Consider the following 60283-nt stretch of genomic DNA (forward strand, 5'->3'; position numbering starts at 1 on the left):
CAGGCACACATATTTCAGGAATCTTCTGCTGCAAGCTTGAAACATGAAACTGAGGAACAGCAATCAGTGCTAACATCAGTCTTTATATAAATTCAAGTAATTAGGCTTTATTTTTCCTTTTTAAAAATAAAAATAAAAGGTGCCAATTCACACAAAGTTTTGCAACAGAACATCGCATAATAACATAGTTGTAATCATCTCTAGCTTGTATTTCATGCCTTAAAGATATATTTGTGCAACTGAAATCACAGAGAATTGACTGCCTGCCTTCTTACTAGCATGCCCTTTTCTCAGGTGTAGCCTTCAAGCCTGTCACACCATATCACACCACATCACACCACACCACACCACATTGTTAGAGAGTAAATTGATAGTCTCAACTAAATTAACAGAATATGGCCAAGTCTAAGTTTACTCAAGACTCTCTTGGAGATAGTTTCATATTTGTTTGATGTTCTTTTGTCCAGTCAGTAGGGGCCATATTTTGTAAGATAATTTGTGGTCAAAGGGAGAAACAGGACAGAGCAAGGCTGGACTTGCCCGCTTCTTCAGACAGCAACAGTGTCGGTCCACCAGAAGAATCGTGAGGATTTTTACGATCTGCTTGGTGAGTAATGCAATCTCCAGTCCCTGGAAATTTCTCCATCTGTAGATGCACTCTAGAGGCCTGATTAGGGTGAGTTTATGGGGTGATTTGAGTCCCATGCAGCAGTTGCCTCAATCTTGCCTGTTCATTAGATTTGTATAGAGGCACGTTACACTATCTTTATGCCCAGCTTGTACCCTTGGCCCTTAAAAATGATGATTCGTGTGATGGATCCCAGATATCAGTAGTTGGTAAAGTTTCCTAGTGATCCCAGGACAAAGGTAAGATTACTGTATGTTTCACCTCATCAGGAGTTCTCCATCATTGACCGTGCGTTGTCAGTGATTGTGGTAAGACTGAGCAGTAGATCCTGGTGACCACTCACCCTCCTTAGCAATCTGTGAGCTCATTGGCTCATTTGCTCATGATTTTTCACTCAAACCAAATAGGCTTTTTAAAAAATGGAGGTGGTTTTTCTAACTCTGCATTCCATTCACATTTGTAGCTAGAATTCTATTTAAGAGAGAGAGAGAGAGATTATCACCCCAGTCTGAAGTTACTCAGCAATACCATCCAAGCAGGCAGGATGGATGCCTGCTCTCCTTCCGGGAGTCATTTTACTCAAGAATGAGTCTCTCTTCTGTTCTGGGACCACTGAAGGAGATGGCTGTGGAGGCTAACGTTCTCTGAGGCACAGGAGGAGTTAGGAGTCCTGCTATATTACGAGGTTGGGTCTCAGGAAGAACACCAGAGTCCAGAGAATGTGCTTTTGAGAATGTGGTATTAATTATTGAGGAAAGCAGAAGCACACAGTGGTCAAAGGCTCAGCTGGGATTACACGTGACTTTGCTTTGGAGCCAAGGATGGCAGATTTTTGCACCAGTCAGTATTTGGCAGGAGAACAGGTTTTGCCCAGTCTGGCTGTAGGAGTTGGCCTGGTAGGTCCTGAAGGACAGGTGGCTGAGGACACCAAGCCCGTGGTGGCTTCGGAGCACTGATCGCTCCTCTGGTCCTAGCCAACCCCTCCTTAGCATTCGATTCTTGAGTTCATCACCTTGTCCCCTCAGGGCCACCCAACTCTCCATGCCTGTACGAGCAGCCCTCTTTTTTTTTAATGCTCACAGGGCCCCAATGCTGCCCCACCACAAGTTCATAGCATCAGCATGTCACCTGTTCATTCAGTTGTGTCTCTTATTCGGCTACAACTTCCGTTTGAAGCCAGTTGACGTCATGAGGCACGCAGGGAGGGCTGTCTTTGATACTTTTGTATTGTGATGAGACACCATGACCAAGGCTACTTACTGTAATCAGCGTTTAATTTGGGCTCGTGGCTCCAGAGGCTTACAGTTTGCTATGGCAGAGCAAAATCATGCTGGTAGGATCAGCTGAATGCTTACAGTGTGACCCACAAATATGAGCCAGGTGGGACAGAAGGAGGGTGGCTGTGAATAGTGCCAGTCTTCTAAAACCTCACAGACAGACACCATGCCTTCTGGAGACAGGGGCTTTGAGACCCGGAGCCTTTGAGAAATGGCCAAAGAGCTAGAAGGACCCACTTGTTGAGCATCACTGAAAACACTGCTCTTGAGCTTGGAAACTGAGGAAGACGTCACAATCAAACTCACGCTCTCTGGCTTCTTAAACATGGGTCGGGTGGCGCCACTTTCATGTACGATCTCCTTTAGGGGTTGTCAGGACCCTTGGAATAAGTCCCCACAAGCCCATCATGGCGGACCTGCACTGTGTTGCTAGCATCGCCCTGGCTCACCCTGCTGCTGACCAATGACTCCTTGTTCATCTTCATCCTCTGTGGGAGCCCACAACAGAGCCTTGGAGTAGCTGATGCCTCTGCCTGGAGCCCTCTTTCCTAAGATGGCAGCCCATTTCTCTCCCTCTTGTCATCATGTCTCTGCCCCCGTGCCACATTCGTAGCGAAGGCTTCCCTGGTAAGCTCACTCTCTCTTTCCTCCCTCTTTCCCATTCCTGACACTGGCTATCACAATGGCTCCACTTATCTACGCAGTTACTATTTGCTTAAGTATTGCTATTCCATGGCCCAGCAACAAGCAGCAATTTCCTGTGAGTTGGAACATTCCATCCTGCAGGGCAGCTCCTTCCTTCAGGCTTAGGATATGCTAAGAGAGGGAAGCATTCTATCCTGCTAGCAAGTGCATTAACACACGCAGGAAGTAAGCAACTCAGAAGTTTCTCGAAGTCCCTGAAACTGACCAGACACAGTTCTGTCTTCCCTCCCGAAGTGTATATAAACAGTGAAGACTGTTTGAGAGATACTCTCAGAGAAGCCAAGCTCCTGAAAGAGAGAGACAGGCCATCTGCCTACAAGAGATTCAGGCCACTTGAGCTACCTAAATGGTTCTTGTCCTGGCTAGTTGTTTGTCACCTTGACACAAGCTAGAATTATCTTAAGGAGGGAACCTCAATTAAGAAAATGCCTCCGTATAAGGTCGGAATGTAGGCGAGCTTGTAGGGAATTTTCTTAATTTGTGATTAATGTGGGAGGGACCAGCCCATTGTGGGTGATGCCATCCCTGGGCTGGCGGTCCTGGGTTCTATAAGAAAACAGGCTGAGCAAGCCATGGGGAGCAAGCCAGTAAGCAGCACCCCTCCATGTTCCTGCGCTGTGTGAGTTCCTGCCCTGACTTCCTTCAGTGACGGAACTGTTACCTAGAAGTGTAAACTGCAATAAACCCCTTCCTTCCCAAGCTGCTTTGGTCATGGCGTTTCATCATAGCAATAGTAGTCCTAACTAGAACAGTTGTACAGCATGCTCTAGCTTCTCTGAGTTGCCACCCATGCTGGGGTGAGATTCTGAGCAGAATCCCACAGGTGGATGCCTTTGAGTCATGTACGCTTCTACAAGTAGCCCCTCCCCCACACACCAGTAAGTAACACCGATATAATTCATTGGATCGCCAAGTTGGACTTGAATGTCATCTTTACTTTGCCTTATCTGGGCTGAGTAGATATTTAGTCATCTCTCCCCAGGAAAAGGATGGCACAGTTCCTGTATATAATTGTTGTGGTGGTCTGAAAGGAAAATGTCCTCAATAGGCTTGTGCATTTGAATGCATGGTTCCCAATTGGTGGTGCTATGAGGAGAGTTAAAAAGTATTGTCACAAGGGCTGGGCTTTGAGAGTCTAAAGACTCCCAGCTCACTCTTTCTGCTTGCAGATGAGCGTGTGTTCTCTCAGATTTATGATCCTGCCACCGTGCCTGCCACTTGCTGCCAGGCCTCCCTGTCTTGATGGACTGTGGTTACTCTTCTGGAATCGTTACTCAAATAAACCTTTCTCCTATAAGCAGCCTTGGTCATGTGGTCTTACCACAGCAGCAGCAGCAGCAACAGCAACTAATACAGTTGCCATAATGTTGAAGACTTTTTCTTGTGTTTCTTGTTGCTTTCCTGTGCGTTCAGCCCCCAGAACAGTACCCAACCTGCTGCAGCCACCTAAACATTTGTACTGTATACACATGTACCTAGCACCTTTGAAAGGCGAAGAAAGACCAACTCAGAAATGGGGCGCATGCTTGTTTATACCTACACCACTGTCTGAGTCCCACAGGATGAAGCACTAAGCTCCAAACAAGCAGTACAGGTGGGGTCATGAACAGGGCTTAGGACACCGTTGTGTGTCGTGAAGATGCGCAGGAGCCGTGGGAATGCACACACTGTGAGATCAGACACGGTGATGTCCAGTCAGCAGTTTGTCCCAAGACCCTATAGTAGTTGAGCTACTGGGCCAGGCACAGAAAGCTGTAGTACTAAGATAGCAGCCTGAGAAACTAACACGTAAAACGAGATGTGACTTGTGGGGTGGAATGACGGATGAAGAAACTCATTTTATGGTTCTGCCAGCGATATCAGGTAAGTGGTTTTCCCTACCCCCAGGTCTTATTCCATCTCTGTAATGTAGAGACGAAAGCAACACCATCTCAGAGGATGGTGAGGACCAGATAAGTGTGCACATGTGTGTGTGTATACACAAGCAATTCTAAGAATGGTACTTGGCACATGCTCAGTGCTATCTAAATGGTGACAAGTGGCAACTGGTGCTTATACTGGGAATAATGTAGACATGCAGACAGTGGGGACACAAAGCAAGGAGGGGACATCACTGTCTGGGATGTGAAGTAGGCTCGCAGACCTGAAGAACTGTAGCATGAGAAATGTGTAGCTTTGCTACCTGGAGCAAGTAGGGCCATGTCGCAGTGTTGAGGGGCTTCCAGAATTCATGAGCACGTGTGGAACGTTAGTTTAGAGCAGACAAGGGGGATAAAGAGTCACTTGTAAGAACAGAGACGTCTTAGTGAGAGGGCTGGGTGGGGGGTGGGGAGGGTTGTCTTCTCATTCTTGGGGATCCAATGACAGCTTTCTGGACTGTCCAGGGAAATGGTCCAGGATGGCCCGGTGTCACCTGGATAAACCAGAGTCTTCTGGGGGCTGACTGTAACATTTCTTAAAGGAAGATACACAATTTTATGGAGGTGCAAAAGACATGAATTTTATTCTGTGCACTGATGGAGTCACCCAGGACTGAAGCCAGGGATGGCGGTCCCCTCTCCCCAGCCTTCTGTATGTCACTCTGTCCTCATCCAGGGTTGCCACTGTTTCAGGACACCTCTCTGGAAGTGTTCCATGCTACGTCCCTGTGAGCTGAAGAGTCCTAGACCTCCAGGATCTACACCAAGTCCCCAAAGGAGATTTTGTAAGCCATAAAGAAAGTGGAAGGAAACTGCCTGCCTTTTTCCACTTTGGAGTGGGATTTTAGAGACAGGGAGGAGCATGTTCTCATCCTGGCTACGTTGCTTCTGTGACCCTGGGCATTTTTCCTGACTCCTCAGTTTACCCAGGTTCCCAATGGAACATGAGGTGCTGGACCCTCTTGCTGGGGCAGTGACGAGGATGGCCGTGAGAGGCCACAACACCTAGATGAATGTCTACAGAGGTCATGGTCAGCAAATCTGGGTCTGGCTCTCCCAGTAGCTGCGGAGCATGGAGGACACAAAATCCCATCTTGGCTCCACTCTCCCAACGTCATCCCCTTCCCTTCTCCGAACTTCTCTGCGGAGGTCTGTAAGAAGAGGTCCTTGAATTTGTTTGTCTCACAGCACTTGATCATCTTCCAGGACTGATAATCCAAAACCTCACAGCTGAGGACACACTCGCCTTGAGGAAACATAGGGATGAGTGTGTGCTTAGCACAGCAGAGCCCACGGGTCCTCAATGGTGCATCACTGAGTAATGTCCCTTAGCAGGTGCTAATTGAATCTGGGTGTGTGGTTTCAAAGGACAGGCAATATGACGGGTTGAAAACAAAGCTTTTTTTTTTTTTTTTTTTTAAGGTTAGAGCTCAGGGGTAGGTGGGAGAGCAAGCAGCATAGGCGGCCCCTTCCAATATGCAGTCTGACTTTACCAGTTTCGTCAGACAGAGCCAAAAAGGCATTGGTTTCATTATGTAGTAGGCAGTTTGTAGCTGCCCAGAAGCAAGGAGGAAACCCCCATCTCAGAGCTGCTAGGCAAAATTCCGACTTTATTTCAGGTCCAAGCAAATTCAGCCGCCTCCAGGAAACAGGAAGCCGGACTTCCTTGAGGTGGGGGAGAACCCCACAAACACCTTGTTTGGGGACTGGAAATCTTCCCCGATACTCTCTGCTCTGTCAACAGAACTTAGGTTAAGTTATTTAACTTTTGAGAACCCCACTCTCGTCACCTGCGAAGCGGGAGTACTGATTGGACACCTCAGAGAGTTCTGACGGAGCTCAACGGGCGTCGGCAAAATTTGCTCTTGCCCTATCTTGTTGGGTTGCCTCTTCCCTTTGTTGCCATGACAGTTGCTCGGTGCCCTAATGGAGTCAGGGACTGTTCAGGGATCTCCCGACACTTGCTGTTGAGCTCCGCACGCCTAAGGATCAAGGACTGCTTCAAATCCGGTTGATCCCCCAGTGTGCCTGGCACGGAGTAGGTGTACAATTAAAGCATTCTGAATTAAAAGGAGTATGGGCTCCGAGATAGGAAACAGCATGTTTTCTTGCCAGCCGCTCTCACCAGCCTAGCTTCCTGGCTCCTGCCAGTCACCCAGATGCCAGAGAGTGGGTGTGAATGCACACGCCTGGCTCTTGGGACTGAATATGCCTTGCTGGGCATATTTGTCAGGGACAAAGCTGGGCACAGGGAGGAAGACGGCCTGGCATGGGGCTCATTTTCTGTCTCATTGGTAGTAGCTCTCAAGGTCACGCTATCCAGCCTGCCAGACCCCACTTAGGCCAAAGTGGCTGTTCTCATCGTCTATAATGGAAGCCTCCAGCGGAACATCACAGTTAATTGGAAAGAAGGGTGAGTCACACAAAAGCATCCAGAAAGGAGCTGGCACTCGTCGTGAAAGGACAAAAAGACCAGCCAGAAAGCTGCAAGGCCCAGCTCTGGTATCCAGGGAGCTGCGGGGTACCGAGGGAGGCGGGCGGGGAGTGATGCACCCACTCTGCCCACTAATGAGCCAGGAATCATGTGTGTGGGCGACCAGTCCACAGATGCTGTATTTTGCCTCTTGAGATTTCAAAAACACGAAACGCACACAGATAATATAGCTAGGTTCTGTACATGCAATTGTGGAGTTCTTATGGCCGTTCTGTGGAGTGAAAGGGAGCCCCTGACTCATCTGTGAAAATGGGGACTCTGGCGTGTGTGCCGTACTCGAGGTCACTGTGGTAGCTCTGTGATGCGAAACCAGAGCCATCTGCGCCCAACGCCCATGCCTGGTGCCGTTTTTACAACCAGTACGGGAATTGCTTCTGGTATCACTGACACCTGTCACACATCCCAGGTTCCACCTCTTTGGGCATTAGGGGCTCCACTGCCTCACAAACAGAAGCCGAGTTAATATCCAGCATAAACCCACATCAGACTCCGCTCAGTGCCCGGTACGAATGTGAATCTGCTGGTCCTTAGGAAGCGCTGCAGGCTGGAGCTATCTCTTTGTTCCCTTTAATGGTGGACAAAGTCTCTGTGACTTGCCACAGTGCGACAACTGACCCTACAACTAGGCTCTTGTCCCTTACCCTCTCAGCCTCCTGTAAGTAACCCCCTTTGTGCTGTATTTCCCTGCCTAGAACATTTGCCCCATTCTGAGCCAAAGCTGCTACTCTGAAACTTGTCACCATTGATTTTTAGTTATGTTCCCGAGGCAAGAAAGTTCCGGTCTGCATCAGATGTGACAGAGATTGCTCCCCGTTTCTATCGTCCACTCCACAAGGCTCTTCTTTCTCAGGTCCTGATTTTCCTCTCTCTTTTGATGCTGGAGTGTCTCGGGGTCGGAGTGGGCAGAGAAAGTTGTCAGTATCCCTGACAGTGTTGGAGGAAATGCCCAGATTGAACGAACCTCATTGGAGGTCGCATCGCCTTGTTACTTCTTAGGCCACTTAAACTCTCAGGTCGTCTTCGGCTGGCCATGGCAAGTCTGAGGCACCTCGCCCGGGTTTGCATCAGCTGTAGGCAGAGGGCGCATGCCCCCTGTTGATTTGGATTTCCTCCAGTAGTTCCCTCATAGCTGAGGTTGAATGAGAACAGAGACACAGCCCGGCCAAGAGCTGTGGTTCGGCGGTGGCAAATGCAACGAAGCTCTCCCTCAACTCGAGGCCAAGCGTGTCTCAGCATGTAATCCCATCTCCTGGAAGACTGGAGAAGGATTGTGAGTTCAAGGCCAGCTTGGGCTGCAAGCAAGATTCCGTCGAAATGTGGAGGGAAATCAGAGGAGGAGAGGGAGAAAGAAAGATGATTCTTTGAAGGCAGGGTTGGCATTCAGATAAAGCCATCTTATCACCATTCCTCCTGTGTGGGCAGATGTTTTATTCGCATCCCAGGGAAAACTTAATGATCCCTTCCAGCATAGCAAAGAAAGGGACCAAGCAAATTGAGCTCTAAACAAAACAAATTCAGTCTTTACATCCTTTTCCAGGTCCAAATTGCCATGGCCACAAAGCTCAGAAAAGCACTTTTGGTGAGGACAGAAAGATATGACATGCCCAGCACAAGCCATGTTTGTTTGCCCCTGGTTGTTGCTGCGTTTTCATGTTTCCCGCTCAGAAACAGACTGGCTCTCCCCATGTCTGCTCTAAAACACGTTGACGCAAGAGGTCTTCTTGTTGGTGACAAGGGACAGATACGGAAGCACTTGACAGGTTGTGCTTGGGACCTGTTTTCTACGTTGTAAGATGGTAAGTCTCCACCAAGAGCCAAGGACAAGCAGTGATGGCCCACAAAGAGAATGAAGGTGCCGCCATCTGGGGTGGCCCCTCATAGGACTCCTATTATATACAGTAGGGATTTCCAGCAGGGAATTCATAAATAATGTGCATACAGGCAAGATGAGTGTGGGGGAGGCTGGACCCACTGGGCCAGGGCCTGATTTAAGATGATGATGATGATGATGATGATGATGATGATGATGATGATGATGACGATGACGACGATGATGGAGAAAGACCTCTTACTCATTCTGGCAGAATAAACCAGTCTCTATCATGTGTTGGATCACATGGCTGCACTCAATGGGCTCCACCAGCACAGTCCCTATCCATAAAGAGTCCATGCAGGGCACCCAGTCAGCCACTGACCAGAAGGAGAAACTTAGAAGCTAAGAAGTAGATCCACTCAGGACAAATGAGGAAAGTTCAAAGATGGTTCCCTCTGGTTGGAAGTCTGCCTGTCACCACCTCACGTTTGCAAGCAAGTCACGAGACCCTTTTATCACTCCGTGCCTAGTGCGAGGCTCACCAGCACACTGCACACGCTCTGTGGATCTTCCAGATCTTCAACACCGTGCTTGCTCTGAGCTAGCCAGCCTAGACAACGCAAATTCTCTCTGTGCTGCTGGCATCCTGGATCTTATTCCTGTCAGAATTAGGACAAATTCCCCTCCCACAGATGGGCCTACACATGTAGACCCCAGGATCTTCCAAAGGCTCTTTGCCCTTCTAAACACCGACAGCTTCTTTAATCACCCCTGGGGTAAGGAGGGGTGCCACACACCCATAGCCCCAGAATTCAGGAGGTAAAAAGGTTTTCAAGTTCAAGGCCTGTTTGGGACCCTACCCTGGCTCACCACCAAAGAACTCACTGGCAGGGCTTCTCTCATCATGCCTAAAGCTGTGTTGGCAAAGGCGACTTAGATTTTGATACTGCCTTTGTCCAACTCATCTGGAAGCCTTGGGAAGTTGAGGACGCTGTGCTTTCTCCAGTCCTAGAGAGCTGTGCATTGAAGCTCTCTTTGGTTTGTCTGAAATTCAAGTAGAACCTGTTTTATTCGGCTCTCCCCTCAAGGTGGCAGTAGTACAAGACCTGTCCTCTAAAGTCCCAACCCTGAAGGGCTAGGTATGGGGCGGTGGTGGTGATCTGTGGAGTCCCAGGATTGGGTCTCACTGTTTTTGTTCTCTGCCCACCCCTCAAGAGCCCCACGCACAGACAAGAGCTTCTCACACCGCACATTATAATGCAGCAGGCAGGGGATGCTAGCCTCTTCTGTTTGTCCAAGCCCGCCCACTTTAGCGGAAATCAATCTCTTGCAGGGGGTGGGGGGGTGGGGGGGGCCTGTGTCACATGACAGGTAGGAGCATGTACCACGCTTTGTAGGGACCACGCCTGGTTAGGCATGTGGGAAGAAAGGGGTAAGGAAGCATTAGATGAGAATTTTGGGGGAGATACAATGCTTACCAATAAAGTTAGAGTGCTTTGCGCCTTCAGCTCATGAGCGGCTCGCCCTCCTTAGGCTAAGAAAACAGCCTAGAGGCCTGCAGGAGGGTTGAGGCTTGCACTGGGGACAGCCAGTTGGCACCATTGTCCCTGAAAACTGTGGGAGGTTTGACAAAGGCCCATGCAGGAGCTGTAATCTGCATTTCACTTTACGGATTTATTTATTTTTTCCTTTGTTCACTTCCCTTTGTTTCCCCGGAGTTGCTTTTGATATAAATGCTTCTTTTCAGTATTTTTCAGTAACACTGAAGAGAGGAATTCACTCCTCCTCCAGTCCTTCTAGCTGCATAATTCCTAAGGCTGCAGCTACTCACCCTCCCCCTCTACCCCAACCCCAACACCACCACCACCACCACCACCACCACCACCACCACCCCACCTCCCCCTCCCCCCACCCCCTACCCCCCACCCCCTTCCCCCACCAGCAGAAGCCACATAAGAGAGGGTTGGAGGCAGAGGGAAGGATGGGGGATTACTACCTCATTCTAAGTGCCTTGCCCATGCTTTCATGTCTGTAGTCAGCTTCAATTCTCAACGTAGTCCTGCAAGTAAGCTTCACTTAGTTCTTTTCAGACTAAGAAACTCTACAGAGGCCCAAGGAAGTTAAGTCTGGACTTCCCCAGGGTACAAAGTGACAGAACTGACAGTAGACCTCAGGTCCAACCCCTAAGGGACCTCAAGAGGGAAGGCAAATCTGTTTCATTTTTCCAATGGGAGCTGGATCCCCTTTCTTTTCTTACCCCTTGAAGGGTCACTTGTTTTATGTCTGTGGGCTGATCTTTTCTCCAGCATGTAAAAGGACAGCCTCAGAGATCAGACATGTCAATGATGGACAGAGAATTCAAACAGTTGTGACTGAAGTACCTGATCCACCCATGTAGATCCCGGTGGTGCCCAGTATCAACATTTGCAGCCGATGAGAAACCACAGGCTGTCATGAAGTGCTCTAACTAGGCCAGGGACTCAGCCTTAGGAGAGCATTGGCCTGAAAAACACACGCAGGTGGATAAGTGTGGCCAGAGCACAGGCCTCTCTGTGTCTTTCTGCTCACCCAAGAATTCAAGAGATTGAATATATGACAGCTGTCAAATGGCACAAGTCTGGGATGTCAGAACTGGAGGGCCCAGTGGCATTATCCCATACTGCTCCCTGAGGTTATGTGGGGGAAATACTAGGTCTGTCCGAGTGTCACCATGGACTTACCTAGCGAGGTCCAAATCCCAAGCCTTAGGAGCCATCCCAGTGCTCAACTCCTCCACACCATTTTTCTCCAGATGGCAGGTTAGTTAAATCAGGTTTCATCTTGGAATCTCCAGAGCAGACCCACAAACCCGTACTTGACTTTCCAGGCAACTCTTCTGCCCATTGAAGTTAAGCCTAGTGGTTAAGTCATGTAAATAAAGCTGTACAACCCTCTAATTAATTAATTGATTAAACCATACAGAGAGAAGAGGCTGGACTTTCTGCCCTTCCTCTGTCTCTATGGAGAGCAGGCTGTTATCGATTAAGTATAACAGGCCATGAAGAAAGAACTGCAGTGAGCAAATGAGCTTCCTGGCGATAGCCTGCTGTTTTGTGTGGTTATGGTGGGTGTACCTTGGAGAGGCATGGCCTCAGGGCCTTTATCTCTGGAATGCTTCTTGCTGCTTATGTGCCTTCCCATGCTTGCCAACTGCTATACTCTTCAAGTCTGGCATGGGGAGACCCTCACTGCCTATAGTCTGGTGTGCTGGTTTCCTGGATGATAGCCCACTCATTTGGACAAATTTCCTGCAGATCAATAAGAAGATGAACTTTCATGAAATAATGCTGCTTAGAAGAATTTATGATTTTATAATTCCAGATAATGATTTTATAGAATTCCTGATTTGATTCAAGTAATTTTAAGCCCTCCTACAGAATATCAAAAGCGGCATAGCAAGTTCTGTGAGCCTTCTGTGTCATAAGCATGTAAATTATACTAGGAAGAACAGGCTTAGAATAAATGTACAATCTAGGAAAACATTCATTCTAGGTTAGATCCATGGATGAGGTCACAAATCTCAGTGTGCACCATGATAAAAAAAAGGGGTCATAAGCATGGACGAGTAGCTAATCTAACTATACAAGACTTCAAAAATAAGATGTAAGATAGGCCAGTTATTTCTTGGTCTTAAAAAAAATCTTGTTAACCCAGGATGTAAAAAAAAACTATTGGTTTGAACTTATAATGAACTTATGGAAGGTACTAAGAGATAGATAAAGAAATGTTTAGTCAGGTTTATGTCTTAATGGTAAGACATGTAAACAGTTATCCTGTTATAATTCTTCAAAACTTGTTAATCCATGACAAGAAGAGCTATTGCTTTGAACTTAACACTGAATGTATAAAATGAGGTAAGTTTTCTTCTGATACAGAGGAGAGAGCTTTGATTTAGAGGGTATATAAGCCTAGGACAAAAGTAAACAGGCATTAGAGCCTTTTGGAGCCTGCTCATTGAAGCTCACTCTTTAGAGTTTGCTCAATCTACCCAGTGTATGAATGTGTGTATGTCTGTCTGTCTGCCTGCCTGTTTTTATGTATGTATGTGTATATGTGTATATGTGTGTGTATGTGTGAAGTTGTTGAGGATTGTTAGAACTTATTTGTTGGAGCCTGCTTTGCTCTATCCACCCCAGCATTTGTATGTATATGTGTATGTGTGTAAAGTTGTTGGGCTTTGCTCCAACCTTCCACCAAATAAAGTTGTTAGATTTTCTTAGAGCCAGCTCATCAGAACCTTGCTCCATCTACCAAATATATGTCTGTCTGTCTGCGTGTATATATGTATTATGTAAGAATGTATATGTATATATGTATGAAGTTGTTATATCTTGCCTTGCTCCATATACCTGGTATATGTGTGTGTATATGTATATATAAGGTAGTTGGAGCTTTGCTCCATCCACCTAATGTGTAAATGTGTATATGTCTACATTTCTGTATGATTATCTGTCTGTATGCATGTATATGTGTGTATGTGTGAAGTTGTTGAACCTGCATTGTTTCATCCATCAAGTGTGTGTGTGTGTGTGTGTGTGTGTGTGTGTGTGTGTGTATACAAATATGTGAGTCTTCCCTCTTTTCTGTTTTCTTTCTCACCGGCCCCAGATAATTAAGTTTTGTACCCTCAGAGAAAAGTCTGTTGAGTGATTAATTGCCAGCTCTACTCAAACCTTCCCAGTCTTCCCCGGCCTTCAACATACAAGAGTTGAGACAAAAATAGTTTATGCATTCCCAGTAACACAGTTTCTACTGCTCCCACTGAACTGTTGTATGTCACCTGCCTGGAAACCTGAAGTTTGTCCTTCAACTCTGTCTTCTTCATAATAAAATGCCATAAGCGTGTAAGAGCTGTGCTCTAGGTATAGGTCTGACTAACTGTCTAACTCTGGAACAATAAGGGATAATGGAAAACAGACCTTATGATTCATTAGGAGTGATGACCAACAAGGATAGATCATTAGAGGTCGTGAAGGGTGAGGCAGATCCTTCAGTTCCAAAACCAAAGGGATTCTTAACCCGTAGATGTTTCGGGAAATGGGGAATTCCATACCATGTGAGCCAGTCTAAGATGTGTGCATGCCAAAGTCACAGAGGCAGGTACCAGGTAGGATGATAAAGATATCCTACAGCTGGATGTGGAGCAAGGAGCTGTAAAGCCCAGGATTTGATTGCCCACTCTCCAGTTGGGCATGGGTGAGCATCCGTAATGGCACTGTTCACTTGCGAGGACAGTTGCTTGTTGTGAGTGTCTTAGTTAAGGTAATGTTCTGTGGTGCTTTGACTGTGAAATGTGCATAGGCTCATGTGTTAGAACACTGGGTCCTTAGCTGGTGTCTTCAGGAAGTCAGGGAACCTTTGGGAGGCAGAACCTTGCTGGAGGAAATAGGTCACTAGGAAGAGCATAGCTAGAGAGCTTTCTGTTTTCTCAGATGCCACATCTTCCAATCTATCCAAGATGGGTTGTGTTCCTGATGGAACCAGGGACCAAAATAAACTCTTCTGTGAGTGTCTTTTGTCAGAGTGTTTTAGCACAGCAACTGAAATGAAACTAACTCTAGTCTCCTAACCCTTCTTGCCATTTGATACCCGATAGTCATGTGTAAACGTTAGCCAAATCAGCACCCTCGTTTGGAAATGCTCAGTTAGAGAGCATAGAGAGAAAAGACAATAAGAAGTCCTGAGGTCTTCCCAGAAGAACGTGGGAATAGACCTTAGTGAGCTGGGATGGAGAAAGTCAACCGGCCACAGAACTGAACTGACTTTAGACACACAATAGGGGCCTTATGATTTTTAAAGTCATCGAATTTGAGAGCCTATTATATAAAACAACAGAGAAGAAATTAATTAAAGCTTCCTTTTGAGGAATGTAGTAGTGGTTTCCTGAAAGGATATACTTGACTTAAAGCAATGTTTTAATGCTGGATGATTAGCCAGTTCTTTAGTTTTCTAAGAGACAGCCATTACCACCGTTAGTAGTGGCAGTCGTGACCATGGAGCTTAGGACAGAAGAAAGTCATGAACGATGCTAGTGGATGTTCACAGGTTAAAGTAAGTCAGTGAAGTTTCCAGCTGACATCACAGGGCAAAGACACACACTTGCTTTTATCTGAGGCTGAACTCCATATGTCTCTAAATCTACAGCTCCAAGTCTGACTGGAGTAGTGCCCACAAAAAGCCTGGTACTACAAAGTGTTTTACATTACACAGCAGCATTACCATTTACTTTAACATTTTCAACTCCCTGCCTTGAAAGTAACATTATTTTAGACTCAAAAGATAGGAAATTTATTTTATATGTAAATTTTCTTTTCAATGGCGAAAAACACAACTTGGTACAGGAGGGGGTATGTGTGTATCTAATTATGGAAAGCATCAAGAAAACAATCCTGTTTTATTACTTTCTCAGGTAGCCATGACTTTTATCTCAGATGTTCATTTTAAATTTGATGGGCCTGAGGTTTTCCTCTTTATCAAAGTATGTCTCTCTTTAGGTCCAGACTAGGTCAGTCCTACATGGATTCCAGCTGCACTGGCAGATATGTGTATAATTTAATCTTTCTGTTGAATGTCATTTTTGCATAGTGAAAATTTTGTAATTTTGGCTTCTTTTAAAAACACGAAAATTTTGTAGGAATATGTTTTGTTTTAATTCCAGTTGTGGGGCTATGGGGCTGCTTCACAGAAGATGAATATGATTTGCCTTGTGGTCTAGCAGGGAAGTAATTTTGCCAACTGCAGATAGTTTCTGCAAGTGTGTGAATTCTGGAACTTTTCAGAGGATATACAAATGCTATATCCCCAACAGGGTTTGCTGATTGGTTGGTTGTTGTTGGTTATGGTTTGTTAAGTAGTTGTGTGAAAAGAAGAAACAAGAAGAAAAAATTATGTATCCTAAAGGCAAAGATCAAACTTGCCATAAGGAACTAGATGCCCCTAATGAGCAGGAATTGTCTAATGATAACAACATCCCCTTCCCTCTCTATCCTTTTTTCTCTTCTATCTAGTTTTAGGAGGTTAAAGGGAGGAAAGAAAAAAGTGGAGAAGGATGGAGGAAAAAGGAAACCACAAGTAGCAAATGCAGGCTACCTTTTGGTCCCTTTTGTTTTTGTAATTTCTTTGAGTTGTCCATATTTTCTTGAGGTTTGCTAAACTTCCTTAAAACAATTTTTAAAAATTCTTTGTCAGACAGGTCATACTTCTCTGTTTCTTTAGGTTACTGGTACTTTACTTGGTGCTGGTTGCTCCCATAATTGCATCAACTTGAAATAAGGACTTAATTCCAGTCTTTCGAGATTGATGTTGCCTGAGAAAGCGCTCCAGCTGTGTGATAGCATTGATTGTCAATCCAGCCAGATCAGATCTGGAGGCACATAGAAAACAAGCCTATCCTGTGAGAGATAATTTAGCCTCTGGAAAGGCCTGACAGGATTATGTTGGGTAGGCTAATTAAGATGGAAAGGCTTACACTAGAAGCAGTAACGCTATTTTCCTGGACTTTGGTCCAAGACTGTATAAAAAGGAGGAGGCTTTTTGAGTGTAGTGATCAGCTGCTTCAGGCATCTGCCACCTTGACCTCTCTGCCTCAATGAGATACTACACTCATGAACTATGAGCTCTTGTAAACCCTTCCTCCTTTGAGTTGTTTTTACAGGGTATTTTATCATTAGCAACAACAACAAAAAAAAGAAAGACAACCAATCTTTTCATGCTGGGATTTTGGGCTGGCTGTCTTCCATGAGGCCTGTGCAGAACTGGCCCCATCCCTTACCTGGGCTTCATGGGAGAACTAGCCCAGGGGGTATGAGAACAGGAGAGCTGACCCAGCCCCTAGCCAGCTGTGCAGCTTGGGTGAGCTGGCTCCCCACATAGCCCAGGAAGCATAGCAGAGCTGGCCCTGGTTACAGAAGTTGCAGGTGAGCTGGCACAAGGGTCTGAGCACGGGAGAGCTGGCCCGATCACTCATCTCTTGTACAGTGGCATGGATAAGGGAGTGATACCCTCCCCCCACCATTCTCCTCACCACCTACAGACCTGGTCCTGAGGTTATGAGAGCAGGAGAGCTGTCCCTGCCCTTCTCCTACTGCAGTATTTGGGAGAACAGGCCTTTCATGTTGCCTGGGCAGCACAGTAGAGCTGACTCTGATGACATGGGTGCAGCTAAGGGACAGATGCCCTTCTCTCTTCCCTCATCCCTTGCTACCTATGGCAGGTGGGAGAGCTGGCCCCAGGATCATAGATTAGGAGAACTGGCCCTGTCCCTCACCAGCTGCAACACATAGAAGAATGGGCCCTGTGCCCTGCCCTAGGCAGCACCATAGAACTTGTTCTGGTTGCAGGGGTTGTGACCTAGCCAGCCCTGAGGGCATGGGAGCAGGAGAGATGGCCCCTCCCTTTGCTGCTACAGCACTTGGAAGAGCAGGCCCTGAACCTAGCCTGGGCCACATAGTACAGATATCCCTGATGGCATAGATGCAGATGAGCCAGCCCCGGGGCATAAGAGTGAGAGAGCTAGCTCTGCCCAGTGCTGACTGTGGCATTGGATAAGTAGGCTAGGAGAACTCTCTCCAGTGATATGGGGGTGGTGTGGGAGCAGGACAGCTGGCAGGCACATCAGTTCAGACAGATACTTCTCAGACCCCAGATCCAAGGCTTTGAGTTGGCCCATCCCAACATCTACCTCATTGATGAACTGCTGGGGTATGTGAGGGCCTAGTCCCATAGATCAAAACTGCAGGGTCTCCATGACAAAAGGCAACAACAGGATATCCGAGAGGAGTCCCAGTGAGGTTCCAGTACTGATAGAGTAGCAGAAGCCAGAGGCCTCGTACCAGACCAATGAGTCATCGCAATGAACATTGGCAAGCAAAGAAATGTGAACAAAAGAGTATACTGTGGGGCACACTGAAACACTACAGCTTCCACAGAGAGGTTCCTGGCCCCCCCTTTTTGGGAAGAGACAGTAAGTGTGGAGGGTGGGTACAAGGGGTGGGGGAGGTGAGTGGGATTTGAGGTTTACAAAAAACCAATAAAAAATGTAAAAAGCATTGGGAACATTTTACCCAGCAACCCATTTGTGTCTCCTCTCATCAGTGCTGTCTTAGTCACTGTTCTATTGCTGTGAGGAGACACCATGACCACAGCAACTCCTATAAGGGAAAACATTTTGTGGGAAAGATTAAGCTTTGTCACAGGTGGAAGTAGTCTTGGCAGGCTTTACCCTTGGGGCACCCCATGAATACCTTGTGATAGACTGAGTGGAGCCTTCCTGGGCTTGGAATTCAGGAAGCGGACCTGGGAACCCCACCTTGGCTATTGTTTTCCTAATTGACCCTCAAGGAGAGAAGGAGACCACCCTTTCCATGTGACTCAGGCAGGTGGGGAGGAGAGAACAACAAGTTCAGCCCGGGCGAGAGCGCGTGGAGAGCAGCGACCAGGCCGGACCAGAACGCGGGCCAGAGAGACACCTAAGGACCCGTCCTGTGGAACGGATACCGGAAGGTTCACTCTTTTGTCCCTTTAACCTTTTTTCCTTCTTGTGTAAGCTAGTTGGGTTGTATAATAAAGTTTAATTGTTAAGAAACAGAGCCAACAACATTTGATTCAGGTTGGCTTACAGTTTTAGAGGTTCAGTCCATTATTATCCTGGTGGGGAGCATGGTAGCCCATAGATAGACACAGCGCTAGAGAAGTAGCTGAGGAGTCTACATCCAGATATGCGGGCCCCGGGGGAGAGAGAGGGGAGAGAGAGGGTGGGGGAGGGAGAAGAGAGAGGGAGGGGAAGAGAGAGAGAGAGAGAGAGAGAGAGAGAGAGAGAGAGAGAGAGGTTGGACGTGGCTTGAGCTTTTGAAACCTCAAAGCCCACCCCACTCCTCTTACAAGACTATATCTACTCTGACAAAGACACACCTCTTAATCCTTCTCAAGTAGTTCAACTCTCTGATGACTAAGCATTCAAATACAAGAGCCTATGGGGGGTCATTCTTATTCACATGCTACAGGTGATGAGGGCTTTACCTTCTTGAACAAATATTTATATCTCTGGATATAATCTCCAATATTTTCTCCTACGTTTCTTGCTTTTGTCTAATCCTCCTTAGTAGAGTTTGTCTTGCCCCACCCACTCTAAACAGGTGTCTTTAATTGTCATTGGCATATAAGCATAAGGTCAGAACCGTTGTCCCAAGTTGACCTTTGGCCACCATTGAGTGTTCAGCACCTTAGGAACCCTGGATCAAGCACAACTGAGACATGCAAGGCCGAGTTGCCGTGAAACCTCTGTAGCTGTGCTAAGGTAGAGGTAGGATGCTGGTGTTGGTACAGTCATTGCACCTGGGCCCATAGATTCTGGCTGACACCGAAAGCCATGGGGTTAAGCCTGGAGGCTCTGTAGACAAGGGTTGACCTTTGTTCTGTGGCCTCAGGGTCTGGCTTAGAAATAGGTACGTAGAGGTGGTACTGGGGTGTGAGTCCACAGTACATAGCCCAGTGTTGGTGTCTGTTAGGTCCTGTGCTGGGGTAGAGCTGTGTGTGACAGCATGGACCTGGGATGGCCTGGAACTGGAGGTTCTATCCATCAGAGACAGCCTGAGTGGATGAATCCAAAGGAACTGGCTCAGCTACTAAGTAAGCTAGCATAGTGTTGTGGGGTTTTTGTTTGTTTGTTTTGCTTGGTTGGTTGTTTTTTTGTTTTTTGTTTTTTTGTTTTTTGTTTGTTTGGGTTTTTTGTTTTTGTTTTTGTCTTTGTTTTGTTTTCCTAAAGAGACATGAACAAAAGTCCTTTCATTACATAATGGGGCATCCAGGACAAGTGAAAGAAGATATTTCATACAAGAGAACCTGTTAGTTTATTGTGGCTACTTGTAGGAGCACAGATGACTCTAGCGTGCGACTCCGCCTCCAGCATGTGACACCTTAAAGCCACATACCCCACCCCCACCCCCACCCCCACCCCCACCACCACCTCTCTGCACAGCTTATGGGCAACTCCATCTCCTGGCAACTGTTAGAGGACAGGCCTTGTGATATTTGCATTGTCGGGAGTTTGCCGGAGACTTGAGTTTTATCTACTTCCTAGGCCTTGCTTTACCTCCTGAGTCTTAGTGTGCCTCCTTTCCGGAAAGATTGCTTCCATTTTGAGGAAACAGCTACAGGACACATAGCACTAGGGCAAACCTGAAACCTGGGGGGACCAGCACGGAGCTGAGTCTGATCCAGAGACTTGCTGAAGCCAGGCCAGAGTTGGGAAACAGTGTGGTCTGTGGTCACTGAGGTCAGCCAGGCAGTGGTGCAAGCTGGCTGTCATTCCCAGCTCAGGGATGAGCCTGGAAATTCACATGACGCCCCCTCAGGATCCCACAGTGCCCTCACAGTCCCCATAGTGCCCCATAGCACTGCACTAACGGCAACCAGGTAGCGAGGCCCTGCCACCCGTGGGTGTTCACTTTGAGTTAAAGTCACAGGTTCAACCATACACATAATAACATACAGTTTACATTTCCAGACTGGTAGGTAAATTGCCTCTTCTACATGTCATACAAGTGACTGCTCCAGCTGCCTTGGAACCGCCCAAGGCCAGAGCTAAAGTTCTGTTTGGCTGTGTGATCAGCTTCCTGACAGGTCTGTGGGACGCTGTACTTGGCTCTCCCAGGTATTCCAGAATATCAGTCTTTCCCTTGCCCAAAGCCAGGAGAATCCCAGCTGGGAGCCTGCAGTAACGACTGCACTTTGTGCTTATATGGCAGACTGCTGCAGCTCATATCCCCACACCGGGCAGAGTTAGCCTGATCCTGGTTCCTGGATTGCATAGGACTGCCTCCTCCAAACACCAGCTCTTGGCTACCGCACACAGCAGTTTACTGTACAAACTACAGTCTCAGAGAACCTTAGAAGGAGGAGAGGCTCTTCTTCATGACCGTTTGTCTATAAGGATTTTCTTACTGCAGGGAACAAAGACCCACTCCAGTTAGCTCAGCAGAGAGGATTTTGTATGGATCCATGTGGAAGGATAAAGAGACCCTCAAGAAAATCTGGGAGCAGAGATCATGCTAAGGTTGGTGTCCACAGTGGCTCTGGCTTGAACTTAAATCTAGTTTCTGAGGAGCATCATTGTACACCCGCTTCCGCTCCCCAGTTCAGGGTTGCAAGCACCAACACTTGCCACGACATATACCAGTGCCCCCCATGAACCTGGCATGTCACCTAACTGCGAGCCCCAAGCACTGGGACATATAACAGAGTTGGAGGGTTTTTCAGAGAGCCAGGATCTTAGACAGCCTAGTTGTGCATGACTCAAGGACCCAAGATGCTAAACATAAGATGCTTAACACAATAGACATGCTACTCTGTCAATACTGATTGTTTCGCTCACAGATAAACGCACCGAGAGAGGCATGTGAATAGGTTGACAGGTACCAGATCCAGGATCCCAAATCCACCTTCAGCTCCTGCACCATCTTGTCCTTCAGGTCAGATGTCTAAATATGCAAGGCATGACCCTTGGAGGTGCTCTACTCTTTGAGAAGGGTGTTCCGATCAGTTTTTATTAAATTGACGTAAGCTGGCACCAGTTGGGAAGATGGAACCACAACTGAGAAAATGCCTTCATCAGACTGGCCTTGTAATCAAGCCTGTTGGTGACTGCTTTATTATTATTATTATTATTATTATTATTATTATTATTATTATTATTATTATTATTATTAGTGATTGATCTGAGAAGGAAGGCCTGGGCCACTGCGGGCAGTTCCATTCCTGGCTAGGTAGTCCTGGATGATCACTTGGCATTGGATAACCAATTGGGAGGGGAGTGCTCTTCCCTGCAGAAAATTATTTCTCTTGCTCTTAGCATCCCTTAGTTTCCTATAGTTCTTTGTCTAGGAATGGTTAGCCTTGAAATCAATACATGCAAATAACATATGGGCTGTGAAGACTGTATGTATGTATATACACACATGTGTGTATATATACACATATGTATATATGAATACGTATATACACATTCATATATATGTATACACATATAAACAAACATATTTTTAAAATTTTTTTAAGAAAAAGAGGCAGAGGCCATGAATTTGAAAGAACAAGGTGAGGTACATAGAAAGGGTTGGAGGAGGAAAGTGAAGGAAGAAAACGGTGTGATTACATTTTAATTTAAAAAATATATTTCAAAAGAAATAGAATGAGCCATTGGGAGAAAGCCAGTAAGCAGCATTCCTCTATGTCCTCTGCTTTACTTCCTGCCTTCAGCTTCCTGCCCTGACTTCTCTTCATGGTGGACTGTGAAGGGGACATGGAAGACAAATAAACGCTTTCCTCCACAAGTTGGTGTTTTATTTTGATGATGATGATGATGTTGATGATGATGATGATGATTTTGGTTTTATGAGACAGGGTTTCTCTGTGTAACCTTGGCTGTCCTGGATTCACTTTGTAGACCAGGCCGGACTCGAACTCACAGTGATCAGCCTGCTTCTGCCTCCCAAAGTGCTGGGATTTCAGGCGTACACCACCAAGCCCGGTTTCGGTCAGCGTTCTATCATAGCAATAGAAAGCAAACAAGGACAAAGGGTTTGGTTACGTGTTTCAGCTTCCTTCTGAAGCAAACATTTTATTCTGGTTTTTCTTTTTTAATTTGGATTATCCTTTTGAAAATGACTGGTTCAGACATTTGACAGGCATGGCAGGATCGCCAGGAGTTGAAGCTGTGCTGGCTGACAAATATCACTCTACAGACATGACAGGCAGATTGACTTCTCTAAGCCCCAATTAGTCTGAAAAAGGAGACAAGCAATATTTTTTTTTAATTTATCCCCGCCCCTGCTCCATAATTTTCTGCATTTCTCCTAGTCTCCACACCAAATGGGCTCTCCTAGTGTTTACTAAGTGTTTCCCCAGCCTACTAGGAAAATGACTGAAATGGCACTTTTCCTCTCTTAAAAAAGCTTCCTCTGTCAGAAGTGGGAGAAAAAATGAAAGAAAACAGGTCACGACTCCTCGCTTTCCAAGTTGCTCTTCAGTGAGGAAAGGGGAAAGCAGACTCCAGAGCTGGCTCTGAATTGCATTGAGATGGTTCCTTGGGCTCCATCACATGCAATCCTCGCTTCCCAGAAAGGACCATTTATTTTTGTAACCAGCTCACTGGGGCCCCTTTAGCAGGGGTGAGTGCGTGGCTTACATGGGAAGGTGGCCTGAAAGATTGGATCCTCTTGTCTCAGTGTTCTTTGTACAGTTCCTGTGGGTAAGTTAAGGGAACTCCCTGGTGGCACCGGGAGAGACGGTGATACATTTTGTTTCATAAGAAAATTCCTGAGTGTAAGATCCACACTGTATAGATGAGGAAACCAAGGCCTGAAAAGGAGACTTGCCGACGTGCGATGACATTCTGCCATCTCAGGGCAGATTGGTCTGGTAAAACTTTCTCCTCAGAGATGCTTTTGAGCTGAGAGTGAAGATGGTGCATTGCTTTCCAGGGCTTAGCTGCAAACCTTTCTATAAAAGGGACAGTGCCTCAGTGTCTTTCTCCTGCTGTGTTTGGCATGGTTTGGGATGCCAGTGTTTAACCCCTTTGCTTCCTCCCCTAAGGGCCTAAATTCTGGGCTTGAGAAAAGCTGCCATAAAGAGGGCTCAGAAGGGCAGGAGGGGCCGTGCCAGAGGAGGAGGAGCCAGAGGGGTAACTAGGCAGTGGGTGAAGAAACTTCTTCCAGGGCTTCCCCAACACCAGCCACACTTTTGAAAGGTTTTCCTTATTTGTCTATGAAGGGGATTTCGACTCATTCAAGAAAGATTCAACCAGTTGCTAAGGCGATAGTGTTGTAGTCATCGCTGCCATGGAAACCTTTTCAGTGGCATAATATAAATATTTTCTTTTAAGAATAAGACAGGGAGTTGAGTGGGTGATAAGTTATTTTCTAATGCTCACGGCCAGTGGATGCAGCCTCCAAACGGATGGACAGAGGACAGGACCAAATTAGTTCACATTCTATAGAGTTCACAGAACAGGCTGTTTTTATTTATTTGTTTTAGATACAAAAGTCAGAAAAAAATGTGAGGAGGCAGAAATACCAACCAAAATAGTCCATAGTTGTGCAGTAGAGAGAAAGAATGTCCTATTTTCTCTCATTTCTCTCATGGATTGTCTGTAAGATGGAATCCTTCAGACAGATGCAGAAGCATAGAGTTTCCAAGTTATGTTCCTCCTTTTTCCTTCCTCTTCCTCCTTCTCTTTATCCTTCAAAACCTTTTCAGATAAAAGCACAGAGCTTTCCAAGATGCCAAAAATGTTAGAGTTCCAGGAGCAATGGGAAAAGCAATGCCTAGGAAGAGGCTTTTTCTTGTCTCCCTTGTGGTTTCAGAGGTGGGAGGAAGCCACAGAGAGGCACCTCGCAGTTGCTAAGCTAGCACATCGACACGGTGGCACGGGCCTATTGTCGCTGCACTCACTGGGCATCCTCACGAGAAATCTCCATCACTTAGGTGAGGGAGACAGAACTTCAGTGATACCCACCGAAATGTCTCCTGACACTGAGACTCGCTGCCTTCCTGGTTCGTGCTCCCAAGGAGGATGAGTGGTGCTCAGGAGGGCATAGGAGAGATAGGAAGACATATAGGACATAATGGCTCATTGTAAATGCCAGCTTGTCATAAGTTATAGTCACCTAGGAGGAAAGTAAGGGAGAAATGTGTCTAGATCCAGTCGACCTGTGGACATGTCCTGACTGTTATTTGGCCAATCATGGGTAGCATCATTCCAGGCATGGCATCCCAAAATAAGAAAGGAGAGAACAAGCAAGCAAGGATCCAAGACTTTACTCTCTCCCTGCTCTTGACTATAGATGTGATGCTGTAAGTATTTGACTTCTACACAATAACAGACTATAGCATGGAATTATAAATCAAATGTATTTTTTTTTCTCCCCTAAGTTGCTTTGCGTCAGGGTATTTGTCACAGCAACTGGAAAAGAAACTAGGACTGGGAATAGCAACAGCAAAGCAGCATGATTGAGGTCTAGTGTTCTGTTAGGAAGTTGTCTGTAGTTAACAAGAATTCGCTGTAGGGGGCCAGACAAGATGGCTCAGTGAGTAAAGGCACTTGCCGCCAAGCCTGAGGACCAGAGTTCAATCCCTGGAACCTACTTGGTGCAAGGAGAGAGCTGGCATGTGCAAGTTGTCCTCTGACCTCCCACACGCTCTGTGCCACACACGTACAAACCACCACTCCCAACCTCATGCCCACAGACACAATAAATAAATGTAAGAGCTTAAAAGAATTTAGTGTACATTCCAAATCAGCTGGAAGAGAGGATTCCAAGTGCCATCAATAAACAGGGATGATAAATACTAGACGTGATAGTTCTGTCAGCTCCTAAGTCACCACACATGGTCACATGAACTAAAAATATTAGTCTTGGCCCACGAGTATGTATGGTTATTATGTGCCAAGTTAAAAAGAAGTTGGTTCCAAGTCTAATTTTGTCATCCCGCGAGCCCAGTGTGGAGCAGTATGCACCCTGGAGGACACAGTCACCGCTCTGCTGCCGCCGTGGCCTCTAGAACATCTATGTCAACACTTCCGCCTACTTTTCCTGCTGTGAGAATTTTGCCGGCCCAGAGCATCTGATGAAATAGTTTCACAGAAAGAACAGGCAGGCTGCGTAATGACTGGATCTGGAAGCAGCGAGCAGCGAGCCGTCATTTGCTCTTGAAAGGTTTTTCTAGGCTCCCGGGAAGAAGGGAGTAACAGTGCTCTCCCCTTCAGGTGCCATTTGTCACCGAGCTGGCCCTACCAAGATGCAAATAGCCCTGAGAGGCGAAGAAGGGCCCTGTTTGTTCCTGTTCATCTATATGCTCCAGGGGCTGCCCTGAGAGACCTCCGGATCACATGAGGAGGGTTAGAAGCTTCGGTTCTTCCAGGTTCCTGGTCTGTAATGGCAGAACAGCACAAATAGCAAGCAGACAAGAAGCAAATTTGGGAAATGAGTTCAGGAATGCAGGGCTCGGACTGCAGTTCTATAGACTTCCAGTGCCGGCCTTACTTTTTATTTTGAGACAGGGTCTCAGGAGGTTGCCGGGCTGGACTAACCCTGGTCTGGTTTACATGGGCCTTTGGCTTGTGGTCCTCCTGAGCAGCTAGGGTGACAGGCCTAAGTCTCTAGACTTAGCTCTGAGGGTTGTCCTTTTGTTTTGTTTTGTTTTAAGTGCAGCACTAGCTATCTCACCTCCTGGCTTCCACTCTCTGTAATCCCCAATAACTGTCCCCCTCCCACCCCCGCGATCACCATCATGTCTCTACCACCGTGGCTAGAAACACAGGAAGCGGGAGAACACAAGCGGGAGAAGCACATCCGAGAAACATCGTCAGCCTTTCGCTGCAAATCTAATTCCTTTTATTAACTTAGTCTCTGATGGTTTGTTCCTTTCTGCTCATCTGTCATCCCCTTTCCCAAAATTTCTAAAGGAGATTTTACTTTTGTTTTGTTTTGTTTTTTTAACTTCATGTGTATGAGCATTTTGCCTACATGCATGTATGTGCACCGTGTGCATGCCCGGTGGAGGGAAGAAATTAGAATCAGATCCCTCGGAGCTGCAGTTATAGATGGTTGTGAGCCCTTGTGTGGGTGCTAGGAATTGAACTCAGGTCCTCTACAGTGGCAGCCAGTGCTCTTAACCACCGAGCCATCTCTCCAGTCCATTTCCCAGGTTTTAATTATCTGTTTGGTCAACTAAATTGCCATGAATATCAATGCGTTTGTATGTATGTATGTATGTATGTATGTATGTATGTATGTATGTATGTATATTTCTCCTGGGTCTTCTGTCCCAGGATAAAAAGATTCCAAGGAGAGGGGCTTGGGAGTAGGACAACATATAGGTTTTTCACTTAAAAGATGAAGCAACTCGGCAGGCAAAGGGTCACTACTAGGCATCTCTTTTTCACTTCAGCCGAACCACAGTGCTCTACTTTTAAGCCAAATCTAAATAGTGTAGCTGACACATGAGAAATCCTGCTCAGTTGTAGACAAAGGCCAACTCCAAGCAAACAGTGATCTCACAAAGCCTGCTGAATTCTCTGACCACAATAATAGTGATGCTTTCTGACATGTTTTGAATGCCTGCTTGTACCCCATGGGAAGCCTATGTTATCTTGTGTTTTGTTCACAGACTCTCAGCAAGTCAGTCTCAAATTTTAATAGTAGTTGTTGTAGCTTCCTTCCTGTTACCGTGATAAAAAATCCTTGGGCAAAAAGGTGAAGCAAGCGAGGAGTGAGTGTACTAGGTTTACACACTGGAAACAGAAACCACAGCGTAACACTGCTTGCTGGCTCCCTCTGAGGCCCATGCTTATCTGGCTTTCTTTTACAACCCAAGGCTATCTGCATAAGGAAGGGTGCTGCCCACAGTGGGCTGGTTCCTCCTAAATCAATTAATCACCAATATAATTCTTCCCAGACATACCCATAGGGCAATCTGCTCTGGAAAGTTCTTTGAGACTTCCTCCTCAGCTTGTCCTGTTGGCAAGTAAAGCTAACGAGGACATTAGCTTCCTGAATTAGTAATTTTTTAAAAACCAAAATGACACACATTCAAGCTTGAAAGCCGAATGACCCTAAAATGCCCATGTTGACAACACTTATCTTCTCCTCACATCTTTAACTTCCTGTTCTTCACTCCTGTTCCTTAGAGATAATAACCCTCACTCCTTACCTAGCTCTTCTGGACTTGATCTCCAATTCTTCTTTAACTTCCAACCTGTTGTTGTCAGCCATTATTTATTTCTTCTGTGGTAGACGAAGTTTAGCGTTCCTACATCAATGTTCTTTCTTTTTCCCTGACCCCTGAAGCTCCCAGACAGGATTATATCACAGCATGTAGTTAAATTAACACTGCATTTCATCCTCACTCTTCAATCAAGCTTATGTTTCATTTCTTATGTAAACATTGCAGTTTCCAAAGATTTCTGCTTTTACTTTTTTTTTTTTTTTTTTTTTTTTTTTTTTTTTTTTACATTTCTCTACTATTTTGTTCCCCAAATGCCCCATTGCCTCATCTTTTGCATGGCTCCAGGAATTGACCTGACGGGTAGTAAGGGGATGGAAAAAAAAAAAAAAGACAAACAATGGACACACAGACTCAACAAGCCTGGGATTGGGTGGTCTGGGCTCTCAGGTGGAAAAGCTAGGACTGTGGAAGCTCAGCATGTTTATTAAATATAGTTGAATAGGGAGGCCGGGTTATTACATACAGCTGAACAAGGATGTGGGGCCCTTGCAGGCAGCCAAGCAGGAGGTGGGCTTAACTCATCTCATAGGAGCAGTCTCTGTGAGGAGCAGTCTTCAGGCTGAGAGCCTATGAATAGAGAAAGCTATAGTGAATGTTTCTGCACACCATCAACATGCAACGTGGACCTGAGGAAGGCTTTGCCAACTTGTTGATGGCAAAAGAGGAGGACTTGTCACTCTCATGGGGTCCCCGGCATGGTCATGCCCAGGTCACCAACATACATATTTGCTCAGGGACTCGCTCCCTTAAGGTTTCCTCCGCTCTCCGCACACTCCACCACCCATTATCCCTAACTCGTTCTAACCAATTAGATTTCTCATAGGCTTAACTACATTTATTTTTTTCCTAGTAGTTCTTTATTTTATTATTGGTTCATTTCAAAATACCATTCTCTTGTGTAATGAAGCAATATAATTTCTTATGCTTCCTATACTGTTTATTTTCTCTAATCCTTCTTTCTGGATATTTTCTCTCTCTTATGCTGGAAACTGTCTTCCTCTAGCATGTTGCTGGCTAGGTACAGTGAGGGGCTACTGGGAAGCACTGCACCGTATGCACAGAACTGTCACGTGATTGGCCGTACTACTTTAGGATTCCCAAGCTGCCAGCTACTGTTTCACAAGGAACAGATCCACTTATCAGCTTCTCAGAAGTTGCTATTTCATCTTTTGAGAAATTTCTGTTCAGTTCTACACTCAATTTTTAAGGTGGGTTGTTTGTTTTCTTGACACTTTTTTTGTGGAGGAGAGGGGGTTGGTTTTTTGTTTGTTTTAGATCTTTGCATAACTTAGATACTTAGTTTGAGTAAAAATGGCCCCCATAGGCCCATAGGAAGTGGCACTACCAAGGGATGTGGCCTTGTTGGATTAGTTGTGGCCTTGTTGGAGGAAGTGTGTCACTAGGAGTTGGACTTCGAGGTCTCAGAAGTTCAAGCCAGGCCTAGCAGCTCACAGCTCATTTCTGCTGGCTGCAGATCAAGATGTAGAACTCTCAGCTCCCTCTCCAGCACGGTATCTGTCTGTGTGCCGCCATGCTTCCCGCCATGACGATAATGGACTAAACCCCTGAAACTGTAAGGCAGCCCCAGTTAAATGTTGTCCTTTATAAGAGTTGCCATGAGGAAGAGAGAGAGAGAGAGAGACTGGGCCTGGCTTGAGCTTCTGAAAATATCACATATTTTCTCCAACTAGGCCACACCTCCTAATCCTTTCAAATAGTGCTGCTTCCTGATGGCCAAGCATTTAAATACATGGGCCTATGAAGACCAATGCACCACATTCTACTTCCCGACCCCCCATAGACTTACAGTCATATCATGATGCAAAGTGCATTTAGTCTGATTTCCGAAGCCCCCATCCATAGTCTATCACAGTTGCAACAGTGTCTAAAACTCCTAAGTTCAAAGTCTTTTCCGAGACTCTTAAACTGTAACCCCCTGCAAAGTCAAAAATCACAAAGCAGATCGCATATTTCCAACATAGAATGGCACAGGGTATACATTACCGTTCCAAAATGGAGGAAATGGAGCAGAGTGAGGAAACACTAGACCAAAGCACAACCAAAAGCCAGCTGGGCAAGTTCTACACTCTGCATCTCCATGTCTGATGTCATAGCGCTCTTCAGAGCTCCGACTCCTCTCAGCCTTGGTGACTATACCGCACTCCTCTCTTTTGGGCTGGTTCCACTTCCTGTTAGCTTGCCTTGGCAGGCATCCCATGACCCTGGCCCTTCCAAAATCTTGGGGTTTCCAACACAATACAGGCTTTGCCTTTACAGGTTAACACAATGGCTTCTCTGGGCCTCCACACAGGGACACCGTGACACATGCCAGGCCCCAGTTGCTTCCATTAGCCTTGGAGGGTGATTCCAAAACCGTTTTTCTTGTATCCTTGACTCTAAAGCCAGAACCACGTGGCCGAAGCTGCCAAGTTCCATTGCTTGATGCTGCGGGAACGTGGCCTCTCTCAACTACACCTGCATCAGCTTTCTCTCCAGGGTGGTTTCCTTCACTGCCTAAGCTTTCCTTTCATTCATTTTTCCTAAGCTGGAAGCTTCGCTGCATGTGGTCTTTCCCTGAGGTCACCAGTCCCTTTATCCCACTTAGCATCAGGCTTTTCTGTTGCCCTTAGCTTAAAGATCTGGCCTAGTAGAGTTGATTACTAGGCTTATAATTATTATGGCAGTATTACTTAACCTGCTCTCACAATCCATAAAGACACAGACAGCTGAAATAGTTTAGAATAGCTTTATCACCTGGGGCCTGGCAAGCGTTACCTCCTAAGCTACCTTCTGTTATCCGCCAGCCTCCATCCCAGGCCATCTGCTTCTAATAGTTTCTATTTGGGCTCCCTCCCATCTGTAATCCCAACATGCTTGCTAAGGTTGTGCATCTGGGTCGTTTCTTTCTTTGTGGACTTCAGAGCCCCTCCCCTTTGCCCATGTGGCTCTTTCCTACCGCATGGCGATTCTCCTCCTCCTTCTTCCTCCAGTTCATCTGCTTCTCCTTCCCGAGATCCTCCTCTCCTCAGAGCCCTGGAACCTTCGCTCCACCCCTTCCTTCTGCCTTACCCAGGTGTCGGACTTCTATTTAGCCAATCAGGGAGGCAAAGTTACAAAGAAACTTGGAGTGTGTGAGAATGTGTTTGTCAGGGCAGCAACTAGATCTTGGGAGCCAGTAGTTAGTATCACATTACACCGCACCGACCAACCTCCAACACTTGTCTTTAAACCTTTTGTCTCCTCGAGCACTGGACTTGGCTCCATTACGCTGCCTGGGGCTCCCTTTCTCCTCAAACTGTGAATTTTTGTGCTTTTCCTTGCTTAGCTTGCTCCTTGTCACTCTAGATCTGCATGAGAGTGACCACTAACACCACAGGTTAGAGTCAGTAGTAGGCTGTCTTGAAGTCACGTCTGCCAACGCCATTAAGTCAAAACTCTTCAATTTAGCCTCAGGAAGAATTTTTGGACAAGGACAGAAAGCAGCCACATTCTTGACAAAACATCACAAGAATGATGTCTGGGTCGCTTATGAATATGCTTCTCCTCTGAAACCTCTTGAACCAGGACATCACTATCCACATACACTGTTCTTAGCACCACTGTCTTCCACGCTCCTACTGGTGTGGCCCATTAAGCCCCACTTAAGGCACTCAACTGCTTGCTTGCTTTCTTTCTTTCCTTCTTTCTTTCTGAGACAGGGTTTCCCTTTGTATCCTTGGCTGTCCTGGACTCACTTTGTAACCCAGGCTGGCCTTGAACTCACAGAGCCCTGCCTGCCTCTGCCTCCCGAGTGCTGGGATTACAGGCATGGGTCACTGTGCCTGGCTCAACTCCTTTCTTACTACTAAATCCCAAAGTCCACACTCACCACAAACATCATGGACCAGCTTCTCACAGCAATACCCAGCTCCCTGGCACCGACTACTGTCCTGGTCAGTGTTCTCTTGTGAAGGGACGCCGTGACCATGGCAACTCTTATAAAGGAAAGCATTTAATTTGGGCTCACAGTTTCAGGGGTTTTGTCCATTATTGTCACCAGAAGCATGGCAGCATGCAGGCAGACAGGCACAGTGCTGGAGAAGTCGCTGACAGAATTCTCCACCCAGAGCTGCATGCATCAGGAAGAGAGCCATCTGACCTGGCTTAGACATTTGAAATCCCAAAGCCCACCTCCATTTCCTCCCAAGGCTGTACCTCCTAATCCTTTCAAATAGTGGTACTCCCTGGTGTCCAAGCATTCAAATACATGAGCCTTTAGGGGTATTCTTATTCAATCCACCACAATGGTTTCCTGTCAGATCTATAGCTGATACAGGGCTTAGTTTTGTTTTCTTGTTCTGTGGGCTGCCTGCGGCTTCACTTTACCTAGGTTTCCTCTCCTTGCTCTAGACCCACAAATTGTAGGTTCGATCTTTTTAAATAGTGTCCCAGATTTCCTGGACATTCTACTCCTGGAAGTTTTCAGATTTAACACTTTCTTTGACTGAGTGATCCATTTTCTCCACCTTGTCTCTGAGAGTTGATAGCTGATGTTTGACCACATCGTCTGCTTGATCTAATCTGCTGTGAGACTAAGCTCTGGGCTTACTGCTTGGTTTCCTGGCTTTTCATTTTGAGTTGACTCCACTGTGGCTTTCCCTCAGACAGTCCATCTATTAAGTTCCGTGTTAATATCTTGGGTTGTCTTTATCATCTCATTCAGCTGTTTGTGTGTCTGCAGCCTCACTCAGGCCACTGGTCCCCTCCACTTCCTGTTCTTAAACATAACTGCTGGGAGTCACTGTTATTAATAACAGCTGCATGAGCTAATTACTTTTCTCAGGAACCATTACAATGAGGTGCTAGTCTCCGAAGGACACAGATCTTAGTTATTCATGTTGCTTGTGGGGTGTGTGTGTGTGTGTGTGTGTGTGTGTGTGTGTGTGTGTGTGTGTGTTGGAACCTAGGCATCTGGAGCTAGTTTTTCTGGTGTTAATATGTGGTCTTGCCTTTGTTTTGTGTATTTTTGGATCAGGGTGTGGGCCAGGTGAACGGTGCTTGGCCTTTGGGTCTTGGGACCAGTTGGTGCTGAGGTGTGAATGGGGTGTCAGGAGTGCTCGCTCTCATGCCAGAGAGAGACAGGTGCCACATTTGATCCGAGGAGTAAGTCTTCTGTAGGCTTACACGAGTCTTGCTGCTCGTTTTCAGGAGTTTGTGGGGATCTCGTGCCAGATGGTCCTTGGGTAGCAGGGGCCGGGGTCAGGGTGGGAATGAGCACTGTTCTGTGGGCATGGGAGGAAGGATGTCGTGTTGTCCCAAAATGAGGATGAGTGGAGTGGAGGCCAGACTGGGGCTTCTCATTTGGGGTCAGAGGTACAGGGTACTACAGTTCCAAGGCATTTTGGTAGGTGGGATGATGGGTTGGTTCTCGGTCCCTCCCTGGAGTTCTGGGTCAGACTCCATTGGGTGCCAGGGTGGCATGGCGGGCAGGGTGGCTGCTAGGCAGGTAGGTGGGTGGAATGGGTCTTGGAGAGTAGCCTAGAGCCCCTGCTCTTACTACATTTCTTCTGATTGTTTGCCTGACGGCAGCCAGAATAACTGATCACATACATCATTTAGAGGTTTGCTGTTGTTTTGGTTTGGTTCGGTTTGCTATTTTGGTTTGATTTTGGTTTTATTTTTTACTTTGGTTTTGGTGGTAGTGGTTTTTCTAAGGAATCCCAGAGTAGAATTTCTTTCAATTTTTCTTTTTTTTTTCTTTTTTTTTTTCCCATGTCTATGGCTTTTGCCTGCCTGCATATCTGTCTGTGTGCAGCACTTGCGTATCTAGTGTCTATGGAGGCCAGATGAGGGCATTGGATTCTCTAGAATGAGAATTACAAACTGCTGTGATCCGCCATGTGGATGCTAGGCATTGATCCTGGGTCCTCTAAAAGACCAGCGAGAGAGCGTACTCTTAACTGCTGAGTCATCTCGGTAGCCCCCAGATCAGATTTTTAAAGGGCTGGGCAATCAACCTAAGATCTTCCCCCCAAGACTTGATCTATATGAGCTATAGATTCGGGTTTGCCTCTCTCCTCCTGCAGTTCACCACTGGTCCCATTTCCTGGCCAGGAGCTGCCCCTTCCCTCACTCGTTTGTAAGGCTGCAAACCCTGCATGCCAGCGGGTGCTAAGGGAGCTGATTCTCCTATCTTATTCTACAAGGAGGCCTCTCACTCACCACGTGGCAGAGACAGTCCGAACAGCAAGGCAACAAGCTTTGAGCATCCAAGTGACAGCAGGATGCTACCCAGAAGGGGCCTGCACTTGACACCGAAGGGTGTCAAGCAAGAAGGGACTGCTATTTATTGCAGCTCCCAGCACTCAGTGATTGGGGGCTGCCAATCTTGAGTATGCCCCAAAGACTGACTCTGTGAACAAAGAAGTGCAGGTAGTCAAAGAAAGTAGTAAAGCAGAGGCCAAAAATGGTGAATTTGTCCTGGAGGTAGGAACGAATACCCCTCCAGAGGCAGAAATCCAGGGATTAGATAGACCCAGGTGGGCCCTGATGGACTGGGTGCAGGCAGAGGCACAAAATAAGGAACAACTGGTGGACAGCCCTCCAAACCTGAGGAAGGCTCTCAATATGGTAAACTGTCTCAATTCTCCCTCCCTTGATGCTGCAGCCGAAAGGAGGAAGGAAACCACTTGTGGCGTTCTGCATTCATTCCTAAGCAGGCGGGAATTTTGCGTGGGCTTTGTCTGTTCGTACTCCGGTCCCAGATGTGGCCCCGCCTACACCTCTCTCAGTACCAGGTAAGAATTTCCAGCTACATAGAGTCAGCCTGGCTTCTTAAGTCTGTGTGGTCACATCTGGTACTATCCATCACTGCCAACGTGACGTTCCAGCCAACGCCTTGCTCACAGGGCCAGTTCTTACAATTTTGTCCTGTTACAAGGAAGACAAATGTGTATTAGACCTAGGCAAATAAACTTAATCCCATATAAATACAGCCACAGTCAGAATAGGGTTTAGCATATGGATTGGTGGCTGTTAGATATGAGTATTCAGCCTACAAGGTATATAGGTCAGTGTTTTATGAATCTGTCAGCTGTCCCATTTGAACTCTAGAAAGCCCAAGCCTAGTGCTGTGGACTCTACGTTACATAAGCAACGCTATCAGAAGTATTTGAGGAGAACCTGGCTCACTCCATCCCATGGGTCCCCAGGAGAATCCCTTTTTGTTTCTAGTCTGTGGGTGACTACAAATACCTTCAGAGAAGACACCAAGAAAAACAGATCCTTTTTTGGTTCATAAGTGTGATGAGCCAGGCGTGGTGGCACATGCCTTTAATACTAGCACTCGGGAGGCAGAGGCAGGCAGATCGCTGTGAGTTTGAGGCCAGCCTGGTCTACAAAGAGAGTCCAGGACAGCCAAGGCTACAGATAGAAACCCTGTCTCGCAAAACAAAAAAACAAACAAACAAACAAAAAGCGTGATGATTGGATATTCACGCCTCTGCATGGCATGTGCCGCCCATTAAACCTTGTTACAACGTGGGCACATTACTCGTGTGATGTGAAAAAAAAAAAGGAAAAAGAAAAAGAAAAAAAAAGAAAAACAGAACAATGTGTGAGTTACAGAGGAAAAAAATTAAGTGGCTACAATTAAAGATGTGATGAGAATTCATCAATGAAAATATAAAATTGTGCCAGGTCTTTAATTGTGCATGCCTTTAATCCCAGCAATCAGGAGGCAGAGGCAGGAGGGTCTCTGTGAGTTTGAGGCCAGCCTGGACAGCCAGGGCTACACAGAGAAACTCAGTCTTGATAAACTTTTTAAAAAAGAAAGAAAGAAAAAATTGTTAACCAGGTGTGGTGCGCATGCCTTTAATTTCAGCACTCAGAGAGGCAGAGGCAGGTAGATCACTGTGAGTTCAAGGCCAGCCTGTTCTACAAAGCAAGTCCAGGACAGCCAAGGCTACATAGAGAAACTCTGTCTCAAAAAAATAAAACAACAACAACAACAAAAGGAAAGAAAGAAAGTATAAATCATACAAGTATCAGACTAATAGACTTTATGACTGATAATATTTTGCCAGGACATGTTACACAGACAGCAAGGGCAATGGGGGTTTCTATGTGATCCCTACAGCCTGCAGAATAGTCACATTAATGGTGTTCACCCACACTAAAGTAACACGGGACGAGAGCCCATTTGTGATCATGTTCTTTGTGTGAGTCAGCAATGCAAAAGACTTGTTTGTGTTTGTTTGTTTTAACATTTCTCTTTTTACAAGGTAAAAGAACAAATTCTTGGAAGTTTTTCATGGGTTCTACGGGAAATCTCAGGGTCACTTCGTGGTCAAGATTTTCTTTGGGATGTGATTTGTGGGAAGGCGATTTTTCAAAAGCACCAAACAGTTTGAATGCTTAAATAAGCAAGCTTCTAGGTCACTGCGAAACAATACTTAGCTGACAACTTAGTGAGAGTGACAGTCAAAGCATTCAGAGAAAATAAAGGAGGTGATGCAACTGAAGAGGCTGGCCCTCTCACTAAAGCGCATCCCCATTTATTGTATTTAAAATGTTTTGATGTGTGTGTGTGTGTGTTTGTGTGAGTGTGCATGTTATGCATGTGTGTGTATGTGTTTGAGTGTGTGTGTGTATGAGAGTGTGTGTGCCCACATGTGCGCTATATATGGGCAGGTGCAAAGGATGGGAGAGAACATTAGGACCCATGGATGCTGGGTGGTCAACCTGGGTCCTCTGCATAAGCAATACTCACCCTTAAGCACTGAGAGTTCACTCCAGCCCCAAGCTCACTTTAAACTCACTTTAAAGAAGCATTTTCCTGTTCCCTCATTGTTGCTAATGTTTTATTTAAATATCTTGAACATTTCTAACCATGGTGCCATCTTTTTAAAAAAGAAAGAAACTGGTAATCAGGCAATGAGAATTGCAGCATACCAGCACTCTATGAGATGAGCACATCTTACATCATTTCACAATTTTCATGGGTAATTGCTTCCTCATAGTATAATTTGTCACTGTAGCAGAAATGCCTTTCCTAATAGGCCCAAATATATCTAGTCTAGCCAAACGATGTAAAAATAAGTGAAAAGTTAAAAACACCAAAAACTATGCATTGTAATGAATTTTCAGTATTTTTCTTCCTAGGTGGTTAATACTAGCTACTACTTGGTATAATGTTAAGGTCACAAAATATTAGAAGATTTTTAAAAAGCATTTTAGACAGATATGGTAAAGGCAAAATTATTGTTGAAAAGCCTGTTCACAAAACGTTTGTTTCTTTTTTGCGCAGCACAAGAGGCGACTCAGAAGACAAGCTGCTTTAATGGCCCTGGAGGACTAGTGTTATTTATCAAATTTTCCCCGAAGTCACAAACTTGAAAAAAACACTTGGGGAATTCCTAATGCTAATGGGCTCTGTACATGCCTCACCGCCACAAGGATTTCTCTCTAAGCCAATCAGAGTGGAGCTCCTTCGTGGGATTTTACAAGTTAATTTAGTAGTCCCATCTGGGGTAAGAGACTGTGACATATGCTTAGTGTGCGCGGGTCTGAGAGGAGGTGGTGAGCAGAGAACCTATAGCTCCCACTCCCACTCTGAAGTGCTAATCCTACGTGAGCACAGTCGTGTGAAAGCTGCCGCTTCATATATAGTGGCTCAGTTGGCTCTTTTTCTTTGCTACTACAAATACATATATATATATATATATACATACATACATATATTATCTAAATTGAGTTTTTAGTGGATGAACCAAGTTATAAATCTGCTTAATAAGAGGACTAATGCTTTTTACCACCACCACCACCACCCCAAAAAAGAACCGCCTTAGATGGTCATCCGTACAGAAATGGATAATGAAAATGTGGCATAGACACAGTAGAATCTTATTCAGCTGCAAGGAACAGTGAAATTCTGAAATGGAGGGAACAAGTGAAATGCTGAGTGAACCTGTACTGTTTGACAGGGCACCTTCATGTCAAGGACCACAGCACCTCAGCCTCTTAGGTTGCAAAGCCTTCCCTAGGTGAGGCTCAGAGGGGTGGCAAAGCCTTCCCCTGACCCGAGTGGGAATGTTGGCCGTGGGTGTAGACAATGTCCACGGCAGCTCCCTCCACCATGCTTACGACCTGAAGACCACTCCCCTGCAGAGACTGCTTCACCTTTAACCAAGCCTGCCTCCTTGTTCAGAAGTACATATCTAGCTGTGGCTAATTACCCCACCTCCTTGCTCAAGTGTATATGGTAAGCATGTGCACCCTGAGGTGCTGCAGAACAGTGAAATGCGCAGAAGACTGGGTGGACCAGGAAAATGTTATACTAAGCAAGATAACCCAGACACAGACTGCCCAAAGATGCATGCTACCCCTCATATTAAATCCTGGCCTTTAGTGTGTGTGTGTGTGTGTGTGTGTGTGTGTGTGTGTGTGTGTGTGGTGTAGATGGAGTGTGTGCAAGTACATGGGTGAGTGTGAGTATAGCTTATGAACCCAAAAAACAAAACAAAACAAAACAAAAACACTATGAGAGAAAGAAATGAGTTCTTGAGGAGCTGGGAGAGTGACAGGACACATAGGACAGTAAGAGCAGAGAGGAGGCTATGGAGGTGACAAAGGGGAAGAGAGTCACAATAAACCCCATTACTATATATGTTAAGTAAGGTGCTTTAAATTAAGAAAAAATGCAGTAAGGCCTAGCGGAGGACTGTAGGTCATTGGGTGCTGTGTTCTCTGACTCTTTCTTCTTCTTTCATTCACTTCCCGGCCTCCATGAGGCAAGGATCTGTGTCTCCAACCACATTTCCATCCGTCTGGACCACACAGTGCACCGCCTGCAATGCTCTGTGCAGTTATTGTTGGTTTGTACAGCTTGAATGATGCAGAGACTAATTCGACACGTGTCCAGTGCCCAGATCAATCCTCTCCTTCTGGGAGGGGCCAGCAGAGGGCTAGCACAGCCAGTGGCCCTCGGAAATTGCACCTGGTAGCCTGGGGCCATGGGCTTAGCTGCAGTCCTCCCCCGTGTCCTCCCTCCTCTTTTCCCTCCTGTCCTCTCTCCTGTCCTCCCCCCCCCTCCCCACTAGAAGAGCCTCCTCCTCACTCCTGGCCCCAGGATGAATAGGCAAGGGATTTAGACTACCCCTCCCTTCATCTCCACTTCTCTGTTGGGGATAGAATTGTGGGAGGTTTTGTCTAACAGTCTCGCAGCCTTAATCATATTTACTGACACGTTTGACTCTGGGGACACCAACTGTAAACTGACTCAAAGTGGTAAGCGAGGACATTGCTGACTTTTCCAGCCTCTTAGTTGAAAAGCTGAAGGTAACACTCTCCAGGACTTCCAGAACAAAACACTTTTGGAGTGCCATGCAAGAAGCAGAGGAAAAGCAATGAACTTAAGATGGTTTTCTCCACTGGCTTTGTACCAACCCGTGTGTCCTGAGGCAGCCAGTCCAGGGTGAACATCCGCTCTCAGCTTGTTTCTCTACATAATGGATTTTCTTTTCTCTCTTTTGGCGTGGCATGCCTCAAACAGGAAAAGCAATTGGAGACAAGATTTTAAAAGCAAGTAAAATAGTGAGTAAAGGGAAAGATAAAGGCAGAAAATAGAATTAATCAGAGGTGTCTAGTTCCTGGTCAGGTGGAAGCCCCAAGATGGAATGCCTGGGAGGACGCAGGCACACAGATGCGACTGGACACTGGAGACTGCAGAGGGAAAGAGACCAGGGGCTGGGAGCAGGTGGGAGGAGTCTCCAGAGGAGGACCAGCAAGCAGGAGACAGTCTCTGGAAATCCTGTAACAATTAATAAATGGGACCTCATGAGGCTGAGAAGCTTCTGTAAGGCAGAAGACACTGTCAACAGAACAAAGTGACAGCCTACGGACTGGGAAGAGATCTTCACCAACCCTACATCTGACGAAGGTCTAATATCCAAAATATATAAAGAACTCAAGAAATTAAACACCAAACCAAATAACCCAATTAAGAAATGGGCCTCTGAATTAAACAGAGAATTCTCACCAGAGGAATATCGAATGGCTGAGAAACACTTAAATGCTCAACATCCTTAGTCATCAGAGAAATGCAAATAAAAACTCTGAGATTCCATCTTACACCCATCAGAATGGCTAAGATCAAAAACTCAAGAGACAGTACATGGGGTGAGGATGTGGAGAAAGTGGAACACTCCTTCATTACTGGTGGGAGTACAAACTTGTACAACCACTTTGGAAATCAATCTGGCACTTTCTCAGAAAACTGAGAATAGGGCTACCTCAAGACCCAGCTATTCCACTCCTTGGAATATACCCAGAAGATGCTGTACCACACAACAAAGACATATGCTCAACTATGTTCGTAGCAGCCCTATTCATAATAGCCAGAACCTGGAAACAACCCAAATGTCCCTCAGTCAAAGAATGGATAAAGAAACTGTGGTTCATTTACACTATGGAATACTACACAGCTAGTTAAAAAAAGGAAATCCCAAAATTTGAGGGTAAATGAATGGAACTAGAAATGATCATACTGAGTGAGTTAACCCAGACTCAGAAAGACTCACATGGTATATACTCACTTATAATTGAACACTAGCCCAAAAGGCATGTCCCATGAAAGTCTTCACTTACCAGGAGATGCTGGGACCTCATGGTGGGACTCTAGGTGAGAGAAGTATGGGACAATGGGGAAATAGAAGGATCCAGAGGATCCTAGAAACCTGCAAGAACATCATGATGGGCATATCTGGACCCAGGGGGGTCTGCTCAAACTACTGCACCAAATAAGGACAATACATGCAGTAAACATTGAACCCATAATCAGATCTAGCCAATGGACAGGACATTCTCCACAGTTGAGTGGAAAGTGGGGACTGACTCTAACATGAACTCTGGTGCCCCCTATTTGACCACTTCCCCGTGGTGTGGAGGCCTGATGTCACTCAAAGAAAGAATAGACAGGCTACCAAGATGAGAGTTGATAGGCTGTGACTATATGGTGGGGGAGGAGGTCCCCTTCTGTCACAGACCTAGGAGAGGGTAATAAGGTGAAAGAGGGAGGGAGGAATGGGGGGATACAAGAGATGAGATAGCAATTTAGATATAATCTGAATAAATTAATAAAACAAAAAACAAAACAAAACAAAACAAAAAAATAGAGGCAGGAAGCTCCCAGACAGAGGAAAGGGTTGGGTGACCCACTAGATGTTCTCAGCAGCGGAGGCAGCAGAGGTCAGGCAGGTACAAAGCTGGAGACCAGACAGCTTTCTCGAAGAGGAACAAGAGAAGTTTATACATGGGAAACAACCCAACAGCGAAAGCAGAATCGGCAACTGTAGCTATTGTGCCTGTGATCCCAGTAGTTGGGAGGCTGAGACAGGAGAGTCGGGAGTTCAAGGTCAGCCTGGAATACTGTCTTGGAAACGCAAGATCCTATCTTGAAAAAGTGAAATAAAGAAGAGAAAGGAAGGAAGGAAGGAAGGAAAAAAGGAAAGAAAGAAGGAAGGAAGGAAAGAAGGAAGCAAAGAAGGAAGGAAGGAAGGAAGGAAGGAAGAAAAAAGATTTGCCTGAGTTGAAGACCCTCAGTGATGGGATGGATGCCTGCCGCCATGAAGGCTCAAGTTCTGTGCCTCAACTCAGCTTCCTAGACTTAGTCCCCTGGCCCAAACCTGGGACTAAGGTTCAGCTTGAGTGGTGGGGGAAAGGCTAACCAAGTCACCCAAGTCACCATACTAGCTTTGGGTACAGGGCCTTTAGATTTGTCAGCTTACATATTTTGAAGGCTTTGGATGCAAAACCACTACCGCCTGGAACAGCGGCTCTCAGTCTTCATAGTACCTTAGATTCCTAGGCCGGTCCTCTTCTCAGCCCCTGGTATCCATGGGAGCTCATCATGCATCTGCAACCATCAACTTATACCCAAGAGTCATGCTATCTCTTTGCACTACGGTACGCCAAGAAATGCAGCTGCCACGGCCAACAGGTGGCCATTGAGCATCTGAAGTGAGGCTAGTTCAAGCTGACATGCTGTAAGCCTAACGTACACATTAAATTTTGAAGACTCAAGCTGAAAAGGGGGATGCCAAGTATTTCTCTGATGGCAAGGTGCTAATGGGAATGCCATTTTGGCTATACAAGGGCGCTAAATAAATAATTCATTCCACTGTGTGTTCTTTCTTATTCTAGTGGCCACTAGACAATGTGCACTGTAAGCTGTTTTCTCTCTTCCTCCTTCTTCCCCCCCTCTCTCTTCCTCCTGCCCTCCCTCCCCTTCATTGCTGCAGTGCAGCGGATGAGGCCTGGCCTCACCATGCTAGGCAAGCGCTCTCTGTCTAAGCTCCAAGCCCTCCTCCCCAGCCCATGGATGACGTTTCTTTAGAACAGTGCTCAGCGAAGCTTATTTCACTCCCAACACAAACCACACAAAGGAATTGCCTTTTCAGGATGGTAGTGAACTTGGCAGAGTTGATGGGTAGGGGTAGGTGGGGGCGGGTGGAGGGTAGGGGATTGAGGAGTTGGGGGGTGGAGGGTGAGGCAAACACCACAGTTTTCAACTGTCTTTTTCTCTGTTTAATGTGTGAGATGGGGGGGCACAGAGTGGGGGCTGCAGGGGGGCAGGTCTTACTCTGTAGCCCAGGTTAATGTCTAACTTGTGATCTCCCAACCCCTGCTTCTCAAAGGTTGGAGGAATTATGTGTCTCATTGTATTTACCTGCTTAGTGTTTCATTTCCCCAGATCGCCATCTACCTTGGTTTATTTCGCTATTTCTGCACTTATATTTGTGAAAAGGACATAGTAACAGCTCAAGAAATGTTTATTAAATGAACGGGTTGAAGAATGAACAAACACTGAAGTGCTAAGTGTATCTTGTTTTCCTTGCTATAAGTCTTAGACAGCAGACTTTGCCCAGAAAGAGCCCTCTGCTGGGACTAAGTCTACAACTTGTAAACCTAGGGTATTTTGGGTATATATAGGATATATTGGATATATATTAGCGTATATATTTATTAGGGTATGTATAACCTGTATACTAAGTTTACAGCCTGTCAAGAATGGAAGGACCACAGCTGAGAGGTAAGGTACAGGGGCTCTGAGGCAGAGGGACTTGGCCTCAAGTCTAAATTTAGGCTATGCCTGATGGGCACTGTCATTTACCCCATCTGTGAGCTGGCATGCCACGGTCTCACTCTGTTCTTGTGCTGTGAAGGGTTTTGCACAGTGCCTAGCACCTTGTGAGACATGGGTCTAAGATGGGATAACAGGATTTATCTCTGTCGTTGGAAGGGCTCAGGGTATCACCCTGAGCTGTACATCTGGGGGCAGCCTGCTATTTTCCACCGATATTTTCCACTGACTCAGTGCTACATGATGTATTTGTGATGTCTCGGCACAGCGACAGGCACCGACTATGCTCCGACTCCATGTGTCTTTTTCTTCACCAACTGAACAGTCTCCATAAGACAGCAACTTTGGATGAGGTCTGCTTTCAGAACAGAACCCTTGGATGTGGCAACATATCCTTTGCATCTCTACCTTGTTTGGCGTGAAAGAAAATACTTCCTTCCTTCCCCTGATCATAACAAGAGTCATGCCAACAAAGGGTCTGCCAGGAGACACGTGGGTGGACCCATCCAGGCAACCTAGCCGACCTGTCTGTTGCTGTGGCAGTAAACCACTATTGATGACATGACTGGATAGTGAATCACCTAGGAGATTCGAGAAGCCAATCCTGGTATGCAACTTTGGACATTTCCAGAGATCATGAGGGCTCTTCCAAAATGATGCTTTTAATTCACTGACTACGTCCCAATACGATGGAGTTGTTGGGAAATGTAAAATGTAGAAGTTGGGGCCTGGTGGGAGGAAGTAGGTCAGTAGGTCACTGGGGCTGTGTCCTTGGGGCTGTATCTCACCCTGGCATCTTCCTCTAGTCTCCTTCTGTTTCCTGGCTGCCGTGATGTTAACACTCCGCTCCCTGATGCCTTTCCTGCTGACTCTGAAACTGTGTGCTACAACAATAATCCATATCATTTCAAAATATCCTAGTTGGGCCAAGCAGAATAGCAAAACCTGACCCATTTATCAGGGTCAGAAGAGAACTGTCAAGGTTAGAGAGCAGCTCTATCCTTCAAGGGGTTTTGTAGTTAACGTTCAAGCACACTTATTTAGATAGGATGCTCCCGTTCATACAGACATGTTTTAGTAGCTGTGTGTGTGTGTGTGTGTGTGTGTAAGATAAGAAGCAGCACAGTTGTGCTGAGATGACACTGCAGAGAGCAGCAGAGGTCTTCACAGGCTGAACCAAGGGTCTTTGTACTACAGGTGAACGAACATTCCACCTCTGGGCTACATTTCTAGTCTTCCTGTTTGTCAGACAGGGTCTTACAGTCGGCCCCTGCAGACTTGTGCAATCCACCTTCCTCTGCCTCCCAAGTGCTGAGATCACATTCATATGCCACTATGTCCTGCCTATAGTTGGATTTAGACTACTCTATAACAGTGATACACATTTGCTAGGCTGGATGTCAAAGTGATAGTCTGCAGAATCATAATGCCCACCTTGATCTCAGGATCTGATGACCAAAATACTAAACTGGCTGAGACTCACACAGAAACTAGATCGAAAAGAGCAGGCTCAAGGCCTTAGGTTCTTAGGTCCATAGACTGATTGAGTTTATAATCAATGCAATCTGAAAGTTAGAGGTGTGGCTGGTTGCTTCCTTGGCACCCAAACCAGTAATGCATTCCTGAGCTGGATTGCACTGTGCAACATTGCAGAGACATTGAGCCAAAGGTGCCAAAGAGCCATTCTCAGGTTTACAAGACCACCACCTTGCCTGTTCACACAGGGCCATGAAGGAACGTCTCCTGCATGGCAGAGTTTCATCAACAACATCTTTTTTATTAATTTAGTCATATTACCTCTCAATTGTTATCCCATCCCTTGTATCCTCCCATTCCTCCCTCCCATTTTCCCCTTACTCCCTTCCCCTATGACTGTAACTGAGGGGGACTTCCTCCCCCTGTATATGCTCATAGGGTATCAAGTCTCTTCTTGGTAGCCTGCTATCCTTCCTCTGAGTGCCACCAGGCCTCCCCATCCAGGGGACATGGTCAAATATGGGGCATCAGAGTTCGTGTGAAAGTCAGACCCCACTCTCCACTCAAATGTGAAGAATGTCCTGTCCATTGGGTAGATCTGGGTAGGGGTTCGAAGTTTACTGCATGTATTGTCCTTGGCTGGTGCCATAGTTTGAGCAGGACCCCTGGGCCCAGATCCGCCTGTCATAATGTTCTTCTTATAGGTTTCTAGGGCCCTCTGGATCCTTCTATTTCCCCATTCTCCCATGCATTTCTCATCTAGAGTCCCAATAGGATGTCCTCCCCTCTATTCCACTTTCCTGATAAGTGAAGACTTTACTGGGACATGCCCCTTGGGCTAGTATGCAGATATAAGTGAGTATATTCCATTTGACTCTTTCTGCTTCTGGGTTAACTCACTCATTATGATCATTTGAGGCTGAGAAGCTTCTGTAAGGCAGGAGACACTGTCAACAAAACGAAGCAACAGCCTACGGACTGGGAAAAGATCTTCACCAACCCTACATCTGACAAAGGTCTAATATCCAAAATATATAAAGAACTCAAGAAATTAAACACCATCAAACTAAATAACCCAATTGAGAAATGGGGCTCAGAACTAAACAGAGAATTCTCAACAGAAGAATATCTAATGGCTGAGAAACACTTAAAGAAATACTCAGCCTCCTAAGTCATCAGGGAAATGCAGCTCAAAACAACTCTGAGATCCCATCTTACACCTATCAGAATGGCAAAGATCAAAAATTCAAATGACACCACATGCTGGCAAGGATGTGGAGAGACAGGAACACTACTTCATTGCTGGTGGGAATGCAAATAGTACAACCAACAGCATCTTTGTTTAACGCTGTTTGGCTGGGCACTGTTGTCTAAGAACCTGGCGTCCAGTGCACAGTCTTCCTCCTGAAGCCACGTTCCCCACTGAGAGGAAACAAGTAGCACAACGCTTGGCTATTCATATTTGTTTTTCATAGATAAAGGCATTGATGACTCATTTCTCTCTTGAGTTCAGATCCATCTGGCTTGCCTGCCAGAAGCCCTTGGCAGTGGCACAAAAGCCCGCAGACTCTGGCCAACCCATTCCAACCACAACCTGCAGACAGGAAGGCCACACAGATCTCTCAGATGTATCCAACAACACCAGTGAAACACTCACAGTGCTATTCTGCAACTTTCTGTCAGCCTTGAGACATCTCCACAGAGGTGTCACATTGGCTCTCTGGTTCCCTTTGAGTATTTCTAACTGGATTCCAGTTTGTCATAAATGTGCATGGACATTTGCCTCACAAGTTAAGCTTTAGTGTTGGCCACCTTTGCAGTGAGGTCAAAACCTACACATTTATAGGCTGATCCATTGGCTTGATTCTGCATTGATTAGTGGGAGTTAGCATACATTATTATAACAACGACCAACGCTCAGTGACTGGAACTCAGCAAAAAGCTGCTTGCCTTCTCCTATGTTCATGTAGCATTTGTGGGAGCTGTCTTATTTCACAGCCTCCTCCCCCGACACACACACTCCACCACCCCTCACAGTGCTTAAACCACTGAGCACAAGGAAATGCCTCCTACTCATGTCAAGAGCTTGAGAGTCTGCAGCCAGATTTCTTGGGAAGGAGATGATTAGGCATACAGTTCTGTTGAAATTTCATTGGTGATTACAGTTGGGAGAGACACATCAGGGAGACAGGCTGTAGGGATGATGAGAAAGAGCTGAACTTCCATGCCGTTCGGCAGAGGCCATCTTCTAGAACCCCTGATAACGGCCATGAGCCATCAGTATTGGCCCAAATCGAGGCAAGGGGGCTCCCGTTCTTTGAACCAAGTAGTGCTCCTCAGTAAAGATACTTCTAGAAGGGCTCAGAAGTTAGCACTCAGCAGTTAACGTTCACAGCTGTGGAAAGAATGGGGACCTTGGTCCTAAAGGTGAGATCTAGGTGACACAGAAGAGCGTGTACTGCTATCCATAGCTTCACTGATCAAATACTCCAACTGGTACAGTAGGTTTAAGCCATCTGGGGACAGCCTCCTGGGGTTCTAATTGATCCTCTTTACCACTTACCAAAGGAAGGGTAGAGGGTCGGTTTATACCCCAAGTGGCAGAAGCTGTCTTCAAGACAACTTGCTGCCCTAGTTTTCTTTCTGTGGCTGTGAAAGAAAAAAACACCATGTCCAAAAAGCAACTTGGGGAAGGAAAGGGTTTATTAGGTTTATAAATCCTGATCACAGTCCATGACTGATGGAAGTCAGGTCAGGAAGTGAAGGCAGGAACTGAGGCAGAGGCCGTGAAGGAACACTACTTACTGGCTTGCTCCCCCTGGTTTGCTCAGCCTGCTTTCTTCTGCAACTCAGGACCACTTGTGCAGAGGTAGAATTGCTCACAGTGGTCTAGGCTTTCCCACATCAACCATTAATAAATACGATATCCTATAGACATGACTACAGACAGGCCAGTCTGATGGAGGGTGTTATGTTTTTGTTTTTTTTTAAAGAAAGCTTTATTTATTTTATATACAGTGTTCTGCCTATATGTATGCCTGCACACCAGAATAGGGCACCAGATCCTATTATATATAGTTGTGAGCCACCATATGGTTGCTGGGAGTTGAACTCAGGACTTTTGGAAGAGCAGCCAGTGCTCTTACCCTCTGAGCCATCTCTCCAGCCCCCGGAGGGTTGTTTTGTTGTTTTGTTTTGTTTTGTTTTAATGAGGCTCTCTCTTCCCAGATAACTCTAGCTCGTGTCAACCTGACAAAAACAAACAAAACAAAACAAAACAAAAAAACCAAGTAGACAAACCCTAACCAGACAGTGACAATTTTGTGCTTTACATCTACTCTAGGTTGGCTCATCAAAGCTCTGAACTCATAAAATAACCTAGGGCGCTATCCCTGACTTCTGGCCGTGGTATTGTTCTTAGGCCATGAGTACCACATCTGCCAACTCACTACCAACCATAGACAGGAGAGCACCAAGGAAGCTCACCCAGACGACCTGCTCCGTGTCCTGCCTGCTTTCCCTGCGTAACGGCAGCCCTAGATTCCCCTGACAGTTAGATAGTGACCCTTGCTGCCTTCTGGTCTTGTGTCAAAAGAAGCTCAAGGTGATGAGGCCACAACCAAGACTTCAAGTATAACGAGACACTTGGTGTGCCCTTTGGGTGTTTCCACTTGGGGACTGGGATCTATAGATCAGAAAAGCCTAGAACAGTGACAGGAAGCATCATTTTCCAGGTAGGATGGCCACAATGTATGCTAGGGCTCTGCTGCTTTTGCCCCGTGGGTCACTTATTCTACCTATTGGGATGCTGGCTCTTGTAAAGCTCCTAGATTTCAGGGCACTGAGTTAGTTACTTTTTGTTGCTATCACTAAAATTGACTGTGCAGTCCAGACTCTAAAGTAAGGAATGGAGGCAGGTCATGGGAGACCAGGAGGTCACAGAGAATGCAAGGGATTGGAGGCACGTCAGACACACTTTCTTCACTAGCACACGGGCTACTAGACAGGTAGATGCTGGCAAGTACCCAGGCATGCACTGGTATACATAGGCCACACAGAAGCAAGCATAGGAACATACCCAGACTGACACAGAGATTGCACAGAGGTAGGCATACAGGCCAACAGGCAAACAGGGACAGACTGGTGAAGGCATTGTCTTATTTATTAAAACAGAAACAGAAACAACATGTAAATGTGGCATTTTGCCAGATACAGTTATATAACAGGTTACATCCCTGCTTACTTTTAGGTGCCTGGGCATATCCTGTGTCACCCATTTTGTGCTGACTCAACCTCCTGCATGTCCAAGGACAGGTATTGTCACAGATTGTCTCATTCGGGCATTGGTCCTTGGGTCAGGATGTCTGTACTAGCACCATGTGTCTAAACATAAACCAGTCCTCATAGCCCTGGGTTCCCGACACAGAGGCTTGGAATTAAAAAAAATAATAACTTATTTACTTTCTTTTTAATTTTTTGTACATTAGTGTGAATGTGTCAGATCCCTTGGGACTGGAGTTATAGACAGGTATGAGCTGCCTTGTGGGTGCTGGGAATTGAACCCGGGTCCTTTAGAAGAGCAGACAGTGCTCTTAACCACTGAGCCATCTCTCCAGCCCCTTGGAATTTTATAATGAAGTTTATTTGACTTTCAGTTCTTGTGACTAGAAAGTCCCAACTGCATGGTGGCTAACGTAGGGCTACACTGTACAGTATGATGGTGGAAAAGCACCGAGCCACTCACAGAAGTGTCACACATGAGAATGGCAGAAAGACATCCAGCAGGGGCCACCTAGTCTCTCCTTCCAGACCTGGCCCCTGTCTTTTGTCTTGGGCTGATCCTTCCTTGCTCTCTGAGTCTATCTAAGATATTTATCAGTTTGTAGAGACAAAAATCTCAGTGGGGTCAAGCATCCCAAGACTGTTTTCACCTTTGGCCCAGACTAAGGCAAGGTTACATTCTCTTCACAAAGTCACATCATTATATGGCCACTTATTCTGTTAAATGGGGGCATTTTTCTCTGATCATTGTTTTTCAAGACCACCCTTTGTGTACTGTCAAAGCCGTCCATTTCTTGGTGAATACCCCTAAATTAGGACAATACTTTTCCTTAAACCAATCATGACTCTCTCTCTTTCTTTTCTTTTCTTTTCTTTTTTTTTTAATCCATCAGTTTGGCTATACAACATCCCTTTTGTGCCCACCAGTTTTATCTAAGGGAGACATATTGGCACAACAGTAATGACTATGAATGCCTTGGGTAAATCTATCCAGCATTTTGACCCCCACAGGGGAGCTTTTGGTATTGCACTCAATACCTTTGTGACTCAAAGCTGATGATCCTCCATGCTACCTGGGTTGAGTAGTTTAATTCTAAAAGGCTCTGGGTGGAAGCCTTGTCCCTACCCAGCCCATGACACTATGGAGGATAGTGCATCCCTTAGAGGTAACGCTTTGAGAAAGGGAGGTACGTTCCTAGGAGTGTGTCCTTGAATGGGATAATTGGAATCCTGACACATACATACCCCTTCCCACTTACACACACACACACACACACACACACACACACACACACACACACACACTTCCTCTTCTTCCCCCTTTCATGTTGGGACACCTGAAGTTAAGTAGCCTCTTGGTCATGTGCTCCTACCATGATGATCTTGATCACAGACTGGCACTTCTGAAACTGAGCCAAAACCAGCCTTTCCTCTTTTCAAATCAGTGTCTCTCAGATATGTTGTTACAGTAACAGAAAACTGGCTAACGTACTTTACAAATAGGCAGGGAAGTATCACTAGGTGTTGCCTCCAGAAGCTGAAGAGGCTCATCGGGTGCTGGGCTTCTGTCCGAGTGGTGGGAGGCGTGAAACACAGTGTCTGCCCTTTATTTCCAGAGGGTGTCCTTTATACCTCAAGCCACAGAGCCTGCACACTACTCATGTGAGAGCGATGTTATATCACATGGCATCTTGTTACTGATGATGATAGAGTTGAGCATGTGGTAAGATGGTGTCTGCCAGGTTTCTCTTTTGTAAGATTTGCTATTTCACCCTAGGAGTTAGCAAGTATCTGATGAAACAAACACTTTGATTCTATACAAATATCCTGTTTAGTATCTTATTTTATCCACTGATTTTAATGTCCACTGATGGTGATTTTTTTACCTGTAATAATGATTACTGTAGAGTTTACCAAGTGCCAATTCTTCTGTTTCTTAATCTATTTCTCTATTTATTACTTAGAGCCGTTCTAAAAGAAAGAACTATCCCTTCTCCATTTTGTTATTTCATAAACTGTTTTATTTTTATTATTAGAAACTTGTGGAAATTTCTGTAGGTTGGAATCCCTTATCATCATTGTTCAAACTACCCCAGATTTGAGAGTTGATAATTCCTCAGAGTAACTCAAAGCTTCAAGTGCTTCCTCATAAGTAACCAGTGTTCACTGCAACTGGCTCAGGGCATTGTCTCTCTCTCTCTCTCACAGTCCCCTTATGCCAAGTAGGGTGTAGAACATGTGGACATTTGGGGTATCATAACTTACATTTACTGGAATGTAATTAATGACGTGGATCAAATAACAATCATTTCGTTATGTGAGTGAGTTTATGCTTGTAATCCGATGCATAAACGACATCCAGCAGTACTTACGCCCAAACCTTCAGAACCGGAAGGTTTTGACATGAATGTACTTACAGCTCCCAACACTGATGCTGTGTGACTTGAGCTTGCTCAACCATTACCAATCTGTTCAGACTTTTGTATGTGGGTACAAAATGTGTTTTTGAAACTCAGAAAGGAAATTTAAACACAAAGGTCTGCCTACAAAGTCATGAGGCCAATGTGCCATTTTAATTTGATCTGTTAAGACTTTTAGGCCTTCACTGACCTGCTGACCCCTGACGCCCTGAGTTTGGTCCCTGGAAACCACAATGTGGAAAGAGAGAAATGACTTCTACAAGCTGTCCTCTGGCATCTACACACATGTTGTGGCATGCTCACCCACCTACACACATATATGCTCCCCCCCTCAAAAAACCATGTTAAAATCAAAAGGGAAGAAGAAATGGGAGTGCCGGCTTGCCTTCTTGTTCTGTGTCAGGTGAGGGCGCAGTAGACAGACAGACAGACCACAGTCTGTGAGCCAGGAACTGGTCATCACCAGGCAAGGCATCTGTCTTCATTTGGGACACTTAACTTCCAGAATGGAGGGGAAATGTCCATCTGTGCTAGGGATGGTGGCATAAGTCCAAAATCCCAGCACTCGGGAGGAAGAGGCAGGAAGATTGCTATAAGTTTAAGACTAGCCTAGTCTGCCTAGTGAGTTCCAGCTCAGCCTGGGCTATATGATGAGACCTTATCTCGAGCATCAAAATAAATAAGTAAATTTTACAAAATTTAAAAGAGAGTGTAGACTCCCAAATACAAAGGGCACATTCTTTTTGTTATCTCTAAATTTATTTACCAAGTAGTGGAGAGACATTTCAACAAAGAAAAACAACGAAATGAAAAGAACCTATTCTGATATTAAGAAAAGAATTATAGCCAAAAAATGTTTTATTAGACCAAAAGCAATAATTTTAAAAAGGGAACAGACATCTTTCCAATAGACTAGAAGTGCATAGATTCTTGAATTGTTTCGCAATCAGTTAATGAAAGGAGTGAGTCATATGACACACAGGAGAAGATTGACATTTCTTATTATTTCATGTGAAATCTGACATCAAAGAAGAGAACCCATAGTGAGGCAGCTAATAATAAGCCAACAAAAAATTCCCAATTCAAAAGAGACTTGGTATTTCTACAAAAAAAAAACTTGGTATGCCTAAAGTCTCATCATCATATAGGAAGGAACAATCTGTGAGGTTTCATTTCAATTTGCAGCGTTGACAAACTCTTATACGATATTCTAAGCGAGCATGAAGGAAAAATGCCGAAACTGTCAATAAGTGCACAAATACCCAGCATGTTAGAGACACACTGAGTTCCCCATCTTCTTTTTGAAGATGCATTACCACGTCTGCTCCATTTGGAGATGTCACCTAGAGGATGTGACTCGGAAAAATAATGAAAGATATTGTAGTCACACGCTAACAAGCCATAAGATGCTTCATTGTTTTTGTGGATTTTGTTGTGCTTACGGCATTTACCGGCATTTTAAAGACTTAAATCTTGCTGTTACTGCTTAAATCGTCCTAAATTGTCAACTTCAAAGCTTACACTTGTTCTTCCTTTGCCTTAAAATAAACATTCCCAAAGCCTGGATCTGATGGCCACATTTTAAATCCCAGTACTTGAGAGACAGACGCAGGTGGATCTCTGTGAGTTCAAGGCCGATTTGTCTACATAGTGATTTCCAAGCTAGTCAGGGCCACACAATAAGGACTCTGTTTTAATTTTGTCTTCCCCCACCCCCATCCCTACCCTGCCCCCACCCACACCCACACCCACACCCACACCCACACCCACACCCACAGAAATAGAAGCATAAGTGCCTTTGGTCTCAAAAAGTCTAAATCTGTCTTTTCCTGGATCTTAAAAAAAAAAAAAAGGCAAAATTTTAAAAAGCGCTTATTTCTTGAGGTCATGGCATGTGGCACGCAGGGGCAGGTAGTGTAGTAGTTGAGCCCACTGCTGCCAGGCCCAGGGCTGAGGGATCCCAGCAGAAGTGCCTTATCACCCACGTGCTGTTGATGCCATGGTCCTCCACTTACCAGGTGTGAAGTCGTTGCCGGGAGTATTAATGTGTGTTTGTGCAACATGTTCACAAGGAGTGTGAAGCTCTATTCTCCACATGGGAACTGACTGTAAAGTGTGAGATCAAGAAACTGGACCAGCTGAAAGCTTCGTTGATATCACAATTTCTTATCATGATGTAATAAATGGGTGTCTTGGGTCTCTGAGAGCAGGACAAGTTTTTCAATTGGCCTGGGGTGTTGGGGTGTGGTAGGATGCTTTCCCGGCAGGCATGAGGCCTGAGTTAAGCCCACATCACCCACCACAGATGCAGAAAAGCCAGCCTCAGGACTGTGCGTTCTCCTAAAAGCCCATGCTATATTTGAAGCTTGGCTTGTTTCCTCCCCTTGCTCTCCTGCTGGAGAAGCCATGTTACTCTCGGCTGCGTGTCCACACGGATCTCTTTCTAGAAAGCCCTTCTCCTTTCTCTCACCCCAAGCAACAGGCAGCTTGACTGCTCATGCCTATTTCAGAAGTCAACTCGTGTCCTACCCGTGCCGAAGTTATTATTTGTCTTAGTGCATTTGGGTTGGGTCACTTACAAATGACAGAAATGTGTGGTTTTACAGTGCTGGGGGCTAGCAAGGGCCCTTTCTGGTTCTCACATGCTAGAAGGGGGAACACAGGCCTGTGGTAGGCTGCTGATCTCATTCCGCTGGGCTTTGCCATGTGGCCTGACCTCTTCCACAGAGACCTAGCGCTGAACACCTGTCACCTTCAGAGGTGGATTTCAACATAGGAAATTTGAGAGGACAAAACACAACAGGGTGGGGCGGGGAAGGCAACTACTTCTCCATGCCACTGTTCTCTCTTTTCCACTCTGGTGTGTGTGTGTGTGTGTGTGTGTGTGTGTGTGTGTGTGTGTGTGTGTGTATGTTCTCTTTCTAAGGCTGAGAAACACTTGAGAGCAAGACCTTAACCTGCCTCGCTGCATCCTCACAGAGGTCCACAAAATAACCATGTTGAACAAACACATGCAAAAGAGGCAATTACACCGGGTCTGAGCATTGGTTTTTCTGGTGCGTTTTAAGGGCCCCACCTAGGTTCTGACACAAAGCGCCCACACAAGAAATAAGAAATTGTAATGTTTCCACAACTTTCAATGCAGGCCCAGCACGGGCCAGACCTAGGGGGAAAAGGTAATATGGAGCTGTAGCTAGGAGTGTGGATTCTGAAGCTAGTTTAGCTTTGACTTCTGCTCAGTTACTCTGCAGTCTCAAGTGGGTGGTAACCTTACTCAGAAGAGTTTTCTCATTTGAGGACAGAGGCAGCAGTGTAAGCACATTGCCCAGGACCTGGGGCACAGATAACCATGACGGTCAGTGCTGACTGAAACGACTGCTGTTGTTATCATCTGGTAATGATGCGCGCTATCATTAGGACGTGGACCACTCACTTTCTTTTATATATTTTTTTATTAATTTATTCATATTACATCTCAATTGTTATCCCATTCCTTGTATCCTCACATTCCTTCCTCCCGCTTTTCCCCTACTCCCTCCCCTATGACTGTTCCTGAGGGGGACTTCCTCCCCCTGTATATGCTCATAGGGTATCAAGTCTCTTCTTGGTAGCCTGCTATCCTTCCTCTGAGTGCCACCAGGTCTCCCCATTCAGGGGACGTGGTCAAATATGGGGCACCAGAGTTCCTGTGAAAGTCAGAACCCACTCTCCACTCAACTGTGGAGACTGTCCTGTCCATTGGCTAGATCTGGGAAGGGGTTCCAAATTTACTGCACGTATTGTCCTTGGCTGCTGCCAGAGTTTGAGTAATATGGCGTCTCCAGGTCCCAGCTATCCCAACGGGCCACTCACTTTCAAGGTCTCTGAGAAATCCAGATCCCCAAGCATTGTTGCTTGAAGGACTATCACACTGTGACAAAATGAAAATGTGTTCTCTATCTCCTCCTTTTACTTCCTGGCATGTGCTTCCTAAAACCCTTGAATCTCCAGACAGCTAGGTGGCTTTCCATTGCTAGTGAGAGGACTGGTGGCCGGGGCTCCTAGCTGGCTTCAGGATGGGGACTGGTAGCCAGAAGGACCAACCATCACGTGATCAGGGGGTTGCAACATCCACTTTGGATTTCCGGAGGATTGGGAAGGGGCAAGGCTGACTCTGTGTGTGTGTGTGTGTGTGTGTGTGTGTGTGTGTGTGTGTGTGTGTGCGTTCATATCCAGTCGCACCTTAGATATGAAGCCTCTGTCCAAACCCACGGGGACAGTTTGAAGAGCTGCTATGTTGCTGACCATGTGAAAGTGTGGGGGCAGTGGGCACCCAGCCACTGCCATGTGCGCTCCTCTGCCATGTCTTCCTTTATGCATCTCTTCCGTTTGACTGGTGCCTCCTTTTGTCATAAATAGGCAAATGTAGGCCAGGCATTTCTCTGAGGCCTCTTGGTCTTAGAAAGACATGACTGACTGTCTAGACTCAGCTGTGAAAAAGCCTGGCGTGTGCTTGTGGCGACTGGAAATCAGTGTTCCAAATGGGGGCAATCTCATGGGTCTGCCTTGCCCTGCGCAGTCTGCACAAAGCCTCACATGGCGAGGACTGTGTGCTGCTGGGTGTGGAGGAGAAGGAAAAGATCTGGGGGTCTTCCCTGTGATCAGGCTGTCTTTTTTCCAGTGCCCCTCAGAAGGCACAGTTCCCTTCCTACCCGCAGCACAGACAGAAAACAAGCAGTCCCTTCCTGCAGCACAGGGCACACCCAGGACGGAATGGAAGTTAAGGGAAGCTCCAACTAGCTAAAGGAAAGCAGCACTGAGTGACAGAGGGGTCACATGACCTGCACCCCGTGTGGTAGCAGGCTCTGGCAGGCCTGGTGTTCAAGTTGAGCCTGTGATGCCTTTTGTTATGGTTGCTATGGAAACAATTAGCTGTCTATTGTCATGGAACAAAATGCCACACAATTTAGTGGCTTAAATAACCACTTTCTATTATATTGAAACATTTGTGGGTCGGGAATTCCAGAGCGGCTTTCTGGTTCAGGTCTTTACTGAGGGAGTCGGTAACAATTAGCTTGACTGGAGCTAGTGGGTCTCCTTGCAAGGTGACTCGCTGAGACACCTCAGTTCCTTCCCAGTGGGCCCCTCCCCAGTGTTCTCCTGAGGTGGCACCAGGCTTCCTGAAGAGTACGTGCTCCAAAGTTGAGAGCCAGGCAGAATAACAAGTGTTTCTATAGCCCATCCTTGAAAAGTCGCACCCGTCATCTCCACCACATTCTACTGATTAGCAGTGAATCACCCGGCACAATCCACGCTCAAGAGGAGAAAAATTAGTCTGCATTGAAGGAAGGCATTTCAGGAATCTGTGGGCTTATTTTAAAACCACCCCAAGCCTTCTCAGTACTGAGCGACTGATTGCCTTGCGTGTTCCGGGCAGAGTGTGGACGCGTTTCTAATCACCAGTGAAACCAAGCTTGACTGCCTTTGCTAAAGTTGCTCAAATGGCAGGAGTCAAGGCACTTGCCCATCCCCCCAGGAGGTAGCACAGGCCAGGACAATACAGACTCAGCAGTCACTGAGCCTTGTCCGGAGGGCCTGGCTGCCCATACCCCAAACTGCTGCTTACTTCTACCTCCTATAACACCCTTAGGAGCCTTCTCTGCAGGCTGTGGTCTGTCAGGTTGGGTGACAGTGGGAGGGTGGAGAATGGAGTCCTACCACGCATTCAGGAGGCCTCATCCCACACCAGCTGACTCTGCCAAGTCCCTTCAGAAAGAGAGTGAAAGGGCGGGAGCTGAGAGGCAGCTGCTACTTACTCAACTAATGAGCTGCCTAATGAGAGAATGAGCTCTGTTCTAGTCGAGGGAAGGCTGCTCTTCGTTGGCTTCCCACATTCACACAGGCTCGGAAGATGTTGTTCTCCTTTGTCGCAAGCCACGGCCTTCACAATGCTGGGTGGTTTGCAAGGTGCCGAGACTGGGCTGTTATTGGGCAGAACTCCTGGAATCTGAAGTCTGCGTGTTTAAAGAGTCGTTTTAAGGGTCAAATTCCTGTAGCTGAGATGGAGCACAGTTCAGAGCTGATCTGAGGAACGAGTGTGTATGCCACACCATAGTCTCGGTTTACCTTCAGCTGTCTCTCTATTTGGCTGCTATCTGAGTCAAGAGTCAGGAGGGAAGGGAGAGAGAGAAAGTAACAAAGGATTTCCTTAAGTGACATAAGGAGACTTGTGTGTGTGTGTGTGTGTGTGTGTGTGTGTGTGTGCGCGCGCGCGCACGCGCCCGCGCTCGAGCGCTTAAGCCAGGCTATACAGGATCTTTACAATTAATGCTCAAGGTTATCTGATGTGGGGGATTAAAAAAAAGACATGGTGGGGGCTGTCGCTAGGAAGGGGATATAGGTAAACACAGAAGAACGGGAGCAAAATCAAAGAAAAGTCATCTGGAAAAAGTCATAAGGAGGCACGTGCCCTACTTGTCGATCGCTATGTTAAGACACCATGACCAAGACAACTTATAAAACGAAGCACTTCATTTGGTGCTCGCTGTTCCAGAGGGAGAGTCCGTGACCATCATGGTGGGGAGCGTGGCCAGCGGCCATGATGCTGGAGCAGTAGATAAGAGATTACATCTTTATCCATAAGCATAAGGCAGAGAGAGTGGCCTGGGTGTTTGAAACCTTAAAGCCCACCCCTAGTGACACATCCTCCAACAAAGCCACACTTCTTAATCCTTCCTGAGCAGTTCTATTGACTAGAAGCCAAGTATTCAAATATAGGAGCCTAGGGGAACCGTCTCATTTAAACCATCACAATTAACTATTTCTCTAAAAATATCTACAATGCATATAAGTTGGCGTATAAGTATATATATAGTTTAAATGGAAAATTCCCATGTGGCCTAACAAGGCTCCCTCCGAGGTCCAAGTGCCATCTAACAGAACCCCCAATACCAGATAGGAGGAGTCTTCGAATGAGTTGTTGGCTAGGGTTGCCCAAGAGACTCTTGAAACTTTACAGAGTGTTGCTATTTTGCTTGTTTGCCCCTCAACCTCCACCCAGAGGTAGAAAGTAAGTCCCTATTGCTGAAGCCATCATGCACTTCACACACAGGGCCCAGAGGCTTCTGAGCTGATCTAAGTGGCTCCTCCCTAAGGACTAGCTTTCATGATGCCAGAAGGCACCACACAAGTTTCCAAAGGAAGGAAGCAGCCAACAGATCAGCCCAGCTTTGACACCTACGGACCACACCAATGACCAGCAAGCATGGCGCTGCAACGCTAAGGATGCGCTAGCGGCATGTATACCTTTGTGGTAACCAACAGTTCTCTAATTGAATTTAAGACCCACTCAACGAGAGGGATACTATGCCTGGTAGGGTAAATCTAGCTTACTGCCCCATTTTAGTGAAATCAGGGATCTTGAAGGAGGCCCTACAGCTGCCACCTTACTAAACACATTCTAAGTATTTGTCCTTATGCCCAGAGATAAGTACAATCCTCACTCAGAATTTGAAGAAACTCCTCTTTCATTAAGACAACAGGTCAAAATGTAGAGTTGTAGAACCCAACCTCAAAGGACATATCTGCAGAATACTCCCACACCTAAGGCTCGGGGCCGTTGTGAAAGAGATAGTGGAAAGACTAGAAGCGCCAGAGGATCAATGAGTTGCTGTGCGATTGCCTCCTTGTAATCCCAGAAGCTCCTCCCATAAAGCCTTGCCAGCATGCATGCCTAAACATATGCTGGACAAATAACAACAGCAATAATCATGTCAGAGTGGATGGGGGAAAGCCCAGGGGGCTTCAACCTACACGAAGAACTGTAGGCAACAAAGGAATGCTCAGAGTGGGACAGTCTTCCCCAGGGAATAGCACACTCATTGGTTATCCATCACCCGATGTTCAGCCCTGAAAACATACATGGGACTGTAAGGTGCAGGCATTACAGAAGTTGCTCTAATATTGAAAAACTGCAGTATCAAGACTGTAACATTATACACTGAGCAGGTTGTACTTATGTGTTTAGGAATATGTATGTGTGTGTGTGTGTGTATGTGTGTGTGTGTGTGTGTGTGTGTGTGTGTGTGTGTGTGTGTAGAAACATATATACATGTTATAATAATGAAAAAGGAGGCCATGAATTTGAGAAGGAGCAAAGAGGAATATATGGGAGTGTTTGGAGGAAGGAACGAAAAGGGAGAAAGGATAAAATCATACTGAAATCTCAAAAAAAAATACTTCAGAAATTTAAATTAATTCTAAAGCAACAGCATGAATTAGGCATTGCTATTGTCCTTTTGGAAGCTTTAAATAAACAAACCAAGTTTCAAATACAGAAACAGAGATAACATAAGCATTGTCGACCCTGCAGTTAAATTCCTGGTTCTTATTGCTGTGGGAACAGACAGGGCCCAAACCTTCAGCTCGTTCAAAGAAATAGAAAGTGGTAGCTCCCATGCAGCAGGGAAACAGGTGCAGCTAGGCCAAGAAGCCTCCTAGTGGGCACCTTTGCCTTTGGGCCCTAGGTTATCAACTGTAAAAGGAGATGCTAGGATGGGAGGGAGGGATATTGGCTGCCTCTTAAACATGTGCTCCCCTACCTCACGTTAGCAGGGCAGTTGGGCGCTTTCCCTATTAAGTCATTTTGCCCCAGGTTGTGGATTTCAAGCCCTCAAACAAGCTGGTCTGGAAAGCATAGATCTGAGGGTTTCTAGGGGCCTCCAGCCTTTAGCTCTGAGTCCACTGTGGGGCAGGGAAGGAGGAAGGAGCTGTGGGAAGCTGAAGCAGGTTAGGTAGCACTAAGCTAACAGAGGCCACATTGCCAGCCATTTCCTGCTACACTGTAGCGTTTACAGACATATTTGAATGGAAAATCATTGCCTTTCAACATTCAAACACCCTAGCCTGTGTTCATGAGGTTCCCAATAGTCAAATGCGAGCCATTTTGGACATGAAAAAAGTAGTACTAACTTACTATAAGCTATTAAAAATAATAACTCACAAGTCTATGTCTATATGAAAAACTAAAATGGATGACATGAAAAACTCTCCATTAAGCCAAATCATAGATATAGGGGGAAAAAACCCAAGAGTTAGACAACTGCCATTTGGCATTTATTGCAGAAATGATGAGTTTATTCAAGGGTAGTTATTAAAACAAATGGGTGAAACCTAATATGTATATGCTCTCATAGTGTATTTCTATAAGACACTTAGTAATGACTAATGAAATACTAGTTAACTTTACAAAGAAACATTGTAGAAACCATAGCAACTGCACCATAGATGGATGCTAAGACCCCCATTTGCATCCAATAGGGTCCAGTGGGAACACAGTTCCACCTCAGTGTGGTT

General features: G+C 46.0%; 1 long non-coding RNA gene across 1 annotated transcript; it reads left to right on the forward strand.

Annotated features, from left to right (window-relative positions):
• The first annotated feature begins 4386 nt into the window (after positions 1-4386).
• On the forward strand, positions 4387-36090 carry LOC311609002. The gene is made up of 3 exons (XR_014783223.1): positions 4387-4477; positions 34309-34431; positions 35917-36090. It is a non-coding gene; the product is annotated as an uncharacterized lncRNA (long non-coding RNA).
• Positions 36091-60283: the final 24193 nt, after the last annotated feature.

This window comes from Acomys minous (assembly GCF_964271855.1).
Source record: "Acomys minous genome assembly, chromosome: 11".
NCBI lineage: Eukaryota > Metazoa > Chordata > Mammalia > Rodentia > Muridae > Acomys > Acomys minous.